Source organism: Indicator indicator, chromosome 15, assembly GCF_027791375.1.
Source record: "Indicator indicator isolate 239-I01 chromosome 15, UM_Iind_1.1, whole genome shotgun sequence".
Taxonomy (NCBI): domain Eukaryota; kingdom Metazoa; phylum Chordata; class Aves; order Piciformes; family Indicatoridae; genus Indicator; species Indicator indicator.
Genome location: NC_072024.1, coordinates 12,279,574 through 12,351,662, shown reverse-complemented (window position 1 = coordinate 12,351,662; position 72,089 = coordinate 12,279,574). Strand labels below are relative to the sequence as shown.

The 72,089-nt window shown below is 41.5% G+C and overlaps 1 protein-coding gene across 2 annotated transcripts; it reads left to right on the top strand.

Moving 5' to 3' along the window:
- The first annotated feature begins 45,194 nt into the window (after positions 1–45,194).
- TXNRD3 (thioredoxin reductase 3) lies at positions 45,195–65,248 on the top strand. Of its 2 annotated transcripts, XM_054387544.1 has the most exons (16): positions 45,195–45,365; positions 51,831–51,891; positions 53,454–53,563; positions 53,731–53,844; positions 55,624–55,696; positions 56,537–56,656; positions 57,061–57,203; positions 58,583–58,698; positions 58,806–59,031; positions 59,228–59,320; positions 59,746–59,822; positions 60,683–60,839; positions 61,044–61,151; positions 61,966–62,061; positions 63,554–63,688; positions 63,987–65,248. In XM_054387544.1, exons 1-16 carry the CDS (start codon positions 45,243–45,245, stop codon positions 64,047–64,049), a joined length of 1,815 nt encoding a protein of 604 aa, XP_054243519.1. In that variant the 5' UTR covers positions 45,195–45,242; the 3' UTR covers positions 64,050–65,248. The 2 variants fall into 2 exon arrangements, with proteins under 2 accessions (XP_054243519.1, XP_054243518.1); XM_054387543.1 differs by lacking the exon at positions 61,044–61,151 and having other exon boundaries at positions 45,214–45,365.
- Positions 65,249–72,089: the final 6,841 nt, after the last annotated feature.

The window sequence follows — 72,089 nt, the reverse complement described above, 5'->3', positions numbered from 1 at the left end:
ATAAGCAATGACCAGTTTATCAGACAGAAAGGAAGCTCCTTTTATTAGTAATTAGCTGGCAGTGTTCCTCTATTTTTCAGGGCAGGATGGCCTAATGAGCCACCTCATTAGCTGCATGCAGGAATATTTACCCGGGAGTCAGGCGCCGTTGTGGTAATCGCATGCCGAAGCACAGCAGCAGGTTGGGGAGCTCTGAATGGTCCTGACATCTACCAGTTGTAAACTTGCCCCTTAATGCCATTGCATTAACACAGCAGCATGTCATCAGGGTGTGGTATTAACCTGAATCATTTCCTTCTTCACCACTGATCTCAGGCACCTTGCTGCACGTGAACATGCAGCTCTTTACAGCTCTTCACTCCTGCGCTCGCTGCTCTGTCTCTCCTCCCAACTCCTCACTGGAGCTGTGTGATTTTGGCCCTGGGAACACAGTTATGCTGGGAGTGAGAGAGCTCTCCCAGCATAACTCTGATGCTCAGGGAAGATGTATGTGTGCTTATTTTCAGAGGTTCACTACTTTAATGGTGAATCGGGTCTGATGTAGACTTTGGTGCACTGCAACTCCTGATAGGACTTGGCAAAGTAATATAGAAGAGCCCATGCCTCCCATTGATTGAATTGCAGTCTGACCTCTCCTGCCTTTTCTCTGGCAATAGTTTTGTTCATCTTTTTCTGTTCAGTATTATCCTCCTCTGATAGCCCCTGCTCTAGTCTGCCAGCAGTATTTATTACCTTTTCCACAGTATGGCTGGTTTCAGTTTTCTTGCATTTCCAATTATACTGCAGAGTTGCCATTGATCTGTTTTCTGTTAGCATGAAAATCAGATCTGTGATCTATATAATTTAAGACTCTACCTTCATTAACCTTCCTTTTGTTTTTAAGGCAGACTATTTAAATTGATCTTTATTAAATAAAATTACAAGAGCTATCAATCCTCATGCTTCACGGTACAGGATGATCAGTGGCTAACTCAGGAAGTAATTGCCAGAGGACCTCTTTGTTAAGACACTGTACAATTCAATGTGTTTCAGCAGTTTAATTCCTTGCAAGGAGTATATGGCCATCATCAGGGCAGTATTCTGCATTTACTGGATCGTTGGTTAACTTTGATGTAGACAAAGGAAGAAACTGGATTGGACTAGCAGCTCATCTCTTAGCTGCCACATTGGCTAACACCTCAGTGCTGATGTATTTCCAGGGCCAGATCCCTCAGGGACATCCATCAGCCCAGATCCATTGAGTTGATATGATACAAAGATATTCAGTGGTGTAATTTAGGACAGCTGCACGTGTCTGAGTGGTGACCTCCTGTTACTTTGCCCTCTCCTCTTGCCAAATAGAGACAGGCATGTGAATGATGAGTTCTCATGACCATTCTCATCCTATTTCTCCAATTACAGACTGCAGCTACTGAGTTGAATGGTGATACTCGGATTAGCCTCAGCTCACAATTCTGTACCATCCGGGGGAAAAAAAAAAAAAAAAAGCTTAAGCTATGGGATGTCTGCATTCCCTATCTCCTCCCTTGCAGTGGCTGCATGTATCCTACCTTCTTAAATTGACTTTTCACATTGTCTAAACATATTTAGACAAAAGATTTCACAATTACAGGAAAGCTGCTTTCAACATCCTCCTACTCTCATCCACACCCATTCTCTTTTGCTCTCGTGTTTTTATCATATTTAAGAATTCTGCATAAATGAGTTATTAATGAACTAATTTTAAATTATTTTTCTATGAGCAATTTCATCTGCGAGTTGCTTGATTATGCAAATCTAAATGATGGGGGTTGGGGGAGGGAGAGCATAAAATGTGTCTTTGCTCCGGTGGTCCATGACTGATTCAAGTGTTGGAGCAAAGGTAAATGCAGAAGGGTGGAGCTGCCACCTGAATGCTCTCTGTACAGCACTGCATGAAGAGGAGATAGTGCAGGACTGTAAAAGTCAGGGATATGTACATGATCACATAGAGGCAAGGGAAAAAGGTATTCTCTTCTTTTCTCTCTTCCTCTCAGGTGATGCTCACCTCCCTGTGCTACCTCTGCTGGACATGACATTGGTATCTACAAGACCATCTCCCATCTTTGGATGGGGAAAGCAGCTAGCATGATCACAGGTGGTAGAGGAGCAAGTTTGAAGTGACTTGTGGGATGGGTGCCAACATGGAAAAAGAGATGGTGGCACAGGGAGGTTGGGTGGATTTGTGTCACCATGTACCCAGTGCATCAGTCCAGGATAGGAAGAGATTTCCTAGCTATGCCTGGAAGGCACAGAAGTGTGTGTCTTGAAACCTTGTGTACAGCAGCTGTGCACACTAATATATTGTTTTCCAATGCCAGGTACACTCTATATTTTTAGCTCTATAAATTTCAAAGTTAATCCAGAAATGAGTTATTCAGCAATGCAATAAAATGTGACTACCTTCTGACAGATTTGTTCTTTTCTTTCTTCCTTAGGCACAAGCAGAAAAGAGAGGCTGGTTTGCTGCAGAAACCAATAACCACAAGCTAAACCACAAGAGTTCAAAGTGTTTGGTCTATCTTCTGTGGAAGTTAACAGGAGTTTTCTACTGCTCAGAAACCACATGGGATCCAACCCTCAAAAGCTGAACGGCTGAGAGGGACAGAATGAGACCGAATCATGGTTACAAATATCTTTGAGAGGTAAGACCTCTGTCTGGTTTTGTCTCCATTTTGTCTTCCAGGTTTAGTAATGTGGACATTGCTGATTTTGGGCTTGGGTCACTCTGCAAGGGATGGCCAGCTGGTGATCCCAGAAAAGGCACCAGTTTTAGAGCTATTGGTTTGGCTTTTTTTCCCCAGCTCTGCAATTGACTTTCTCCCTGACCTTGGGCACATCAATTCTTCCAGTGAAGTAAGTGGGAACTCAATTGCATTTTATGTTTCTTTATGAGTCAGATTCCCTTTCTGCAAAATGAGGATCATAACACTTAACTACCTCTCAGAAGTGCTCTGAGGCCCTAACAACAAATTAATGTTTAAGAGCCTTGGATTTTTATTTTTTTAAAACCCCTTTACAGATATGTGAATTTCAGTGAAAAGTGTCAATTTGCTGAAACTGAGAAGTTCTGCAGATGAGGATTGTTTTCAATGCGTTTCTTGGTTTGAAAAAAATTAGATTTAAAGCATCACTTTGAAATGGTTTAAATGTCCTGTTTCAATGTCTTGGAAGTGAAATATTTTTGGTTTTCATTTTGAAATTACTTTCCATGTATTTATTTATTTATTTTGCATGATAATATGTGCTATAAATACGGCACATAATCAAGTCAAATTGAGGCTTGAAGTGTCTGTTCGTTAAAAGTGAACTGTTTTGAATTTACCTGAAAGGACATTAATTTTTTTCTTAATTTCTTCTGAAGAGAACTCAGACATCTCATGAATTTGCTCAGACTGAGTATCTGACCCTATTGAAGACTCAAAGGCTTTGTGAGACTGCCCCAAATATTACATGGGGCTGCTATCCTGAGGAAGTGTTCTACTAAAGTAAAAAGATCATATCACAGACACAAGGCCTTAGGAATGAGGTGAAAGGCATGATCTGAATTTGTCCAGTTATATGTAGTTGTGCCCACTGGACACCACTTTCCATTGGTACTGAAGCACTGGAGTAGGCTACCTTCAATGGTTGCAGAGTCTCTGGCATGGGAATAGTTTTTAAAATGTAAGACATTTGTAAGCAAGACATAAGTAAATTTGATCCTGCATCAGGCAAGATGATGGACAGATGAACAGATCTTAGGTCTCCTTCAGCCTTGCAGGTTGATGTTATCATTTGCTTGGGCAATGTGGTGCTGAATCCAAGAGGTCCCCTGGGACCAGAGGGAGAAAGGCAAGAAAACAGAGGGGAAACTGAGCTTTAGAAGGGCTCATATGAGTAAGAGAGAATGAAAGAGAAGCAGGAGGGGAGCTGACTGGAATCACATCGGCCAAGGAAGGAAACAGGAGACAACTCGCAGGGATCCAAACACAACAAATCCTCAAAGTATAACCAAACCTGGCTGAAGTGCTACCCATAAAATGAACCTGAGATGTTGGATGTATAATAATTTTTAAAAGAAAACAACTACTAAGATTTATGCTTCCAGTGATGAAAGTTTCTTCTTATGTCCTTTGCTTTCCAACCAAGCTGCAATATCCCAGTCTTCCCTCACATCCCTAGTGTAGTTTTAATTTGGGCCCCCTTCTGTGTTCATTTGTTTTCTCTCTATTGTAGCAGCATAACTACCCCAAAAATTCACCAGACAGGATCAAAACAGAGCTGTGACTGTCCCTTAGATGAGAGATCTCCCAGGCAGAACACAGGGATGCTCATCACAGCGAGGGGCTGATACAGCAGAGTTCAGTGGAGTTGGACAGGGACCAAGCTGTGAATTATACCTCATCTTTTGTGATGCCAGCTGCCAAACATCTTAATAGCAAACAGCCTACTTTATTCTCTATTGCAGGGGATGCAAAACGTTGCCTGAGAGATGTGGCCTGAATCAGAAAATGTGCAGCTCCAGTCCTGTCCTGGTCTCTCTCTGTTTGTTCACATACCTTAGTAATGTTGAATCAAATGACGCACACAAGTGCTGTAGCCAAAGACATGTGACAGGAGCTTCCCTGCTGTGTAAGGGCCAGTGACCACTTACAAACTGATTTTAACTAGCTGAAACATACCCTGGTTTGCATGGTGGCACTCTCCAGTGCCTATGCAGGGCCAGCACTGTAGTCATCAGGTTGGCATGCCTGAGGTAGCACTGCTCTCTCATCTCAGAGGCAGGACGTCTCAATGGCCTGTGAGCCCCAGGTACTTTCTTGCTAGGACTTTCCTGGAGATCACATTAAAGGGAGCAGACTAATCTGAGCTCTATCTCTGCTGACACCCTGAATTCTCACTGTTTATCAGCTTCTCTTCAAAAGGATTTCAGATTGCATTTCTGTATCTAGCATATGGAGACTTTCATTTATTTGACAGGTTGATTCTTTTATCAGCCATTTATAAGGATTTACAATACTAATGCACTCCACATGCAGTACTGGATTTCACACAAAAAAAGTTCTGGCAAAGGGACAAGCCACCTTCAGAGCAGTTTTCCCTTCTCTTTCCTGTCCCACCTATCCTATGCTTTATAGAGACAGGTCAGTATGACAAAGGTTGTGGTATCTCTGATTCCCCTTCCAAGCATTTTCTCCTGGGATGAGTGATTAAGGATGCAGGATCTCTAAAGCAATTGAGTACATGAGGCTCTTCTCTCCTTGTGGTTGTACTCAGAGGGATGGGGATACAGGCAGCAAGAAAGTCCCTGCCTGTGGGGTGATCATTGGTAAGCTAAAGAAGAGGAGAAAGGCATTCAACCCTGCAGGAGATCTGCAGAGAGGAGGCAGATACTGGTTTTGCTTTAGACTCAGAGTTGCAAACTAAAATCTTCCAGGACAGAGCCCATAGGGCAGGGATTTCTTCTTTTTTGACAGCCTACAGTGAATGAAGCACAAAATAGCCTGCTGTCTCTGCAGACAGCAAGGTTATTTGGAGACGTCAAACTAGAGTGGAGAGGATGCACAAGGGGAATGGAGACACAGCTAACTACCATCCAGACTTTTGATTTCTTGTTCCAAGAAAGAAATCTTGAAACCATGCAAGTTTTTCTTGTGTTCTTGCTGGAATAAAAAGCATAGCTTCTTTCTGCATTGGGGTAGCAGGTGGGGAAAAAAAAAAAAGGCTTATTTGGTCTTCATTATCTGCCCTCATTTCAGATTCAAAGGTGCTTGAATTCAAAGGCTGCATATTTTCAGCCCTAGCAAAGGGCAGGGGAATAGCAGTGGACACAGCAGGCAGTCAGGTTTTCCTTTTTCAACCTACACGTAGAACCAGTTTCTCAGATTCTTTCAGAGCTTTATAAGGACTGGTTATTTCTGCTGCATAGTTGATGAGTTGCCTAATATAGCTCCAGCCTCAGACTGAGATTTGCTTGATGATTTGACTGTGATCTGACACGTGCATTTGGTAGTCTACAATGGTCAATAACATTGTAATACAGTTCCTTGATTTTTGGTTTGAGTTGGTTAAGTGCATTGACAGAATCTGTAAAGTATCCAGAGGCCTGTTAGGCTCAGTGAGGACCCCAGGAGCAGCTTTTGTGCCACTTGAGCTCACCAAACCGTCTCAGAACATCCAGCGTGCTGCTTTGAGGGGCAGAACAGCAGCAAAGCTGGGTGAATTTAGAGAAACAGCTGAAGGGTTTCACCAGCAGTGAATGTTCCTCCAAGATAATTATGATGCAAATGTAAAGTGGTCTGATGAAGCTGCACTAACCATTTATTTGGATTTCCTGATTAAACATTAAAAGGGTCTTCAGCTGGTTTACCATCACGAGACTGCCACTTGAATTGTGAATGGACACATCTAACGAGGTTTAATTAATTTATAGCCATACCTTACTTCCCTGTATTAATTTGCTTGCAGATGCCTGTTTTGACCTTTGTCTCTCATTCAGCTTGAAGGGGCAAAAAGAAACTTTGGATTAATACATAAGAATCTCAGCAAAGTGGGGTCAGGGTAAAGGGGGAGAAACTACAGAGTGAGTGCTTGGTCACAGCACCCACTAAAACTAGGACTAACTTGACAGAGCAGGCAATGAACAGGTTTGCAGAGAAGGGTCTCACCTCTGGGTCTCACAAGGCAGAGCAATATAGAGGTTGTAAGTAATGTTGCCTGCACAGAGCCCCTTCTGACACTGTGAACAGGATATTTTAGCTCTTGCAAGAGGATATTCTCAGCCTCCTGCTCTGTCCACACAGTGCCAAACAGACATGAAAAGAAAGAGGGAACAGGGGAAAGCTTCAGGGTGCTCTAAGAACGGGCAGCACTGAAAAAGCCATTAAGAGTTTGCTTTAAACCCACCAGCATCTAAGACACTGGCAGCCAAGAGCCAGCCAGTCACTATGCAAGCACAGTTGGGTAATGTTAAGGGTGATGGCTAGCTGTGAACAGATCCTGGGGGGGCGGTTATTTTACTGTGAATTTCTACGCTTTTTTGGAGAGTTTGAATCAGAACTTTAATGGGCTTTTGATGTTGTTTTAGTTTGGTGAATAGTTTCTTGTTGTATCTGCTTATTCAGTGAAATAGTGAGGAAGGGCTGTTACGGTGGAAGATGACAAGAGACTACAGAAGCCCTATCTCAGCTGCATTTGCACAGCAGAAGCCTTTAAAAATCACTGCGCTATGAACAAGGCATTTCCATATTTCACGGCTATTTATGCCGGATGCTAAAGTTGATGATACAGCAAAAAAAAGCCTTGAATAAAGGGAGAAAGGGGGGGGGGGGGGAGGGAAATAGTCCTTCTGCTGTTCCTTTCTTTCTAACAATTCACATCTCAGCCATGTTGCTTGGCAAAGCCAACAAAGCCAAGTATGTTGTGGCTGTAAAATGATAAGCACATGGGCTCCTCTGAGGACATTTTCTCCCTGGTGTTTGGGCAGGAAAATGGGGATTCAATTCTGAATATGACATTTCAAAGTGGAACTTTTGGGTTTTTTGTTTTGTTATTTTGTTTTGTTTTGTGTTTGGTTTTTTTTTTTTGGTTTTTTTTTTTTTTGCTTTGTTGCTTTTCTTCACCCAGGGCAGCTATGTCTTTTGAGAGAAGAAGGTCAGAGGAATTCGGGGACATTATCAAGGCATGTTCCCACTCAGGCATGTGGCAACAGAGCAGTAAATTCCCTGCATGTCTGATAGCCATCATCCCCTATACTGCCATTACTGCAGAGATTTACCAGGCTCCATAGTTTGTGGTGTAAGAAAGAATGAACACAAAAAAAGCCAATAATGGGGAAGGGCAGTAAGTGCTGCTTGGTGAGTCTGTGGGATATGGCACTAGAATGAGGAAGGTAAAAATAAGCAAAGCAAAATAGAAATAGAACTTCAAGGAAATTTTCCTGCTCTATTATTCTGTTCTGTTTTCAGAACTTTGGGATATCTTGTCTTTCTGTGATGCCATGCCCAAAATTATTGGTTACTTTTCAAAGCCTCTAGAGTTGTTTGTTTTTTGTGGGCTTTTTGTTTGTTTGTTTTGGGGTTTTGTGTGGTTTTGGGTTTGTTTGTTGGGTTTTTTTTTGTTTGATTTGGTTTGGTTTGGGGTTTTTTGCTTCGATATCATTTATATTATCATCTGTGACCATTTCTTAAACAGCTTCTATGTATTTGGCAGTCTTTGTCCCACTGTGGAAGACATAGCACATACAGAATGCTCAAATAAAGATTCCTCTGAAATTAGCTCAGTTCCTACAGCATCACTAAAGAAGACATGTTTGGAGTATTTTTTTCCAAGGAGTGAATTGAAAAGACTTTTTGGACAGTGAATAGGAAATCAGCTTATGGAAAAATATCCCATCCATGCCTTGTGCCAAAGAAGAATCCAACTGTGCTGGGTGTTTTGAGCCTGCCCTGTGACTACCTGGTCTTTTGGCACATAGCCCAGCACCCCAAGGGCCTTACTTGTGCATCACAGAGAGCAAATGTCACTAAAGAAGTTCTTTGTAACCCAGAATTATCTTGTCCTTGACCTACCTTCAATAGCTGTGAAGGGGATGGATTTTTTCCCTTAGATCAGCAGAGACCTGCAGCTATCTTCCACTAAAGGATTAGAATATCTCTGGGTTAACACTATTACAGTTACCACAGGCAGCCCTGGACTGGCCTAGGGGCTGCCAGTGGGGACATAGGTTTAAACTGCAGGTTGAGACATTAAATTAAGGAAAGCTGTTTCATCCAAAACATTGGATTCTGGGGCTATGGAGGAACTGAGCTGGAGGCCACAGCACAGAGGTAGCGGTCAGAAAATCAGCCAGCTCCTCCCAGGTCACTGAAATCTGCAGTGTTCACTCCCTCCATCTATAAAAAAAAGGATTATAACACTTGTCTCAGATGGGTGTGTGAAGATCTGTGGCTGTAAAAAACCTTGTGGCTGTTGGCTGGAACACACCATACCAACACTCACTGTTGTTACTAGGGAATAATTCTTTGCATATGACCAAAATAAACTGAAGGAGGTTTTGGAGGGTAGCTCCACTTACAGTGATGTTGGCTCAGGATAAGCAAATGGTTTGAATAAGTCAATCCTCTACCAGTCTAAAATACAGAAAAAGCTCATTTGATTGTTTTCTAATAGTGGAAAGATCACACCATTTTTTTTCTTCATATGCTTTTGGTTCTGGGAGCAGTGAAAGAGCATTAGAAGTACTCAAAACACTGGAAAAGCAAAGAGTACAACTAACATTAATCTGACCCTTGACAGAACAATGTGAACGAAGGCCACTTTCATCAGATTTCCACTATGTTCATAGGACAGCTGGGAGCAATTCTGGAAATAAAATCCAAACTATGAGATCTGTTGCAGATTGTGTCTGCAGAAATATCTGCAGAAGCTAGCAAGTCCTTCTGCAGACTGAGGTGGAGTTTGTGGAAACAGCTTAAACTTTCCAACAAGTAACATTTTCCTGGCTTTGGCTCTGTTTGGGTCAAAATTTGGGGGATTATTGGCTAATAGCAAAAGTCAAGGGATGTAAATCCATACGAAACACAACTACACATGACCCATAATACCCCCTTAATAAGGTCATACCCTAACACAGATGTGTCTAACACTAGAAGCAAATCCAAAACCAGTGGAGCCACCAAATCCTTCCTTTCCCTTCACAATTCCTGTTTTGATTCAAAGCTCTCCTTAGGCTAAAGGAGGGGAAAAACGAGAATTAGGTCAGAGCTCTGAACTCCCTTTAGAGACACTGAGGTCACTGTGGTTGTTACTAGAATAAAATCTCCAGCTGCAACGAGGACACATTGCACACTTGGAAAGAAGCTGGTCCCATGTGCTCCAGCAGGGACTCGCTGGCCCCAGAAAGGCTGTGCTATAAGGCTTAATCAGGTTAGCTAGGTTTTCTTTCTTGATTTCACAGCCTCCATTCAGCACACCAGATTATAAACTTTCAACATGTAATTGAACCTGACTCAAGGAGCCAATTGTATTACAGTGAGCTTTAAAAGGGGGAATGGCAAGGGCTAAAGTTTTCATTCAACGAATGCAATTTCTATGCGCAGAAATCAATTCAATTGACATCAGTTGAGCTTTAATGCTGAATTAAAGAGCTGCCAGGTTTCCCCCATGGGGCTTTTACAGTCCGGGTTTTATGAATTCATTAAAATGCACACACAAACTTTTAGGGAAATAGCATTACACTGTAATAAGAGCTACAAATCGACCATATTCCTCTGAGAGAGAAGTCTAATTTGAGTTGCCTAGTTGGCAAAATTGTTTTCCATCGCTTTGCATTTATTAGCAGAGGGTGTCATATTTTCCCTTGTTTCCATTTTGGTTTCTTGCTGTTTGCTTAGCAATGGAGAACATCATCTTTAGAAATATCAAGAAGAGATGGAGTCTTTCAAAAGTAGATGTCTGAAAGACTCAGTGGACACTTCTAGTTTGATGGTCTCTGTCAACTGGAAGTTGAAGTCCCTCAGCCAAGGAGGAGGTAGGCAGGATTTCTGCAAAGACGTGCTAAAGGAGAACCCAGCTTCAGTGTGAGCTGAAACTGGATCTGAGGCTTGTGGAGAAGTCACAGAGCCAGGTATTTTAGAAGTTTCAGTATACTTCCTCTCCATTAATCTCACAAACTCAATGAAACAAAGTAGTCTTGCAGCAGCCCACATCTTCCATCTTCTCCATGTTAATTTCAGGCACAATTAGACTCATAAATACTGGTTTGCTCTGAAATATTGGCAATGGCTGGGAAGCTGCAGGGGCAGCCACAGAAAACTATGCCCAGGGCAAAGTTCTTTAAAGAGGCCAGCATCATGGGGTCGTTTCTAGATTTGTGGTGCTGTGCTCCTCCTCCCATGCGCATCGCAGCACTCTTTCTGGTAATGAGCATTCACAGGGTTTTGTTAAGTATGCTCTCTAATTAGATTGATGACTCTGGTGATTGGAGGTCTTGACCTATTCATAAAACAAGTGGGACTCAGATAGCACAATTTCCTTATCCTGCTGTTTTCCTAGCATGACTTGGCTCTCACTTTTGACGGATGAGGGAGTCTCTAGGGCTAATTCAGCGCCTGCGGAGAAGGCACAGTTGATGTCATTTGGGATGGTGAATTTTGCAATGGGGACACACATGCCTGTGCAAGGAGACTCTACAGACAAATCTGACAGGCAGCCAACCCTCTGTTGAGTGGTAATAGATAACAGTCACTGCCAACTCCCATTTCCAGGCTAACTTAGTGATGTGGAATGACTCCATATGCTCTAAACAGATCAGATCTCCCACTCTGATGGGTCAGGAGGACCTAGAGAAGCAACAGAAAGAGGCACAAAGGAAATAATCCAGGACACGGCCTTTTGCTCCTGAGGATGAAGATATTCCACTATTTCCTCCTTTTCTGGATGGGACTCCTCTAAGCAAGCAAAACTAAATGGCACCTCTATGCCTAGTGACAGCATACAAATCATACAGACTACCTTAAGGAGACATGCTGGAAAACAGGTTTATACAAAAGGCATTTGCATCTGTCGGCTTGCTTCATTTGATTCTCTAGATGGCAAATTAGCCAACAGATCACAGTGTTAGAGCAGCATGGTGAGCTGCTCGATTTGTGCCACTTCCTCAGTGTTTCACACAGACTAAGTTCCTTGTGAAAGGTTCAACCTTCTTCACGAAAGGTTGTGAAGAAGAACCTAGGAGAAGATTAGTTCAAAGACTGTATCAATGCCTTTTTCTGGACAGCTACTACTGTTAAATAGCAGATATTTCCCTATTCTTTTCCAAATACATCTCTTTTTTTTTTCTTTTTTTTTTTCTTTTCTTTTTCCAGCAGAGGTTTGTATACAACCAGGAGAATAAATACATTGCAGATTTGCTGATGAGCCAGCTAAGATACTAGAAGTGGAAGGTGGGAGGATCCTCTCCTCCTTTTTCTTCCCTGCCATACCCCCCCCCCCCCCACCTCCCCCCAGTAGATCATGCTGAGTCTTTCTAGATGAAAAGAAGACAAGCTTCATCTCTTCACACTCAGAGAACTCGCAGGAGAAAGGGGACAGCAAGAGGTAACTAGATCAAGCACTCTTACAATAAACCCTGGTGGACTGGCAAGCCAAGAAGGTAGCACATCTTTGACTCACATCCCCAAACACTGAATGTCCAGGTGGAAGGTTCCACCCAAGCTGTTTGGAGACCCATCAGCAGCAGGACTGGGACCATTCCTTTTAACCTGTAAATTGACACAAATGGGCAAATTACAGACCCAGCAGGAGGGGATTATACCTCAGACATTCAAGATGTGATTCATGCAGCAAAAGCAGTGAGAAGGGGAAAGCTCAGTGCCTCCATTCCCTGCCCAACCCCTTTTCCCAGGTCAAGAAGCAAAACGCGTTGGAAATGGCAGTTGCCTCAGCAGGGCACAAATCCTGCTGCTGGCCAAGCCCTGCAGGCAGTGGCAGAAGCCACGTGCTGAATCAGCTTTCCTGAGGCCACCTGGCTCACATGCCAGAAGCTGCCAGCTCCAAATGGAAGGCTTTCAAGCTAGAAAATCTTAAGATACTTGACAGGGTGCCTGTATATGCAGAAAATGCATGTGACAGATAGACTGCTAGTTAGATCTTAATAAGAGTTGTTCTTAAAACCAAATGTTCCAAGAACATGGTCCAAAACAGAAAAATCCTGTGGGTCTAGGAAGAATATAATTTTTTTAATAGTCTTCTTGGTACTATCCCCTTCCACTAAAAGACTTCTGGAAACAAAGCCTAAAAGACAGTTTGAAATGTGCAAATATTAATAGAGCAAATCTCTATTTATTTAATCCCCCTCTCTTTTATACTCCCACACACATGCCCCTCTAGAACTGCTTCTGTCTGCACTGGACCATGCGAATTCATTTCCTGGGAGACTTTCTCTGGCTGTAGTGGATGGAGAGGGAATGTGCAGGATACAAAATCTGGCGGCATCCAAGCTGTCCAAAGAGCTGTGAAAGAAGGTGGCCATTCCTCAGCAGCAGCACCCAGCTTTGCATTTTCTCGTTCCGGGGTGTAACCATCCAAGCTATTTCCAGCCTTCCTGCCCCGGGAGGAGCGGCGGCTCCGGGAGCGGTGGAGAGCTTCACTCGTGGGGTGCGAGTGACACCCTGTGGCCACCTCTCCCCGGGATCGTAGCGCCCACAAAGAGCAAGGGCTGCGAGTGGGATGAGTTCAAACCCTCCCCGCAGGATTTGTCTGCTCTCAGCGTCCACTCAGCGTTCTCCCAGTAGGGAGGAGGAAGAGCAGCTACTGTTTGGTTCAAAGAGCAAATGGCTCTCTGAGCCTCCCGTGAGCTTCAGTCAAACCCGAGGCTTTGGAGTGGAGCCAGAGGTTTTCTGTCTCCATGTGGCTAATTCCTTTTGACCTGCTGCTCTCCTGCCCATGTCCTTACCTGGCACTGCACAACTCATCACCAACTGATGAGATTCCAGGATCTTTCTGGAATGAGTAAGACAGGAAAGTAAGCATTTTTTTTCAAGGATAAGTTTGCTGGTGAAATTGCCAGTTGTGCTCAGACAATGGTGGGGAGCTTGGGCAAAGACTGGAGAATCCCTTTGTACTTCTAGAGGTCAACGTAAAGTGCAGCAGAGAATCAGCCATCTTTTAATCCCAGAGCTGTTCAGGTAAATACAGTGAAACCAGCATGATACAGATTGTAAAACCACTAATACAAAGTACTCCCAGCCAGCCAGGATGCATTCAGGGTTTAGATGGAGGTTTGTGTCTGCTCAGACCCAAGCCCCAGATCTGCATGTGTTTCTATTCATGGATAACTCTATTTGGATTGTTGTTTTTAAAAATTTTTTACATGATGACATTAGGTAATGAAGAGGTCTTACTCTCAACACATAGAGGGAACCATCCAATCCATCACTGCTTAATTCTGTGGGTGCAGAACATTCTGGTTTGTTGTTGTGAGCAGGGAGCAAAAAAAATCTCTTAGCAGAAGAAAAACCCCACAGTGCAATCACATAGTTGCTGTATTACTTGTCTGGATCAAGCATTGTTTTGTTCAAAATGTCAAATGCTGGGTGTCTGTGTTTCAGCAATCCAGAGTAGAGTTATCTTGAAAATCATCCTTCTGTCACTGAATTTCCAAATTACAGGGAAAAGGGAGCCCTGCCATTAGATTTGCCAACTCCTGCCATTTCAGCAGCAGGCCAACAGCTTTCACATTAATTCACTGCCCCCGTCCCAGTTAGGTGTTTATGATTTTAGGTTTTCCTGCAGTAGGAAGGAGAAAGTGATTAACCTCTTTATTAGGAACAGGTGGAGAAGAGATTTCAGTGTATTCATTCCACTGAACCACCAAACTTTGGGGTACCTACCTCCCCTGATATTCTCACAGTATTCCTCTCAATTGGGTAATTTTAGATCTTTGCATACCTGCTAATATCCTCTGCAAAAGGAGGTGGGGGAAAAGTAGATTGTAAATTTGCATACATTTGCACACATTTGCATACATTTCAGCACATTCCCTCAGACACACACACTGTCCTGTTAAGATGTGACTGTCCACCAAACTCCAATGTGAAAACACTACCACCTTTCTCTGTTCATCCATGAATGAGGCACACACAGGCAAGATAGGAGATTCATACTCATGGGCTGAATAGTCCATTTCCACAGCACAACATCTCAGTAATGGAGCAGGTCAGCCTCAAATACAGGTCATGAAATAATGCCAAATCTCTCTGCTCTTAGCTGTCCTAAAACACATACCAGAAGCAAAGCTAGTCCCACAAAAGCACTTGCCATTCTGCTTCTATTGGATGGCTGTCTGCAGACCCTTCTGAAATCTGTGGGCTGAACTACTTTATTCCTCCTTCCATAAGTGTGAAAAAATGGACAAACAAACCCCAAGCTTGTGCATTCCAACAACCACCTATAAATCTAACCAGCCAAGAAACCACAGAGGCTTTGATTCTGCCAGGCATTTTCCAATGCAATAGCCTAATTCAATCATTCCCCATCTTGAGAGGGATTATTATGACAAATGTCACTTTCATGGTCCAATCTGAAGTTCAGTGATGGTCCTGGAGGACAGTGCATCAGGTTTTTATTTTTCCAGGAATCAGAAGACTCAGCCTTCACTGAAAATCAAAACAACAGAAAATATAACAGGACAATGGCATCACCTCCTTCTAAGCCTTCAGGTAGTGAAAATTGTCTTCTTAATGTAAATATCTTCAGTAATTAGGATTGTTGAATACACAGGACTAAGGAATGTGCAGTTCATGATTTTTTCAATGAGAACATATTAAATTATGCCTTTTGATATCTCTTTTAGAAATGTGGATTATCAATTTTTTATGTGCTGGATGTGTGTGCTGGCTCTATCCATACATAGCAAATGCACTTAAAATACTAACATTTCCTCGGAATAGCTTGATTGATGAGGTTTGGCTTCTTAAAAAAAAAAAGGGGGGAGGAGAGGGAAATCAGATAAAAGAAGTTTGCTTGGGGAGTTTTGATAGGAACATTTGTGAGTCCTGATTCACTCAACTTTCAAATGATCCACAAAATGATTGAGCCCCTTCTGGGCAATCAAGGAATAAAATTGATTGCTGTGGGCCAGACCTTCAATCTTAGCTGCAGCTACTTGAATGAAACCACTGCTTTACAGCATGTGACATTCCAGCCCTGAAATCACAGGATCACTGAATTGTCAGGGTTGGAAGGGACCTCAAATGTCAGTCAGTTCCAACCCCCCTGCCATGGACAGGGACACCTCACATAAGATCAGGTTGCTCAGAGCCCCATCCAGCCTGGCCTTAAAAACTTCCAGAGATGGGGCTTCTACCACCTCCTTGAGCAACCTGTTCCAGTGTCCCATCGCCCTCATGGTGTAGAACTTTTTCCTAGTATCCAATCTGAATCTATCCACTGCAATACAGGAAAACCTCTCTTTTTTTGTCATGTGTGCAGGCTGCCCCAGTGCTGAGTTTTAGCAAGTGACGAGCAGAAGAGATGGGACATCCACCCAGGATGTTATTCTCCACAGAGAACTGCCATCCTTAGTACAGCTGTCCCATACCTGTCAGGTTTCCCTCTGTCTGTGGGAAGGACTAAATATGAGGGTTCAGCCTTGGAAGTCTGAGATCCTGTCTTAGACTTGCCCTGGCTGCTAAGCAGATGGTTCGTTTTGAGGAAACTGAAGGTGCAGTAATTGCCCTCATGCTGCTGCCTCAGATCCATCATTCTTTAGCTTTTAACAGCCAGAGGGAGGCAGGCATATTTCTGCTTCTGGATAGGGGCTGGAAGATCAGTCAAGCCAATCCAAATATAAATCCAGCACCATCAGGTCTTTCCCTGCAGCTATATACTGTCTCCCATGTGATTTCAGGCAACATTTTCAAATCTACTTTCTGATAATACCACCATTTAAGACACTATCCCAATATTAACACACACAAAAGCCTTCTTCCTGCAATCAAGTATTTCCTTCCACCAAGAGAGCTACCAGGTTGTGGGCTCATCTGCTGGCTTCTTTATACTTTAATGTCATCCAAGTAATAAGAGCACCAGGAAAAAGAAAACAAAACACAGAAAACCCTCTAGTGGGGTCGGTGCTGCTGTGTGTGCCTATGGTAACTACTGTGAGCATTAAGATGAAACATTTCAAGCATGAATAATAATTTTCTTTTTTTTTAATCTAGAAGGTAGATTAAAGCACCCCAGCAGTTTGTAATAGTATTTGTAATGCAGATAAAGTGTTTGTACTCCAATTTCCAACACCTCCAACAAAATAAGTAAGTGTGCTTGGATTGCATTTTTCTCTCAAAAACTGTTCCCAAAAAAAATTATTCATATTGAAGGAAAACAACTTAAACTGGATTTAGAAACACAATGCAAGTGGGAAAGTTACTGGCTATTATCAGCATGACAAGTGCAACCCGTTCCTTTGATAAATGGTGCTTGAAGAAAGATACAAAGCTCATCTCCTTTGTGTTTTAAGTTTAATTAAGTAGTGAATTAATGTTTGCAAAGTGCTTTGAGATCCTTCATCAGATGGTGCTCATACAAGTGCAAAGCACTTCCAGCATGAAACACATTTCCAGGAGTTGTACTTACCTATTCATGTCTTACTAACAGCCTGATCTGCAGCCTAAAGAGGTCAGGGAACAGATCCCCACTGACTTCAAGATGTGTCAGATCAAGCCTGCAGGACACAAGTCTTGATTTAGCAGGCAAGTCCCACAGAAGAGAGCTGAAATACTTCAACGCTTAAGAGTTTGGCACACATTTAAGTAGCTAGCTTTAGAGGGTATATTTTGATATGCATGCTATTCATTGAATCACAGAGCTTTGGGCCAGAAAAGGTCATTAGCACAGCTTGGCCAACCTCCTGTTTATTTCAGGCCATTACATTTCACCTGTGCTCAGTGTACAACCTGTGTCTGCTAAAACAGATCTTCCAAAAAGTGTCTCCAGGCTTGTTTTAAGGCCAGGTGAATATAAGGAATCTACTACCTTCTCTGAACTAGTGCTTAATCAGCCTCACTGTTTAACAGTGAACCTTACTTCCTTATTCCTCCTCTGAATTTATCTAGCTTCAGCTCCTAGCCATTGGTTCCCACTATCTCTTCCACCCCTGGACGAAAGAGACCTTTAGCAGAGAAATTTTCTCCAGTGGCATTTACTAAGGTAGCATTACAAAGCCTGCTTTCATGTTTGGGGGTGGAAGATCACTGCTTGAGATAAGAAAAAAATTGAAAGAATTAATGTTATTCTGTAGGGATCTAAATGTGGTAGGTGTGGTATAGAGACAACTGTGCTCCAAAGACCCTATAGCCTACAAAGACAGAAACAGTGAAGTGAGGGAAGAGTAAGACCAGGGACATGACTGCCACTGGGAAAGCATCCTCTTAGCTCTGTTTCATTGCTCTTATTTGCATTGAGAGAGCTGAAAGTGTACAAAGCCCTCTTTTTTTCTGGCCAGTTGCAGCCTGTGCCTTGGCAGCTCTTGGTTCCCAGGAGGAGCAGCAGAATGAGGACTGATTCACTGTAGCAAACCTGGAACCCAGCAGGGCTGAAATCCCACCGTGTTTCCATGCCAGTATGGAAGTTTTGGGAGATGTGGATAACTCTGGGGCCAGCTCCACAATATTGCTTTTGCTATGGGAACATGTAGTTAAAAGTCGATGGGAACTGCGTTTGGCCCATCACACTGGCAGGCAGATGAAGCACAGCGATGAGGACCTGCTGGAAGTTAGGAGCTGGATACAAACTCAAACCTCTAAACTGAACAGGTTTAGAAAGCCATATGCCACCAGCCCAGGCAGCAAGGAGAAACCGTCTGTTTGCTCAGAGCCCGCCGCACCTCCCACGCGTGGCAACGGAGATGGAGCAAAACGGGGCCCTCGTGAAGTACCTCATGCTTCTGATTTTACTGTTACCCCCAGGCTCCAGTTCAAAAAGGCAAAGAATTTGTGAATAGACAGGGGATGTTCACCCCTGCATAAACATCCAGTGTTTCCATGTTTGGGATGCCTAACTGCTCCGTGATGGCTCTGCCCACGCTTCCAAACAGCAGTGAGGGAATACCAGTAGCAGCATCTCCCAGCCCCAGTGCAAGGGCTTCATTTGCATTACTCTTGGCTTGGTAACAGCTGCTGTTACTGTTTGAGGTGGCAGGAGAGCAAAAAAAAAAAGGGCTTATTGCTTTAGAGCTCTTCAGGAAAGCCTTGTAGTGTCTTTGGCAGGGTTTAACAACAGCCAGGCGCTCCCTGGAGCAATGTCCAGCACTGCTTTCGGGTTGTGCTCTTTGGTGTTGCAGCAGTGCCCTCACTGCCTCTGCATAATGCCAAGGGCAAGGGGGCAGAGCCCAAGGCCAGGCTGCAGCACCGGGAGTACCAAAGGAGAAGCTGGGAGCAGCTACTGGACACAAACCAACCCTGACATACTAATTGTATGATGTGTAGACCTGCCCCATCCTGTCTTGGGAGCAGTGAGGGTGAAGCAGGCATTGCTTCAGCAGCTCCTGAAGCATGAGTTTTTGCATTTGGTAGGGTAGGTGATAGGACACCCATCCAAAATGCCACTTGCCTCCCTCTCTCAGTACATCAGCTAAGAGATGTCTGGAATAAAAATTGGGGTCTGTATTCAGATTTGAACAACAGCTATGTGTAATGCAGCGTGCAATGCAATTACCACCCACTTTTAATATGCTTTAATGCAGGGGATGCAGACTGCAACAAAACCAGGTCTAGTTCCTATTTTTACTTTGGTTTGGGTTTCTTTCTCCCTGCAGTTTTCAATGGAGTAACATGAAGTGATGTAGCAGCAGCCTGCTTCAGAGAACCTGGGGTCCTCAGTCATGCATCAGCTCACAGAATTACCAACTGACAGGTTATGGTGGGAGCCAATGCCTTTGGATGGGGCAGAACTAGGCAGACTGGTCCTACAGAACTTGGTAAGCTAGCAATGGGGTGACAATCACAAAACACAGGTGTCCACAGCTGTCATGGCATGGATCTCAGTGGCAGATACAGCTGACAGTTTAGGACAAGTTCCCTAGGAAATATGACATTAAAACTACAACAGCAACAAAATCAAGATGTTTAACAAGGTTTATCCCCAGGATCCTAATGGAGAAAGAGCTGGGATAGAGTTCACTATCTCTGACCTTCTAAAGCATGAGGAGTTAAAATAAACGTTTAAGGAGGAGCCCTCTGCACAGAACACCTGTAGGATATGAGTGGGGAGAAATTCAGTGACAAGCACACATGGATGCAGGAGTTGCCACTGAACATCACGTTTCTGCCCGTGATGGTAGGAGGAGATGAAGCTGTGGTTTCATCCACAGCTTCAATCCTTGAACCTGAGCCTTGCAAAAATCACATTAGGTTCAGCTGACACAAATACATGGAGAGTGAGGTTTTTTCTGGGTGACTTTTTTTTTTTTTAATGCCCTAACTGTTTTGCTTCCATCTGATTAAAACCCGAATGTTGCCAACTTTTTCTTTACTACTATTTTGAATTTGCTCTCTCTCCTCCAACTCGTTGGCTCCCTTGACCTACTGCCATAATGTGCTCGCAGGGAAAATCAATTGTGAGCACTCTCAGCCTTTCTGCATTGTGAAGGACAGGACTATCTCCAGGCTGCCATTCATTCCATCAGCCACTGCTCAGGGAAAGCACAATTTGCTGCAAGCCGATAGGAGCACGCTGACACTTAGCGGGATGGAAACGTGCTCCCGCCTGACAAGGAACAATCACACATTGCATTAAAGGAAGAAAAGGGACAGGGGGGAGAAAGGAAAAGAGGTAGAGAAGAGAAAGAGAAGAAAAGAAAGAAAGGAATGGTTAGCTATTCAGAAGATGCCCTGTAATTTGAATGTCAGTACTAAAATGTTAGGTCAGATGTTTTGATTGCATGTCAGTAGGAATTGTATGCTGGAAAGTCATGCTTCCCACTTCACTGACAGAGCCAACTAATGGGAAAATATTCCAACGTGACTGATTTTGGTGCCAGGACTCTTTTACTGATGTCTCAAACCAGCACAGGAAATGCCACTGCGTGAATAAATATATCTTCCCCTTGTATTGAAATAAATATATAAAAAATTCAAAACTAAACTCAAACTCAGCTGAAAGAACAGCTTAGAATTGAATCCCTATAGCCCACCTGCAAGAGCTGGCAAGTCCATAAAAGAAGCAAGTCTCTCTTTCTTCTTCTTTTTTTGCCTTTGTTTCTTTTTTCTTCCCCAAACTCTTCCAGTGAGATCAACTTGACGCTCTTCCCCCCACAGCCTATGTCTCTTTGGAAGAACAGCACTGCTAATTTGCTCTCTCACATGACTGGATGTAATGCAGTTCCATAACCTTTTTAACATTTTGCTGCCTGCATGGCATACCTGTGTCTTACTTATTGCTCATCAAATTATGCAGGGAACTCAGAGCCCCGCTAAGTTGTTTTAAATACATCCGCATCAAAGCCAAGCTTTTATAAGCCAGGCAGCACAAAATCATTATCACAGCCTCATCTGCATATCAGGATTCATTCTCTCAGCCTGAGAATGCAGCACTGAAATAGCCAAGCATAAAAGAGACAGAGAATTTTCCTCAGGTGGCGTCTCATAAATCATCACTTTCTAATTTATGGATAATTTTTTCCTCCGGATCTTCATCTATTTATTTATTTATTGCTTTCCAGAACACACAGTAATTAATATTATCTCCTCTGCTGACAGGAAAAAAAAAATGGTGTCTGAGCACGTTCACCAAGTTCTTTTCATTATGAGTTTGTGCAGATGGGAACAGCTGTGGATCAGGAAGATTGTGGTTTAGGTTTGGCCAAGGGACCTCTGAGTGCTGAACACAGCTACTACCTCTGCTCCGAATGACCTGGGTGACCTTGAGCAAATTTATCCAGCTGCCAAGATGGTTTGAATGCCCTTGACTTCTAGTAGGACTACTCCTCAACTTGTCCAATGGAAGCTGGGCTCCTAAATGCAGATGGTTGGCTAAGAAGTCTTTACCTTTTATCTCTCTGCACTTTCACCTCTAACCCTGAGACTGTGTAAGCGAGCTCTGGGCTGTTATTTGAGGCACGGACTGGTTTCCTCATGCTACTCCTGCAAGTTGCTTTCCATTAAGACCAGTAAGTTTCACTGTATGTGTAAAAGTAGGAAGTATGAAAGCCTAGCTGGAAAGAAAGACTAACATTTTCTCAAACTGCTGGTACTTTTCAGTGCCTCTGCTCATAGATGTCCAGACTGAGACAGGTTAGGGTGACCTGATTTAGAGTAGATTCTCAGCACTTCTGGTGAAGCTGAATGCCAAAAAAAATCACTACTGGTGATGGGAAATGTAAGCCAAAGCTTTTTACTTGCAAATCTCCAGTTCAATTCTGGCTCAGGCAAGTAGGCACTGGAAGTTGTTCCTGTCTGACAGTTGCATCAGTGGCATCTGGAAAATGAGCTGCTAAGTTTCAGCTTAATTTCTAGTGAATACATTACTGAAACCCCATTCAGTGCATATATCCTGGTACCTACCAACTGCAAGTGCCTATGAATCATCAGGGATGCTTTTGTGCAAATGATGCTACCACAAAAGCAAACAGTAGTGATTGCATCATTCTATCTTCATCACAGAAATCAGACACTAAGTGATAAAATCCATTTTGTTTCTTGAGGCCAAGGGCACAGGAGAGGGAAAAGGCCCACATTTTGGAATCCAGAGCTAGAGAGATTTGTCTAGCCTGTGAGCTCCTCCTGAAGCACTGCTGTGAGATGCTTTGAGGACTGACAAAGGCAATACCCTCAAGGGAAGACAGTGAGAGCAAATTAATTACAATGTCAAAGTTAAAGTGGAACAAAAGCAAGTGGAGGCATAGCCAGCTGTGAGCCCAATGAACCTCTCTAAAGTAGGAATTTTGCAGCAGTTAATGGGACTGTACCCTGATAAAGGTTACTCTGTCACTGCTAACAGTATGTGATTTTTCCCCTTGTACCCATATCTATATTGTTTGTCAGGAATGAACTTTAATAAGATTATGCTGTCAGAACTCATCACCAGAATGACCACACACATGGTACAGTAGATGCAGTGCAAAGATCTGCTTTGATTTTTTCCTCTGAGCTGCCCAGCTAGTTTCAAACATTCATTAGATCCCTTGGCACCAAGAGAAGTCCCACAACACCATGGCAGGACCCATATTCAGGATCCTTCTCTCAGAATGGGAAGGAGAGGTGCACAGGCAGGCTGGTAAGAGGTGAGATACAGATTCTGGTTCCAGATCCAGTGATAGCTTTTGACAGCTGTGTCAGGGGCTGCCTGGGTCACGATTTTTCAAATTGTGAAGTGGGATGTGTGCAAATGCCCACACAACTGGATTCTCAACTTGGCCAAAAAAATTGCAGTGGTGGAGCACAGTGAGGTGGCGGATCCACATCAAGCCTGCACCTGGGCTGGGGTGTGAAATTCAGATAAAAAATTACACTTGGAGTCATAAACGTGCACATGCATGAATGAAACTTGCACATTTTATCCCCATGTCTTCAGTTTCTTTTTCATCCCACTTTTCTTACATGCATTTAGAAAATGGATAAGATTTTCAACTACCTCACCAGATTATTTCTGGGAATTAAATAATGCCTGTAAAGCTCTCTGTGATTCTTGGACAGCAGGTGCCATAGGCACAGAGATTATAATTAAACTGCTAAACTGTGCAGTTGGATTTACTCAAACTGCTGCCAACAACTGTGTGCTGCACTTTCAAAGCAGAGCCACACACACCTCCTTCCAACCAAAGGACAGACATGATCTGTATTTGTGTCCTTAAGGCTCTTTGACAAAAGAGCAACCAGCAAACTTCATCAAGCTCAAGGAAACAGAAGACTCTTTGGTAGCTCTCTGGGGCAATAAACCCACTGAAAGCCAGCTCCCTTGACCCAAGACAACAACATTAAGAGGCACTGAATATTGTTGTTTTATTCAGCACAGAGGGCTGAACTTAGTCATTACTTCTGATACATAATGGAAGAGATCAGTGAGGGCATTTTATCTTGTGAAGAGATCCTCTGTAGGCTGAACCTACTTTCATGAGGACCCTTTCTCATGAGGTCTCCTCCATCAGGCTGGAGAGACATGCCACTTGTAAGCTTTCAGAATTGCATCCATCAGCCCTCAAAAATAATTTTGGCTGCTTATGGAAAGGTACAATCACAAATGTTTGTATCTATAATCTACCATCTCCAAATAACAGATAGAGTATCTATGAGGTCAAGTGGCCATCAAAGCATTAAGCAAACCATCTTCCTGACATTCTTTCTGCAGACAGTTATCTACAATGCTGAACATAGTTCTTATGACCTGAACTAATATTTGGATCTTTGGAGAGGAGAAGCCTGAAAATATTTCAGTGAGCACTTTAACAGAAGGGAGGTGCATCACAGCCCAGCCTGCTTCAGTCTGAGGTGAACAAAGTAAGGTGAATAGCCACAGTGACAGTCATGGCATTGGCATGACAAGCTTGCTCTAATGTTTATTCTTTCTCCTCTACTATAATCAGACTCCTAGAAACTGTTCCCATCCCTTTCTCCAGATATTCTTAACTGATACAAGGTTGGGTGCTCACAATTTCTAGCACTGAGGCTTTACAGGAGTCAAGGATACAGGAACAATAGAAGCCTCGGTAGGATTCATGCTCTGTAGTGGCAATCCAGGGTGGAGGAAGTGACAATATCTGGAGGACACTTATTTATTAACCATTTTGTCATCACAACACATGCAATTACATCCTGACAAGACACTGTCAACGTGAACAACATCCTTAGGTATAGTGGGGTCTTCAAAATGAGTACAGTTTCATTTCCATTATTGCTTGCTTCTGCTGAGAATGGCAGTAAACAGTAGTTAATAAAGGAAAGCCAGCTTTTATGGGCTAGGAAGACAGTAAATATATGCAAAATGGTTTGTTGAATCTAGCAGTGGGGTGCCATAAGAGGCTTCATAAAGCAGGGATGGAGTTTAGCATCATTCTTCTAGGACTGGGAGAGATACAGAATAAATCTCTCTTGAGCCTGCTTACGGACTGGCCCAGTTCAGATAGTGGATACACAGTCAGTGCTTCTTTCTCTGCAGAGTTTCTGTTAATCACTATTAACGCCAGTCATCAGATCACTAATCATTTGAAACAAGGAGCTGCAGATACTAAGACAGAGATTCAGGATGAGATAAACAGCACAGATCTCCCAGGGACAGGAAGAAGGTCTGAGCCCACCTGCCACTGATGTTGCCTGGTACAGCACGAGGCTGTTTGTCTTCCTAATCTTTCTTATGACAGGAGCTACTCTACACAAGCACAGAGAAGGAATTAGGAAGCTTGAGAAACCTTCAGATGGACACAGGGCTGGATATGGCCAAACCATGGCCATGTCCCTCTGCAGCAGATGGGAAGAGCACGATAAACTTACCTCATGGCTATGCTCTCCCAGACTCACCACGTGTTTTGTAGCAGTTTGATTATCTGCAAGTGCCCATAGCCATACACTGAATCACTGCAGCAGCCTCTGTGGGAAGCCAAGATGTCTTCAGTCTCACATCACTCTTCCAGTCCAACCTGATTCTTTCTGTTGACTACACAAACTTGAGAGCTGAAGCAACACTATTTGCTCTTGCCATTGGGGAAGGTTTAAGAGCAGATGCACAGGCAGAAACTGTGGTTCAATTAATGGCCATTCATGTCTCAGTTTATCACTTGCAGTCCTGAAAACATGTCCTGAGTTGTCTAAAACAATCCATTTCTCTGCTAAGAGCAAAGGCAACGAAAAGGTTACACCACTCTGGTGCAAATTTTCCTTGTAAATTAGATTCAGAAATCAATGCCTAGCAGCCAACTTCTCTGATATATTTAAGATCTTGAACCAAGGGCATGTGCTTGCAGGTGTCAGGGTGTGGATTTACAGAGCAGTTTAGGTTGTGGGTCTTTGGCTGAATCTGCATGCACTATCATCATGAATTTCATTTCATCTAATGATGACAGTGGCTGTCCTTTACAATACAGGATCTGCCATTTGAACACAGGCTGATCTCAGAGCTGTTGGAGCAAATGCAATACCCAGTGACTCTTCAAGGCAGAACTTCACAATATAACAAGCAACAAAACTGGATGTGCAGGGGAGGAGGAGGAGAGGAGGGAGAATAGACTCGTGGCTTGATCTTGCCTGGAGCTGATTTCAACACACTCCATGGGAGTTAGGACTATTCTGTACTTAACAGTGGGAGTTCAGGTAATTGTGAGATTGAATCTTACAGGAGATCATGACTCGCCAAAGGGGAAGTCAAATAGCATCAAAGCAATCAAAGGAATTCTTCAGGAATTACTGAGTGGAATTCTCTGGCTCAAACAGAACCTTAGGCTAGAGTAATTACAATTGGTGAATCTAGATGTGAGATCTGCAAATATCACAAGTTATGTCCATTTCTATTTGCTCTGGTTTCCAAGACTGTCTTGAAATCCTGATCTGGCTGAAGTAAAACAAGGAACAAAGAAAAGAGGAGGCGCACTGCCAGGTGATGAAGAGCTGTCTAGACACAGGGAGTGTGAATGCCTTTGGAGCAGATGAGCAAGGGCTAAATCCTGCCTTTGTTCAGTGAATAAACTGAGACAGAGCCAAGCAGGAGGGTCTAAACAAGTCTGGAGATAGCTACATAAAGAGATTCTGTCTGGCTAAATTCCTTATCACAGCTCTGAGATCCAACACAACCACCAACGGGGCTGGTTCCAGACCAGCCTCTGCAATGCCACGGTACAGACCAACATCACAACCATTACCTCAATGATCACAATACAACTGCATCCCCCCAGGTCTCAGCATCAGTTTACATCCCAAGCAGAAGGCTGTTTTGAAATCCTACAGCACTCATTTTACTATGGAGGAAGGCCAAGGTGTGCCCATCACTGCTCTTCAGGCAAAAGCACAACTCAGGTCTTGTCTTCAAGACCACGTTTCAGAGTAACCCTGACCCTTTCAAGTCCTATCAGAGCTGAGGAATCTCCATTGTTAGTCTAAGGATCTCTTTGGCTATGCTGATAAACACTTCATTGGATGGACAATGATTCAATGCATTGTTTAATCTTTCTCAGTCAGTTCATAGGAAAAGGAATGAAATATTTGATTTATTTTTATCTCCTTTTCCTCTAAGCTTCCTGAACAGCAAGTTCCTCCCTCTCTCCTCTCTTCCAGCACTCAGATGCATTCACGTGCACACACTCACCCAGGACCTCAATGTCAGCTTCCCCAGGTGCTGTATCACTGCTGGTAGATAACATCTGAACAAAACTATCTGGGAGACAACGACCCTTTACAGAGCAAATGAGTCATTTGTTTTTATTTTGGATAAAGTGCAAGCTGATGAGCTGCTATGTTAACCTTATGAGCTACAGCTCCTCCATGTATTCCCCAATCCTATCAAAAACAACAACAGCAAAGAAACAAACAAAGAAACAAAAACCCAAACCACCCAACCCCCAAAATTGCAGAGCATTTGCATAATAAAAAGAAAGATCACTTCTCCAGATGGCTAATGCAGTCTTACATGTTACTTTTTTAAAATTCCCAACTATTGCTGTCCATTTCCTAACTCCACACTGCAGCACAGCATGTAAACCTCCTCCTCTCTGGAGATGCAGTTTAGCTGCACGTTGGGTATAGTTTTTGCACACTTACAGGAGCATCTGCAGTGAGCAGAGTGTTACCAGCCTGCATTGCCTCGATGAAGCTAACATCCACAGCTTGAATGTCTGCACCTTACTGTGAAATTTATATCATTTTTTCCCCCAATTAAATCCTTATGCAAGCAAATAAGAAAATCTGCATTTCTTCATTTCAAAAGCATAAGGCTGAGGCAGGCCCTCTAAATCCTTGCTTAGGAGCCTAATGAAGTGGCCTGACTTCCAGGAGGGGTTGAGTACCTAGCATGTCTAATGTAAAATCAAGGGCTGGAAATCATACTCTTCAGATGAAGTATAGTTCTTATTATGGAGATGTCTCCTCAGCCTGTCAGCACAATGGTGAAGCCAAGTTTGCACTCCAAAACAAGGTGCAAATCTTCCACCTGCCAAAATTTCAGTAGTATCAGATCCAGAGTTTAGGTTTAGCTTTCTTCCAGAATATGCACACAAACATAACATCAGTAGGCAAATAAAACAGCCTGATGGAAAAATACTCATCAGAATTTACCCTTCTAGGAGAGCAAAGAAAGAATTTTCTTTCAGTCTGAGCTATAAGAAAATTAGCTTAATGAAACTACTAATTAAGCTACTCTTTTCTGAATCATTAGCTAAGTTGTAATTTCTACCAGACAAAAGGGTCCTGTGGTTGATCTGCTGTGGCCAGAGAAACAATATTGCAAATTATTGTTGCTCTTTTATGACAGCCTCTATCCTCCATCCTGTTTCACCCCTCCCTGTATACTTTCCCCAGTTCCCTTCTGACTTCCTTAGTTTGACTTGTGGCTTTGAAGACGGTCTTAAAAGCTGTTTAGTAAATGGGAAAGATATAAGACATAGGTAAAATAAGACATACAAAACTTAGGAACTGTTCTTATTAGGAGTACCAGATCCATCATTATAGACATTCCAGTTTACTTACACTATATATATCCTCCTAATAATCTCCCTCAGGTGGAACTAGCAGTGACTCCTTAAGTCCCCCCTCTTAGGGCACACGTAGGATGTTTATGATGAATGAGCTTCCAAGAGCTCAGATATTTAATCTGCAGCCACCATGGTTTGTGATGATTAAGATCCTCTTGTTTTCACAGTGTTTCTTAAATAAAGAATAAGCACATCCCATCCAAGCCTGTTAAACAGTGAGACACGTGGGAAATGTGGTGGAATTGTTAAGAAAGAGACTGAAACTGGCCAGGCACAGATGACTACACATGATCACACATCTATACACCTATGTATGCAACTGTATTTATATATATGAAAAATAAAAAAAGAAGCATGCTTACACAGATACAGATATATACACAGTTATATGTATTCCTTCCTCCTGAAAGCAGGCTTAGCATCTAGGGATTTCCACTAAAACACTAGCTTGATTTCCCACCAGGAAACATGGGGAAATTAAATCAACCTGCCTGGGTACTTGGTGAATATAATTCCCTATTCACAATGATGACTCAAACACATAGGCCTAACCAAACAGTGCTTGCAGAAAAGTCACAAGAGAGAAGGAAGAGGAACAGAATAATGGGCAAGAAGAAAGGCCAGTTCACAAATTCCCCTTCCCCACACATTCCCTGCAAAGGGACAGCTAGGTTTGCTCCTTTTGTAATTGCATCACAGAATTTAACCAAGAAAGATGGGTGGTTCAGGGTAGCCTACTGCACTGCAGGTTGAAGCAGATGTCTTCACATCTCTACCTGGGAGTTCAGACATTGCTCCCACCAGCCACTCCTTTTAGCTGCTTCCCTGCAACTTCCACTCATTGGAAGGAGCAGCATGTAGGATCCTATGATAATGCTTATCAGAAATCCCAGAAGTTTATTAAAAGCTGTGTTTTTCTTCCTTGCTTGTCTCACAACTTCTGTTCTCTATCTTTAAGACACAGGATCACGTGAAGACTCCCCAGGCTTTTCATAATGTAGTTTTTTTATTCTGTATTTCCTTGAGTACACAATATAGTTGATTTTGGCAGAAATTGCCCGAAAATGTTCCAGACCATAAAAGTGAATTTTGCCTGTGAAGTGACTTTCTATTTAATCTCCTCACTTCTCACCAGACACCAAGGCAATATTTTTATTCTTCTCGTTTTCTGCCCCTCAAGTGCTCTTCAGATGCAGCTGATCTTTTCTCCTAGTCTTCAGCCCACCAGACAAATATATATATATATATATATTTAGACACATCTATACATGTATACACAGCTGTACAAATTAACAAATAACTAAACAAACAAACAGAAAAACCTGTTACACGCTACGACTGCTTCATGAATTTATAACATATGGTGGCAAAGCACTATAAAAACTGTAAACTATAAAGAGGGTTACACAGTCCCATTCATTTATCATGTTACAATGAGTAATTTGTGCACTAGGCAGGAAAGAGAAAACCCACACAGTTGGAGAGTGCATGTGTATTTCTGAGACTCACACTAGAGAGCCTTTTATAAAACATACACATGATTTGAATTCCAAAGCAAAAGCACCGAGAGGCAATGCACAGGCTAATATTGTTATAATGGTGTGTGCAGAGCTTAGGAAGAAAGGACACTGGCTGATATCCTTTAATGGTAAAAGGACTTTCAAGCAGTCTGGGTTTCTGGGCAGTTCAGTCCCTGTCCATTTAGAAGTTGAGCTCAAATCTACATCTATAAATTTTCTCCTTAATGCTATTACAGAAATGACAAGATGGTTCCTAAAGAAGAAACCAAGACTGGGTGCTGCTTCTGCTCTTTTCGCTCTGTTTTTGCCTCCTTTCACATATCTGCTTGGGGTTTTGCTGAACCATATTACCAGGTGAGTCCACATACTCATGGTCCAAGCTGTGTTTTACACTCAAATCCACAAACCATGTAGGGACAAAACAAGAACGGTGAATCTAAGCACTATATTTCTGTGGAGTATTTCTGACCAGTGTACTGTCTTCTATTAAATTATTAAATCACCCAGATTCTCCACATAGCACAGAGTCCCACAATTCATATCTACCTGTCCTGATTTAACATTTCTTTCCTTTTTTTCCTGTTGGCAAAGAGCTTTTATGAAACATAAAACACATGCCACATGCTCTGTCCCGGAAATGGGTTTGTTTTCCCACGGGGGCAAGTGAATGATGTAGGCTGAGTCCCTGATGTCATGTCCCAGTGCAAATGGTTAAGATCTTCTTTTTGTCTCAGCAAATGCCCCATGGAAGCTTCAGCTGGGTTTAGGCCCTAGGGTCATTGCTAAGCAGTTTCTCTTTCATCCTTTTTAGCACCAGCAGACGCAGCTTGAAACATGTATACAAGATGCCGCTTTACAGCATCCCTTATTCACTGGTACCTTGGAGACTCCAGTTCATTGAAAGCAATAAAACCAGATCATCAAAAAGAATTCTTTTGAACAGGCTTTGGGCTCTGCTGTGCTACTTGGTTACGGATATTCATCTTCCTGGAAACTGTGTTGTTTGATACAGCACACCGGCATGAAAGCATCAGCTGCCTCCCTGTTGCATTAACCCCTCGAGTGTTGGAATCACAATCCTTGAATAGCAAAATAGCTATCACTTATAATTGCTTGAGGGGAGCAGATTTTATTCTCCCAGATGCAGGAAGGCTGCACACTGGGGTCAGAGGGTTTCCCTATCCTTATCCTACTCCACTGATGCAATGGGCTGTGTACCAAAGGGAAGAGGGAGTAAAGAGAGGCAGCCTCTGTTGGTTACAGCTACAGGCAGCCTGTAAGATGGCTCCTGTGTCAAAGGATGCCACAGCACTTAATCCAAAGTGAAAACATGGATGTGCTGAAAACACAGGCCTTCTGATACTTGGGGTGTCAACCTTTTGTTAAGCTTACAGATCTTATGCATCTTCTAGAACTCTAATGTCAAGGCTTTAACTCAAACCCTTCTTATTTGGCAGGGGGGGAGTTGTCACTGTTGTCAAAATTGCCAGAGTTCTGGTGCTTTTTCCTTGCATCCATACCCTCCTTTTGTCTCTCTCAGCTAGAAAAGAGAGAGGACAACACTGGCACCATAAGCATAGGCCTACTGTCTCTGAGTTTCATTTCTCTAAATGAGGACAGGTCAAGGATGGTGCAGCTGGGCTAATTTCTCCTGAGCTTCCTGTTTGAGACACTTTTATACTTTATTGCATACTGTTTGCATCTGAGTTTGTGGTACAAGGAGGAGCACAGTCTGAACTCCTATTCTGGCCTCCAAAAGGGCTGCTGTCACCCCCTGCCCTGAGATCTCTTTGCTTTGTTCTATCTTCACCCTAGAGCAGCAAACCTAGCTTCTTTGCAAAATTCCTCTGTTAGTACATCTGCTAGCTCAAAGATTGTCCCTTAAATTGCAGCTTGTCAGCTGCTGGGAAGAGCCACTCTATCCAGCCAGCCTTTTCCTTATTCTCTCTTTCCAGATCCCTCCATTCATGGCCAATACCAGGGACCTGGATTAGAAGGTTATTTGATATGACCTTGTACAGCCACCCTTGTGCTCTGTCTCTCATATTGCACTGGTCAAACTCCTGTGCTTACTGAGGATGGGTGAAGAGAGTGTTACCTTCTTAACTTGCTCCTTATTTCATATCACTTCCTTTGTCAGCTTGGATAGCAGGAACACACACACAGTGCCTTGCACTCATGGCTTGCAAATGGATGCAAAATCCAGAATGTTTAAGTTCCTCCTTTGAGTGTCTCTCTCTGTTCCCTGCCTGAACCTGAGCCCTTTCTGCCTTGCTGCACCCATGTCACCAGAGAGTCTGTTTCAGGCTCACAGATCACACACCAGACTTCACAGCATCCTTCTGTTTCCCACAGAGGCTCTATCAGGGACAATGCAAGAAGGAAAATGTCTGGAGTTTCAGATCAGCTGAGAATAAATCAATTCAGGATCCCCAGGAGGTCATTTTTAGAGAATTGTTGTGCACTAGAACAGCAAATGGAGGAGCAGGAGAGTAGTACCTGGCATTGATCCCACCTGATTACTTATTAAAGTTTATAAGGAAAGATATTGGAGGAGAAAACCAGCAGGGGCACCTTTTATGACTAGATTAGGAGGGTTTGAGGAAAAAGAGAGTAAAATGGCTCAAAATGGACTCCTGCAATGTTCTCTAGATTTCATCACTACTGCATGTATTTTGAGGCTAAGGTAGAACTGTTACCTCTGAGGGGTCTGAGTAGAATCAGGATGCAGGCACAACCATGACATGAACAACTATTATAAAAAGATGTGTCTTAATTGAAGTGCACTTCTGACTTTGTATCTGTACATTGTGAGAGGTCTGAGTAGAATCAGGATGCAGGCACAACCATGACATGAACATCTATTATAAAAAGATCTTCATTGAAGTGCACTTCTGACTTTGTTTCTGCACATACATATACAGAAGTATGGACACACACCTCTGTGATTGTGTCTGAGGACAGGTAGTTCTCTGAGCATGCATGAGCACGTGTTTGGACATATACATAAATCTGATATTAGAAGATACAGATCTTTCTCCACGTGGCAGTTTCAGTATACTAACTGCAGGTATGTGCAGTGGTGCATTTACAACCATGGGCCAGGATGTCTCCACCCATGTCTATGTCTGAGCACAGCCCCATCCCTTCAGCCCCCTCTCCCCTAGTGAAAAAAAAAACAAAACAAAACAAAAAAAAAAAAAGAAAGAAAAAAAGTAATGGTTTGTATGCAGAAAGTCTAAAGCAAATGGGTCCTCTGCAGAACATCTCATAAGCTGCTGTGGTGTTAGGTAAGAAAGAAACATCTCTTCATAAAACCCAGCATAAGCCCTACATCAAAACCAGTACACAACAATTCTAAACCCCCAGGCTACTGCAGGATTATACAGTTGTGAAATACATTATCCAGCCTTTAAAGTCATCTTTGACTCTCTGCCTGGGGTCATTTAGACAGCCCAGATTCTCAGCCACAATAGAGAAAAAAAAAAAAAAAAAAAAAAAAGTGAGCTTGCAGGTGTTCCCAGGAAGGCAGCATGTCAAGGTCCAAGTTCTTTATGCAGAGAGAGACCAATGGGATATTGGAATTCCTTGTTTGCTATAATGATGGCTCAGCAGAGAATTAGCTCTAGTACAAACTCCTGTTAGAGAGAGATCTACTGTGCTTGGTGGCAGGAAAAGAAAAAAACAAGAGTTACTAGACTCTTGTGACTGAGTCATTGCACAGAAGGCCCTGAAGCAGATAGGCTATTCCTTAGCCACAAAGAAGCAAGACACAGTAATCTCCAACAGCAGTCTTTAGATGGATCTGAAGGCAGAGTTTTCCATTTTATCCACAGAAGGCACAACAACTTCAGCTTCCAGTTGCCCTTTCTGGTTAGCCAGTCAAGCTTCTAACTGGATCTCCTCTTGGACATTATCTCTGAGACACCAGGGCTGAGAGAAGGGGGCCAGGCTGCTACCTTGCCAACACAGCCCAGCCATCATGTGCAAAACTCATCCAAAGAACCATGCAGTCATCAGTTCACAGTGGCTGCTTATGCCTCCACTCCAGGGCAGTAGCAAACCCAGCCAGTCCTGCATCAGTCTCCCGTATTGGCTTGTCTGTTTTGTTCGTACACATCAGTAGTCATGGCTGTCCATCCCCAACATGACCTCTTTTATTCTTCCCAACAAGCCCAGGAGAGGGCTGGGGTCTCCAGGGCAAATGAAGCAGTGTGAATTAGCTTGTCAGCAGCTTAACCAATGGATAAGCCAAGCCAACACTGCTAGCACTGCTAATTCCAGCTTCACTTCAAGAGGCAGCCGGATGCTTCAAATGTAAGAAAATAAAAGTATCCTGGAAAGCACTGCAGCTGGTCTTTGGTTGACACTAGAAATGCTTAGGCCAGGAGGTCCTTATGTTGTGGGGAAAGGAGGCCTAGTGTGATACCATCCAGTAAGTACATTTTATAAGAAATCTCAAACTCAGATGATGAAGGTGTTGAGCTGTTCCTCCAGGCAGGAAGAGGAGTTATGATGTGAAGAAAGGATGTTTTTCTACGGACAGTAATGATAAGTCCAAGTATTTTTTTGGCCACCCCAATGATTTAGACAACCTTTTTCTTATGTTAGTTGCAACAGACATCTGCCCTCTCCTTTGGCTGCCTACCAGCTCCTGCAATGGTGCATTTTGTTATTCTCACCAGGGCAAATTGACACAACTAGTACCTGTGTTCCACACAAGAGCAACAAACACTGAAAGGAGCTCAAAATGAAATTTTCATGAAATCAAAGACCAGCTCAGGGTGGTTCCACTCCTGTGCTACAGCCCAGTGCCAGAACACCTCATCCAGTCAATCCTGGACAAGATTCCCTGCAATTTCTCCTTGGCCTTTTTACTAATCTGGAGACCAATTTCCTTAGTGTGAGAACTAAGAGCAATTGCTGGTTCTTCAGAAGTGAAGTCCCTGGCCTTGTACAACCTGTCTACTTGTGCTTATATGTCAGTGTTGTTCCTTATGGGGTACAGCTGTGAAGTGCATGCAGTCAGTTTCTTCTTCTGTTGCTAGAAATTTACAGGAGAAAAAAGTACAGTGAGCTGTGTGCTTCTAGAGCTGGAGACAGTTGTGTTCCCCTGTGTGTGCAGCTGGCCGCTTCGGTGTCCCTGTTCTTCTGACCTTAGGTTCAGTCTAACCAACGAGCCAGCTAATAACTTTGTGTTAGCAGAGGCAGCAGCAAGGGCAGTCAGAAGAAAAGGCATCAGAAATAAAACCTGAGAAAAGGAATTAGGGGAAGAGAATTCATTCATTTCCTCTTCCTGATGACACATGCTTTCCACTCACTTTTTTTAAATGACATTTTACCTGCCAGTAGTTTACTGTGAGCATCTCTAGCGCTGCCTTCCCTCCCCACAGCCAGTTCCCTGAAGAACAAAATTACATTTAAGCTACTGAAGTTGGACCTTTCTGAAGTAAAAAGAATCTTTAAAAATGGATTTTTTTAAAGGTCATTTTGAACTTTATCTGAGCACACACGAAGACGCAGGCCATTCAGCCAAATAATGCCATCTGACCACCTCCTGTCACCATTACCAGGATAAGAACATCATTTATGTGAGGGAGAGAGGGGAAGGTTTTCCACTCATTCCTTTTATTCCTCTTCTAATTTTTTCACATTTTAGTGCTGTTCATTTTTATAGCTGCTTATCCATTTCCCATTTCCCTTAATAACCCATAGGAAAGGTCATGAACTTACACTGAAATGGGACATCCTGACTTTCACAGAATCACCAAATACATCTAGACCTCAAAGATCACCCAGTCCAACCCTCGACCCAGCACTGAATGTTCAACACCAAACCATGTCCCTAAGCACCAGGTCCACATGCTTCTTAAACACCTCCAGGGATGGTGACTCCACCACTGCCCTGGGCAGACCATCCCAATCTTTGATAACCCTTCTGTGAAGAAATATTTCCTAACATCCAGCCTGAACCTCCCCTGGCGCAACTTGAAACCATTTCCTCTAATCCTGTCACTTGACACCAAGGAGAAGAGGCTGGCTCCCAAACACCCCTTGCTCCCATGAGATCAAGCTGCATTCTCCAGGGCTCTACCTGGTCCTCACTCTTAGCACACCCTGCCATGTTGGCAGTCCCTTGACAAGGCAGTGTCAGGGTAGTCCATCCCCCTTCTTGGGTCTCTTTCCCTCTTCCAGTAATACAGGTTTACAAATTAAATAAAGTATAATCTATTTTCAGGTATCTAAGCACCTGCTTAACTTCAAGCACCAGAACAATCTAGTCAACCACATGAGCCTCTTTTGTGGGTTTATGCTTCACTGTGCAGGAGTACAGCCTGTGAGACAAAACCCTGCTCCAGGGGAAGCTCAGTGAAGTGCTGCATTTATCGCAGCAGAGTCAGTATCTGCCAGTGAAACCTTCACCACTGACCTAAACTTCCTAGAATTAATTAAGTTAACAATATCTTCAACATTATCTTAACTACAAAGGCTGGCATGTTTTTGCACAGCCAAGTTCCATTCTGAACAAACAGGGCTTCTTAAAACCTTGGACTTTGTTTCCAGATGTGTCAGATCCACCTTCGTGCCACCAGCTGAAGAAAAAGGAGTTGCAACCAGCCTGCTATGTGATGAGCCATGCAGCAGAGCTCAGTGCTGTGAAAACACTGCATGTTATTTACTGCATCTAGTTCTCTCCAGTCATGCCTTAAACAAGGCCATATTTATTGTAAAGACACTTTAAAACATCTCATGACATGCTTTGTGAAAATGGGGACTTTCCTCAAATGAAATTTCAGCACTCCATCTCTTCTTACAATGGCATCCAGGTGCCTACTTCACAGCTGCCCAGCCTCCTTGAACAAGATTCCCTTTAACAATGTTCTAATATTTAATTTGCCAAATGCTGTGGGAATCCCAAAGGTTTGGAAGAACTATCTATTATAAATGACAAAACATGACATTATTATAGGTAGTCTGCCTACTCGATGTCATCTGTGTTCTACACTGCTCCTTTAATGAGGCTGTCGTTCAGATCCTGAACATAATAGGAAAAGATCCTGATGCTAACACTCAAAAAATTAAAACAGCTGAGTCCTTACAGCATAGAAAAGACTGCTTTCTAAACCCTAAACCCCTCATGTTCAGAGGAAGTGCTTTTAACATTCTGTTATTTAGTTGTACAGGCATTCAGGAGGAGGCTACTCCCAGCCACCCAGTGCAATTCAGTAAGTGTTCCCCTGAAACCTAACAACACAGTGCCCTCTGCTGCATTTTTCTCTGACATATTAAAAGGAGGGGAAAAAAACAACCCTGCCGTGCTTTGCAGCCTATCCTCTGGCTCAAATTGAGATAAGCAGATGGTTTGTTAGTACTTATCAATGACTCAGTAACATCCAAGGTACTACATAAAACACTTTAGCCGGAGAGAAGTCAAAATAACAAAACGGATTCCATACAAGGGAGAGCAAAAGTAATTGAAAAATCAAGTAGGGAGTGCAGAAGTGCTAGCAGCTCCATGTCTTAGCCCAGCTGTCCTTCCTCTCTGAGCAGAGCTCCAAACCCAGTTATTTAAGTTAAATGACTAGCTGCTATAATCTCATTGCTTTGCCTCTCCCACCACTCTCAGCCCCATCCACCACATCCTCCTGTGACAAAACACTTTTAAGAACTACGCAAACACAACCAAGCACACACAAGATTGGTAAGACCAAAGATCACACTATCTGCAGTCTTGATGCCAGGTAATATGCACCAAATGGAGCTGGCTGCAAGCAGCATCACCTCAGGAGAGAGAGACAGGCTGGGAAGAAGTAATTTCTGTGATCTTGCTCTTGATTTTGACATAGTGCTAAGCTGTTGATACTCCAGGGTACAGGGATCTTTGTGCATTACTGCAGAAGAGAAGGACAAACACAAGGCAGCCTTGGGAAACTGCAAAGCCAACATCAGCACTTCAGCAATTCTTACTTTGAGCTACCATCCCTTTGGGCTCAGTTAATTAAAATCAATAAATGCATTTGCTTTGATTTGGATTTTAGGCCTTCACTGAACAATACTAAGACTTTCTTTCACAGATTCACCCATGGTGAAGTCAATAATTTAAAATTAGCTAGACATACTGTGAATATTGTCTTGACAATGTAAGGTACCAGGAGGACTCTGGGGAGTGCACAGGTATTAGGATTTAAAGCAGCACCCTGCTGGTGATGTCGCTGAAGAACGAATGTGTTTCTGATACTCCAAAAGTCTATGCTCAGACCCAATCAAACACCAGTGTTTGGGAATGTTTCATTCTGGTTCCTGGGTTGAGTTACAAGAAGAGATACCACCTCCAAACTGAATCAGGTGTCAGTCAGATAACAATCCCTAAAGAACTGACTGTTGAGTCTTGCCACCAAAGCATACAAAAATCAATTGTCTCTAAAATTGTGCCATTAAGAAATGTTTATTCTTTGCAGAGACAGCCTGATATTTGAGATTGTCAAACCCATGTTTCCAAGCCATTATTTATAACAGAAGCTTAAAAAGAAGGTAGAATTTCTCTCCCCGTCACTGTTTTAAGCAAAACACAAAATCTGAGAGATTTGTCTTAAGATTTGACAAGAGTCTCAGTTTGTGACTGGATTAAGCTGCTATCTAACAAGGGCATGAAATCCACTCCAGCACAAATATGGTTTTGTTTGATCCTTCCCTGAAATCTGTAATTTTTTAGAAAATGCAGGTCTGTTACATCATCTCCTTTTCACAACACCTTCTCTTGTGCTTCCTGCATCTTTTCTGGGTCCTAGCCAGGCCTGGAAGCATCAAATAACCACAAGAAAGATTATTCCTTGAGATCACCACCCAGGAGCAGGAAATACTATGAGCCTCTTGGGCGGGCCTGTTTTTACTGAAGGAACCACCCTACTTAGCAGAGGCAAAACCTTGAATGGCTCCAGAAATTCAGCCAACAACTTATCTTTGTCAGCATCAGCCACTATTACGAAGCAACTCATTACAGTGAAGCAACGAAAATCCTACGAGGATGGCTTCTTTTGACATATGGAGTTAGCAACACTACTGGGATCAGCAGAGAGCGTAGTACCTGTGAGCCAAAAGGCACAAAGGGCAGAGTTCTCAACTCCAAGTATCGAAAGATGACCACCCCTTTGTCCACAGAATGAAACAAAACAAAACAAAACAAAACAAAACAAAACAAAACAAAACAAAAGACAACTATAAACTGCGTGGGAATCTGGATGCACAGAAAGATCTCTCTCTGATGCAGCTACCCCAAGGGTGAAAAACTGGGAGAATCCCTGATCTTTTCAGCCCAGTATTTAACCACCGAAAGGAAAAAACATGTAAATAAACTTTAAGAGACACACTCGATAATAAATCTATGACAAAAGGCAAGGTAGAAACCTGTGCTTTTGAATTTATTATCTGACCTCCCTGCTGAGCATTCCTGTGCAGCTGCAGGATAAAATAAATTGGTCTAGCTAAAGAAACTGTAGGAAAGATTTGAATATTCCCTGTTCTGAAATACTAACCTGTGATACTTCTGACCATCTCTCTCTTTCTCAAGTGGAGAATGGCACAGTCACAGTGGACAGATCAAGACACTATGAATTTCAGTGGAAGTGAGAAAGGCAAAGGGAAGTAGACCCTGGACCAAGACCCCCTCATTGCAAGTGCAAAAGAGTTGTCTTGCTAAGGCTTACTGGAATTTAAAAAAAAAAAAAAAAAACCACACACCAAAAACCCCAACAACGCAGCCCTCATTAAAATACTCTCCTGGGAAATGTGCAGCATATGATTACTTAAAGGAAATGGGTTTGCTTAGAAATACAGCCAAGTTCCCATATTTTTAAAAGATTAAAGACTTTTTTATCTTTCGTTTCTACATTTCTTTTCTTTTCCTTTTTTCTTTTAAAAAGCCTTCATAAGAAACTTAGCATAGAAAGGTGACCTCAGTGTACAGGAGATGGACACCATGCTGTTCATTAGAGCAGGCAAATAAAGGGCTCATCCTGTAAAGCAGCTGAGCACTAACACTTCCTTGTCAGCTCTAGTAAAGCTTCTGGCTTGCAGCACTTAACACAATTGAACTGTGGAGGCCATTATTCTGCAGGTTTAGATCCAGCTTGAGTCACTCTGACTTCATTAAAGCTTCATCTAGGCAAAGGGAGACCCTGATCTGCACAAATCCTTGGAGCCTGACAGCCACTCATTGTTTTCCCTCTCACTGCAGCCACCTGAGCAAGACCTGGCACTCTCTGTACTAGTGTTTATTGTAAAATACATATAACATCAACAGACCATGTGCCCTACACCTATAGGAGGAGACATTCCCTGAGCCTAAATGCTGGCAATTAAATTGTGATGCATTCAGAAAAAGACCATGCTCACCTTAGCCCTCTATAGTAATGATATCAATAGAAATTAAACAGTGTTCAAGGGGCAGCAACCATACATTTTAGACTGAAAGTGTGATGGGTAAGATGAGACACATTCAGCAGACTCCCAGGTCACATTTTGAAACAGAGGGCCACCAACATTGCATCTGCAGAAAAGCAGATACACAGTCGACTCTCAAACTAGCAGATGGTTTGCAAGACCAGGAAAGCAAACTTAAAGCACCCACTCTGTCTTTTACAACTTCACAAGCATGAGTTTTGCATGGAAAAAAATGCATGTGTACATTGTTAACGGATGCAGGTCCTAACTGTTTCACTTTGATTATTTCTTTTCAACTGCCTTGTTTCTGATGCCTTTTAAAAAGAAGCACAACAGCTTCTAACTGTTTATTCAACATCTTAAAGAAAAATTATTCCTGGCAGGTCTTGGGCTCCCCCCATTGACTTCTCAATAGCAGCTAACATCCAAGCCTTATTCAATGCTCTGCTGCTGTCCAGAGAAGCTTTTCTGGGTGGGATGTTGAGTCTTTACAACAATGAAGATGTGATTGCTCTCTTGCTGTGCCTATGCTCACTATATTTTAGCTGTACCACTGCTAACAGAAGTTATTGCTATGCCCAGCCCTTCCTGGAGAGCACTGCTACTCAGCTGAAGAGCTTATTTTCCTCTTTCTTCAATGGAGGAAGAATAATAATTTCTCCCTAAGGTCTTCACCCCTTCCTCCCTGGCCAAAATCTCTTATGATGTGAAAGACTCTCCCAGTCTCAGAACTGGAGTTATTATACTCTCTGCATTATGTGTACCAGCAGCACTCCAGCGAGCTGATTGTAATATACTTAATGGTGCCAAAATTTGTGAATGTGCCAGAAGGCTCCTGACATCGTTTGCCACGAACACTAATCCATAAACTCTGAGCTGCAGGCCATCTGCATGTCACCCAAATAGCTGGCTATCAAGTCAGGTTTTCAACAGCCTCCAGCATGGCTCCGTTTCCAATAACTCTCCATTGTCAGTGTTGACAAAGGGTGTAATAATGCTCATGGCTAAGGATTTTGGCTGTCTCCTGGCTTATGACTAATTTCTGTGGTAATTCAAGGATAGTCATTTGTTATTTTTTCTGAAGAAGTAATCAGTCTCTCTTTTCTTCTTTCTCCCCATGAAATCTTTGTGGCTTTGGGAAGATCTAGAGCTCCTTCTCCAAACCCAGAAATGCAGTTCTAAAATGCAGCACTGTTATTCTTCTCCTGCTACAAACACGGTAAGCTCCCATAAGGTCAGGGAAGGCACTGGAATGATGTGAGAAAGAGTAAGGTCACAGTTCAGGGCTTTTGTCAGCTTCTTGATATTTAAGACACATTCTCTACTCTTTCTTAGCTGAGTTACAGCATTCTGGATATACAAGTGACAGCAACCTTAGGGAATACCACTTCATAGACAGATCCACAATGGATTATAAATCTGGAGGTAGGTCATACTCTTTCCTTTCCTGTGCTATGACCTGAGAATTCAGTCAGAGAACAAAGGAATATGGCTGGAAGAGAGCTCTCTGGCTATTCTCTACTATTAAATCAACTGCCTTCAGCAGCACTGAGGCTTACAGCTATCTGAACATACCTGAGGAAAGGTGCAAGCCCAGGTGACACAAGAATTTGATTTTAAATAAAAGGACAGCTAAAGACTTTCACATTGTATTGGTGAAAACAGTTCCCTCATTCTTTTCTATCAGCCAGTTCCTTCCTTCAAATATCTTCTTGCAAACAACTTCATTTGGAAACTCTTAAAAAAAAAAAAACAAAAAACAAAAAAAAAAAACCCACAAAACTGCTGTCTGCATCACTTTGTCTTTTGCAGTCTTTTTTAATGGCAGAGACTGTGTTACTCTGTGTTTTCCAGAATGGTGTGTAGTTTTATACTTTTAAATATAGGATGAGACATTTATGATGTGAAGAGCCCTCTGGTCCTGTGCAAGTGCTGTGGAAATTATGCATACTCTAGTCTAGTCTAGTCTAGTCCAGTCCATAAACCTCCCCTATGAGTTTCTACCTCAATACTTTCCCATGGCACATTTTGCTACCTCATGAAGAACTATTTTATGTGGTTTGTTTTTTACTAATCCTGAGACTAAGGTGAGTAATGCATAAGAGAGAACTGTCTTAATGAGACCAGTTCCTTTTATTCTACCTGTTTATATTACAGAAATCAGACCAAGGCCTTTCATGGGGCAGGTGGGGAAGCTTACTGTCATCATGTCAGCTTTTTGTATAGCTTCTTAGTGGCCTGCAAGGAGCCATAGTTCAAGCATGTTTAAACCTTAAATACGTCTTTCACACTCCTGTGTTTAAAAGAATTTCCTGGGTCTTTCCATAAGCCACTTGCCCCTTCCTCTAAATCTCTTCTTTCAAACCACTTCATTCAGACACATTTATTTAATTTCTGTTGTTCCAAATATTTTGAGGGCGAAAAAACTCCACAGATCAAAAGCAAGATTCGGAGCTTATACTGTCAACAATAATCAGTTACTAGATGCTGCACAGGAAGGATACTTAATGGGGCAGTCCCTTCCTTTCTACAGTTGTCTTCCCTCTTTCTTCAGAGTTCAATTCTCTCCTTTTCTCTCAGCCATCAACAGTGACTGACAACATGGCAAAATCTCACCTCCCTGCTCTCTCCTCCACTCCAGCTTTGAGGAAATCAAAACTAAGCAAGACAATGCCATTATAGTGCTTTCAGGTCATCCATTTGTGTTCTGAGTTGGCATTGCCTCCCTGATCTATTCTTCATGGAATCATAGAATTATGGAATAGGTTGTGTTGGAAGGGACCTTGACAAGTTACGTAGTTGCACTCCCCTGCAGTGAGCAGGGACATGTTTAACTAGATCAGGTTGCTGAGAGCACTTTCCAACCTGACCTTCAATGTCTCCAGGGAGGGGCTTTTACCACCTTTCCAGGCAACCTGTTTCAGCATTTCCACCTCCCTTATTGTAAAAAATGTCTTCCTTTTATCCAGTTTGAATCTATCCTCTTTTAGTTTAAAAACTAAAACGTTACCCCATTCTTGTTCTAAGGTAACAGTGACAAAAACAGCCAACAGTAGAAAAAGTACAGAAGGGAAAGAAAACCTGTCAAGTGACACAATTTGTCTTGGACATTTATTCCTCATGGGACTTGGCACATTGCCTTCAGTGTTGAACACTTCAGCAGAAAAAGATACTTTGAGTATTTATTACAGTCTTTGGCCTTTCTGAATCTGATGGATGCCCAGGTCAATGTGAAAATCCACCAGCCTTCAGTGACACACACACTTAAGCTTGTGATATTAATGCCTGCAAGAATACTAAGGGTAACAATGATTGTCATCAGTAAAAGGAGTCTGAGAAGCAGGGAGAAAAATCAGGCGAAGCTAGGAATGAAACAAGCCATTTTGGCTGGATATGAAGTACAGTGGACAGTTCTGGCCCCTGCATGTTATGACCAAACTTAGCAGCTGCAAGTACTGTATCTGCTTTCTTGTGTGCTGATACTGAAATAAGAGGCTGTAAAACTTAGATTTGTTTTTCTCTGTGGGGAGTGTAGTAACACTTAGTCTAGAACTCCTTCCTTGCCAACATTCAAATAAATGTAATATATTTTTTTCAAGCTCGCTGGGCAGTGAACACCAGAGAGACATGTGATCAAAATGAAATTAAACAAGTTAATTCAGTGGTCTCCCACCAGGCCCATTTTCATCACAAGCAGTATTACAGTTTTTATATGCGATTATTCTTAGCCTTAGTAAATAGCAGAAGGGCTGGTCTGTGGCAGGCGTGGGAAGGAGTGCTGGACTTTATTACCTGCTTTGTTACAATCTTCGTATTGAACCTTACTAAATTGCTCTGTTTCTACGCTTTCCTCACCTACAGAAAATTATTTCTGATACTCAGAAGCTTGCAGGGTTTGATTTAGTGAAGTTCTTAAATGCTAAACAAGGGCAAGCACTTTATGGCTGCAGAAAGCAGCTGCTGCAGTTGGCACTGCAGGGAGGTAACCAGGTTCTTGGGACCTCAGCACACAGCCCAGCATTCCCCAGTGAAAACCCTCACAAAGCAGGGGAAAAAAAGAGACAAGATTGCTCCTGACTTATGCCCTGATGTGATGTGCTCTTCGTGATGTTCGAGGACGTCTCCCTCCACCTTCCGCTCCTGACAGTTACCACGATTCTTGGGAAAAGAGGTATGTGCAATGATAAGCAGCACTTCAGCATCCCCTTCCTTTACCTCTCTGACGTGTAACAAAAGAGACCTTCTTTCTACCAACGGGTTCTCAAGCCACGATCCATTTTATTGGAGAGCTCCAACTGTACCCCTGTTCTCCTCATGCATGAGGGACCCACGCACCAAGTGAAGGCAGAAGTGAGGCGACTCCCTTGTACAGAGGCCGTACAGCTTCCCCGCTCAGGCTTTGCCCTGATTTATAGTGCACCGAGTGGGAACAAACCCACCACCCCCGTCCCCGGTGAGAGTCTTTGTTCCGCGCCGGGACACGGGGCAATGGCCGCCAACACGGGATCGAACTCTCCGGAGGTGAGAACTGGGAGCAGGGGAAATACCTACGACCCCTGACCCAACTCCAGCTCTCGTCTGTCCCTTTCCTAGTGGAACTATTTGCCCTGTCTGGTTTCTGGAAGGGCCGCAGACCCCAGGCACAAGCGAGCGCTGTAGGCGTGACCACCCCCTCACCACCCGAGCCCAGCGCGGCCGCCGGCCGCATGGGACAGCGCCACTACGCCTGCGCCTTCGTGTCTCACACCTCTTGGGTGATTCCACACTGCCTCCAAAGGGGATGGGGGGGAACACTTAAAAACAGGCAGGCTTATCTTCTGTTGTATCACCTTTACATTAAAACCGACGCTTCTACTTCTGACGTAAAGGTATTTTACTATTTTACAATGCGTCAGGGTGCATGTAGCTGAAAGACAGGACGTCAAGTGTTCTTCGGTATTTTGCCATGCCCCCTCCCGCGTAAGTCGGTCTGACTCGTCACCTTCCCCGCTCCGGAAGGGGCGGGGTGGGGTTGTGGGTCAGTGCGGGCGTCGGGCGCGGTGCCGCTTTTGGGTGAGCAGGGAAGGTACCGGGCGTTTTTGGGGCTCTTCGCCTTAGTCCCCGGTCCTGCCATGCCGCCGCCGGGCCAGACCCAGCTCCCAGACTGGGATGGCCTGAAGCTTCGCGTGCAGACCCTCATCGCCTCCCACCGCGTCATGATCTTCAGCAAGAGCTATTGTCCCTACTGCAATAAGGTGAGGCGGCGGTGGGAGGTGTTTCGGCGCGCTCCTCTGGTGGGCCCTCCTCTGGGGTCGCCAGCCGCCGGAAAGGGGACTCCGGGAGCCGCTTCCCTCGGCTGGCCGGGAGGAGGAGGCGGGCCTGGCGCGGCCCCCGAGCGAGGCGGGAGACATCAGCCCTGAGGGCGCCCGCGCGAGCGCGGCTGGTGGCCCGCCCCGGGCGGGGGAAGTGCGCAAGGGAAAGAGGGATGGGAGGTGAGGGGTGCTGCTGCTTGTGATGGCGCCCTTGGGGTTTAGAGAGCATAAAAGGAGGGCTGTAGCCATCCCACTGAAATTAAGCACTCGATGCCACCCCGTAGAAATCCTTTTACCAAGCCTGAAACAAGTCAGAGCTTCTAGCTGGTGCGTTTAGTACCTCTTTCCCTTTGCCACATGGGTGAAGAGGTAGGCGAATGTGTGGGAAGCTCTGCACAGGTTGCTTGTTTTTCTGCTCTCTGCTCTGCTGTTACCTGAAAGTCAGGCTGCTGGTTGTGTTCCTTTCTTACGGAGTTTGAGCACCACGTTGGTGTTGATCTGGGACCAAGTTGCATCTCTGGGGAAGGCTAAATTAACTGCTCTTTTTAAATTTGGTGGAGAAAGTTGACTCAAAAGTGAGTGTAAGCTCTAAATGTTGACCATAATATATGTTTTTGTTTTTTAAGAAACCCACAACACTATTAATCGTGATATTTAGAGAAAAATACCTTTCTAGCCCTTATGATGCATCAGTATCACAGGGTAGCTGTAAGTAGTGAGTCAGAGTCATTAATGAAAAACAGAATCTTTACTAGAATTTCATGACACCAACATGCTATAGTCACAGCCTATACAAAATCTGTGTCTTTGTAGGCACTGTGATTCATGGATGTTTACAAAGAGCATGTTATGAAGTGTTGGTTAAACATCATAATGCCGTATTTGATGTGGCCATGGTGGAAAAACATAATTGGAACTGTGGAGTTCCTCGGTGGAACTGACAACCAGGGAAACACTCAGAAGCTGCACTCCCATGTGTAGCTTAGGTTTAATTCCAGTAACACTTGTGAGGGAGGAGAACTGTGAACTATGAGCCTATTGTAGAAAACTTCAATGAATATATCCTGTCCCACTTGCAGTTTCATTAAGGTTTTAGAAAGAAAACCTCTGTGTACAAGAGGATAGGCAAAACCAATGCCTTCTCTCCAGGAATGTTTTGGCAGAAAGTGTAGCGTATTATGCAGCTCAAAGCCTTCTAAAATTGGCTCACTTAGCAACTTACTTAATCAGAGTTTTAGCAAATGAAGGGTTGGAGTCTTGCTCCAGTCCAACTGACAAAAATGTTATCTTCTGTTGGGGAAAATTCTTTTTGTTGAAGACCTCAGTCCATTGAGAAATACTTGGTTGTCACTGTCTATATTGCTCTGTGTACTTTTAGTGATTGTGATTGCTCAAGTGTTGATGTGCAGGACGTTCAGTACAGTTTTATTGAGATCATGTGATGTCATAGTAAGTTTTTAAACCATACAACCTTTTCATCCATCTGTTTCTAGTGTTAGTGTGGGGTTAGACTAACACAAGGAGCTTAAGGGAAAACAGACTTGATTGTAGTTCAGTAATTAAATTCCAGGTTAGTGATGTTGCCTGCATTTGTTCAGAGCTTCTCCATTAGGCAGGATTACTTGCTTCAGGGAAACAATCAGATATGAGGAGTATTATCTTTGTTGTCTGGGAAAAAGGAAGAAGTAATATTGTGAGTAGGGGGGTCTTGTGGCCCTTTCTAAGAGGGAGAGTAGAAAGACTATGTGAATCTCGATGAAAGAACGGGTGGTAAAATTTGGGGATGGGAGGAGGAGCTAATTTCTCTAGTAGGCAGATTTTGTTGGCTTATTTTCCTGTTCGGAATAAAAGAGAAAGGTAATACATTGAACAAAACATGTAGAAGAGGTATATATTGCAGAGAGAGAATTAGGAGAAGAAAGATTATGTGACACATCAACTGATAAACATCTGCAACAGTATGAGGGTTAACAACCCCCACCACTGGAGACTTAGAAAATAGTGAAAAGAGTGGGAGAACAATGGGTAATGCAGCATTCTTGCTGGCTGATCTAGTGTGTAGAATTAATGAAGTAGATATAATCTGAAAACTTAGTTACACTCTGGTACTTAGGCTGTAATCGCGTAGTTTTGAGTTCTCAATGATGGACAGACAAATAGCACGCAATGTCTGTCTTTTACTGGGGATGGTTATTAGCAATGTGCCTTTGGTAGGATTAATAGAAAAAAACATGATGATATTTAGCACTAGTGCAGAGAACACTCAAGCTTTTATAAGGGCCTAATTTGGGGGATGGGAAGAATTTTTTATTTCACATGGGAGGTAGACATGCTGAAAGAAAATTTTAAGATTGCTTTCCTTCACAAAAGCACTGCAAGTAAATGCTCTGAGTTGATTCTGTTCGTGTTAGTAGCACGACTAGGCAATTGTGCAGTTCTTTTTCTGCAAATTCAAATTTTGCTCAATTGCTTTAGTGAGGTAGTAATAGAAAGTGGATGGTGCTAAAATTACTTCCTTGTCAAAACTTAACTTGACTGTTCTTTACTTTCTCACCACCTTGAAAATGTTTGATATTAAGATAGAAATGCATACAGAAAGCATAGGGTTTTAGCACAGAAAATTGCCAAATCTGAACAGTGATACATTGAAATGATTTTAAGAGCAACATACAATTATTGTTTAACTTCACTACTTGAAGATTGTTTCAAACCTGCTTACTTACCCTAGTGACAGAAAGCATCTCCAGGAAGAGTTTTTTTTAGAATGTTAGAACACTTCCTCAGTTTCAGAGAGATTTACTCTTAAATAGTATCTGGAAATTTTCTAGTCTCTCTTTTGTGAAAACTGGAAGAGTTTAGTAAGTGAATGGTTGCATTGATCAGATAGGAAGTCAATGGTTGTAGCAGTGACCATGCAACGTAATATCTTGTTCCAGATACTTGTTGGAGAAAATAAATTTTTCAGGATTGGTGTATAAGGAAGGACATTTCCCAGTGTACAGCTGAAGTTTCCAGCACTGTGTGGCTCAGGAATTTCTTGACCTGAGTTTGTATTAGTTTTATTGAGTTAAAAGTTTTCAGCAGATCTTCCTTTCATAAGTTGGTCTAGTAGCTCTTTTGATCTCCTTTTAATTTTGGTTTTTACAACATCAGGTGGCTGTAAATTCTCTGGTTTATGTATTGTATGAAAGTTTACTTCATTTTCATTTCAAATTTGCTTTCTGGTAAATGCAGTTGTCACTGTTTGCTCTAGTGAGCATTTCTCAGGTATCATTTCCTGTTCATCTTATCTAGATATTACTCATGATTTGTGTGTGTTACCTTTCTTCTCCTCCTAATCATTTTCAAAATGGAAATAATCAATTATCTCCTGTCTGTATTTAAGATTTCATAACTAATCATATACTTGTTACTTTTGTTTCTCTCTAATTCGTTAGCACAACACAAGCATGATCCATTCATAAGGTCAAATAGCTACTAATTAGGATGCTGGCATTCATCTGATTTTTTTTTTCCCTCTATTTCCTTTTTTTCAGTAGAAAATAAAGGTTGCCTAAATGCAACTTAAATGCAATTGTCTTAAATCTGTCCTTTCTTGAGTGGGAACCCTTTCTTGTTCAGTCCTACCACTTGCCACCTGCTGTTGCAATACTTTAGCAGGTGGGGGTTTTGTTGTTGTTTAAAAAGCACTAATGGAAACTTACCTGTTACTCTGCTGCTTTGCTGCAAACTAAAACAGCTGCCAAGTAGCTGATTTTGTGACTTCCCTTCAAGTTCTTGGCTTGTCACTTCATAGTACCAATGCCTTTAAGCTTTGCTTTCTAGGTTTTTCTATAGAGTTCAGCTTGGGCTTTTTAGCAGCAGTTGCAGAGCAGGAGGTCTGGAACAGTAGTTTCAATGCTGTTTTACTTTGTTCAGTCTGTAGCTGTAGTCATTCCAGTAAGCAAATCCAAAGGTAATAGTGAGTTTAGGACAAAAGTTTTCAGAGCCACCTAGATGGTTAGAAGACTGAAGCACAGAATGTGTGAAGAAGGAGTTCAGTTTGTTCAACCTTGAGAAGGCTAAGGAGGGATTTTCATTACCAAGTGGGAAGACAACCATATTCTTCTCAGAGTCGCTGAGTGAAAGAGTAAGGGCCAATAAATGCACGTTGGAATCAGTGATACTCCAGTGAAATAAAGCAGAATCTTTTACTGTGAGTATGGTCAAACACTGGAACAGCCCAGTGAGGTTATGGTTTGTCTGTCCTAGATATTCAGATCTAGAGTGGACAGTGCTTGAGCAACCTGATCAACCTTCACACCTGGCTCTGCTTTGAACAGGGTGTTGGACCAGATGGCCTCTAAAGTTCCCTTAAAATTTAATTATGCTACAATTGTAGAAGTAATGTAATCAGTTACAGAAGCAGAGCTTATTTTTGTATATTACAGTTGATACATGATGTAGTAAGAAATTTCCCATGTAGTTGGGATAACATACAAAATACAAAAGCTTTTTCCGCATCAAGCTGGCACTCCAGTAGAAAGCACTGGAATACTCAGCCTTTTGTGTAGACACAGCATGGATCATAGCAACATTAAAAACATTTTATTCATCGTATGTTAGACATCTTTAAGCTTCTCAGGTGTGAGTCAACTTACTCTAGTGAAGTGCTGTCAATAAATTGGAGGTTCATCAGAAAGCTCCTTGTAAAAGATTTCTTCTGAATTGGCAGCAGCTAGATGTGCTTCATTGTTCAGACTCCAGGCTGGCAAGAGGATCTATCACACAGACATTTAGTGCTTCCTGCTAGAGGTGTTTTCACAACCAGATTGTCTGCATTGGAGCAGATATGTCTTCATGCATCACCTTAAAATGTCTTCTTGCACAAGTAAGTGCAAATTTTATGTTGAAGGAGTAAATGCTGCTGTATATAAGGCTACATCCTGTACTGTGAAGTATGGTGGTGTCCATCTGGAAGGACAGGTCAGTTTCAGTACTGCCTGTTTACCAAATAATGTTATCATAAAAATAGCATTTCTTTTTAGGCTACCTGAGGGTACCCTGTGTCCATTCAGAACTGATGCTAGAACACTCAGAACTCTTGTCAGGGAGGGGAGTGGTAAATTTCAATGAAGTTGTCGTAGAGCATTTAGTTGGGGTTTTTAAAATTTATTTTATTTTTAAGAGTAGACTTGTATATAGAGGTTTTTAGTGCTGACTTTTAGATGCATGAAATATGTTTCTAGTGATACTGTATCCGAGTTTATTCATGGTTGTGTAGAAGAGCAGCAGCCTTTTATTGACCAAGTGTCTTTAGAATGCTTCTCATGCTTAATGGAGAAGAGTAGCAATTTAGAAGGTTAAAAAATGTAATTGTTACATTCTGGTGTTAACTCCCTCAGTATTTCACAAGCAAAGGATGACTGATTTAGTAAAACCATGTCAAACAAGTTAGAACCACTCCTGCCTGATTCTGGAGGCTGAAGCAGGTGTTGTTAAACAGCAAGCCCAAAATCAGAGCTGGAAAAGAATTCCAGAGATCATCTAGTCTCATCCCTTGCCTCAGGATAGGAGAAGCCATAGTTCAAATAGATTTTTCATGCACTTTGAAGCCTGTCACTGATGACATCTACCTAGGCAATATGTTCTAGTGTCTTGCTATTAGGAAAAACTTTTCCTGAAGTCCATTCTCAATCTCTTGACACAGTTCAAAACTACTAGTTCTTGTTCCATCTGCTGCTTCTTCTCATTTTCCTTAAGGTAGTCAGTGATGTATTTAAACACAGCTAATTCTTTCTCCATCTTTTCTATATTAAACCCAACTCGTTGACTCCTTACAGTAATTGTTCTCTGGTTGTTCTAAAAACTTTCTGAAGTACAGCAACCAAAAGTGAATGTAGGGCAGGTAGGCACAACTTGTCTTACTGCTGAGGCCACTTGGAAAGTGCAACCTTGTCTGCAGCTTTTTATTTATTTATTTATTTGCATGTCAGTGTTTTGTTTTGCATATTATCCTTCTTATTTTCTTTTCTTTCTTCTTTCTCTTAGTACTGTAAAGGAATCTGGCTGCTACTTCATCCCTCTTATTGATGTTTTTCAATGTAGTAGTTATTCTCATGGCTTTTGCTATCTGTTGGGGATGGAGAAGTCTGTAACATGGCAAGTTGTATTTAGAAATCTTTTATCACCGTAACTGTGTTGGAAAGTTTTTGTGGATGTGGGATGCTTCTAAGTAGCCCAGTTTTGTGAGGAGTATGCAAAACAGAGTAGTAGTGCCAAACTTGAGCAAAGCCATGTAGAGCTACATGCTTGAAGCATAATAACTGAGACTTAAGTTACCTGTGTAACAATCAAGTTTCACCTTGAGCTGTCTATCAGAACTTGTGACACCTTTACACTAGCACTGTGCTTTTCTTTCACTTGTAGGTTAAAGAACTTTTCCGCTCCATTCGTGTGGAGTACTATGCTTTGGAACTTGATGTCATTGGTAAGTAGAAAAATCTGTCCCATGCTGCTTAATGTGATTGAAACTCTGTGACTACAGCACTCCTTAAGCTGTTTGAACTAATCAGAGTATATGAAGCAATTAAAATCGATTATTATATATGCAGAGATAAAAGTGATTAGGCTTCAATGTAGATTTTAATGCAGGATGTGTTTTTAATGTAACTGAAGGCTTTGAGTCTTTCTGTACAAATCATCAACTGATAGTGGATGTGAGATCTTACTTTCTCTGAGAAGCTCTGTCTTTGGTGAAAAGCCTGTGGTATTTTTCTCCTGCCCCAAGTTCTTTGGTGGCCTTGGGTGAATTGTTAATATTTGACTTGGTGTATCTGTGACCTTTGTAGGGAAAGTTGCTGAGTCATTGGCAGGAGGGGTAAATTCCAGTACATTGGCTCGTTTTCTCGAAAGCCAAATCTGCTATAGTTTTAAGATTTGTATAGTGCATTCTACATATAGGTACATAATGTATGTAGCTTTTAATGTTATATTAAGACAAGTGGTTTTTAACATAATTTTTAGTAAACACTTGATTGCACAGTTGGTCAGCTGTTGAATGTGTATTATTAATTGTTTTTACATACAAAACTTAGTTTCCAGTACTTTTTCAAGTGCTAATGGATACTTTGGAGTGTTTGTGCCTAAGCAGTATTTGAAAAAATATTCTTTTTTATTGATCTGTAGTGTCTTGTCTTACTTATTTTTACTTTTTAATAAAATCATGATTCTGTAAACTATACCCCAAGATACGCAAAGTACTAAGCACAGCCTTCTCACTTATTACTTCTAATTAATAATGTATTTCCTTTGCAATTGCTCTGATTATTGATACTAAATAAATATGGGAACAAAAATATTTTAGGCAAATTGATTACTATAAAGTCTTGTTTCCACATTTACTGCTGAGCAGCTGCTGAGAGATCCAAAAAGAGCCTGTGTGTAGGTGCTAATGATTCAGATAAGTCAGTCAGGCAATGATAATCTTAAAATTGGAAGGCTTAAGACTGTGCGGTGGGTAGGAAGTCTGGAGGTAGCTTTGGTTTAAGTGGCAGTGCATGTTCGTTCTTCCCAGCCCCACATTCTTACAACATAGGGCTGCTGGCAAAACTACATGAATTTACTCTGAACATACTGCAAAACCAGACAATTATCCTGAAAGAAAAGCTGTCTGTATGATCTTCTGTGATACCTGGAAAAGTTTGGGGTTTTGGTTTGGGGTTTTTTTGTGTGTAGTACCAAGCGGTGCTCTCAGGAACAAGCTGATAAGAATAGAGGAGACAGAGACTAACTGATTTCTTCAACTTTACTCCATTCTGTTGAATAGAGCTCGAAGCACCAATTTATCCTTGGTATTTAAGTATGCTCTTTTGAGAAGTAGTTTCTGAAGACTTGCTTATGTTCAGGAAATCTACAAATGTGGTTATGACAGAATTGTTCTCTTGGCAGGCTCACAGTATAGTGTAGTCCAAACCTTTAATGTTTTAGGTTGTTTTAAAAGCTCTTTTCTTGCAATTTGTTCTATTGTATACCTGTTTCTTTTATTCTTAGACGATGGGCCCAGTATTCAGCAAGTATTAGCAGAACTAACTAATCAGAGGACAGTGCCTAATGTATTTGTGAATGGAACTCACGTAGGGGGCTGTGATGCAACTTACCAGGTAACATTTCTTTAAAAATTATCTGGAAGTAGACTATTGAGTGAATTTTGGTTCTATTATGTCACTCAAAATTTAATTAAGTGATCCCTAGATCAGAGAAGGCAATGCAGTTCAGGTTTTTTGGTCAGAGATGTGTGTGGTGATTTTATTTTTATTTTTCATCCCAGGCTTATCAGGATGGATCACTGCAGAAACTTCTTGGTGATAGCAAAGATCTAGAACCCTATGATTATGACCTCATTATTATTGGTGGAGGATCAGGTGGACTTGCATGTTCCAAGGTATGACAATTGCATTAAAGAATAGGTTGTATATGAAACTTCTTCAAAAGTTAGTTCCTCTATTAATCACAATAGTACAAAACAGTCTATATTTTTATGATTATTACAGTTCAACTTGTTAATTAATGAATAATTAGTGGTTTACTAATGTGCTCGCTCAGAAGATCATGGTCTCTGTGGACCAGTTTCTAGCCAATGTCTACTCAGGTCTCAATCCTAATAATAGGTTTTAGGTTCCTGTCTGAGGGTGGAACCAAAAGGTTTTTAAGTATATCCTCTTCATATGTGGCACTTTAACACTTCCGGGCAGTAATCTGAAAAATTTAAAAGCTGCATTTCAAGTACTGTTTAGGATCTTAAAGGATTATTTAGCATCATCTAAAATTAAGCACTTCAAGCTATATTCTCAAGGAACTGATTCATTCTTTAGTTCTCTTTCTAGCTGCTTTTTTTTTTTCAGATGCATAGAGATTGTGTACCTCTGTTGTTCAGAGTGCCTCAGGACTCAATACGTGGATTCGGTTTTCTGCCTGAGGGATTTGAATACCCAATTCCCATCTCTCAGCCAGGTGTCCTAACCACCAATTTACAGTTTGGGCACAGAGATGTTATTCTGAACAGCCTTGGCAGTTGCTGCACAACAATACAGTTAAACATGCAGCTCTCACTAGAGAAAGATAAGGCACACAGGAGAAGGTGACAATTGAATTCTTCAGTTAACCAGTTGAGCGTTTTCAGAATGTTCCATATCTTTCCTCACATCAGTTATAAATGGGTGATAATTGCCAAACTCTTCAGAGTGGGAGGAGTCAGATATTGGCTTGTTTGAGCCAGCATTGCAGAAACTGCAGAAGTTCTTAAACAGATTTGAGGCACCTAAAGGTTTGATTCAGAGCTGTTAAAAGATCAAATAATGGGGTGATGTGGGTACCTAGTAATTCCTTGGATGGAGTGTTACAGGTTTATTCAGGTTGGAAAGGATGATAGGAGGATATCTAGGTTAAACTCCCACTCCAAGCAGGCTGAGCTGTGAGGGCAAACAAGATTGTGCAGGACCTTATTCACTGGGGTCTTGAAAATAGCTAAGGATGGAGATGGCACAACCTTTCTGGGAAACCTGTTTCACTGCTTGAGTTTCTTCATGGTGTCAAAGTTCCTTACGTTTGGCCTAAAATTCTTATTTCAAGTTGCAGCCATTGTCTTCTGTCCCTCCACTGCTTGCCAGTGTGAAGAGCCTGGTTTGGTCATCTCAATTACTTCCTTGTAGGTATTGGAAATTGGCTGTTGGATCCCTTCCAAATATGCCTTTTTCTAGGCTGAATGTGTCATGTTTCCTTACCCTCCTCTCAAAGCATGTGCTCCAGTCCCCTGAACTGTCTGCCTTGAACTGTCACCAGTTCATTTAAGTCAGTTTTCTTCCATAAACATAACAAGTTAGTGCTGCACTCCTGAGAGAGGGAGAACTAACAACATAAATATTTCTTTGGGTGATACAGAAAAACATAGGCTGATAAGCCCACCTTGTCTTTTCTTCAGATTGTGGCTTTTGACAGTGTAGGATAATGTGGATGCAGCACTGAATTATAGGCATTCAGAGTTTGGAAGAAAGTAATAGTTTTTGAGGGATTTCAGGGTTCTTTTTCTACTGAAGGAGGTACAAGAGCCGTATATGAGATGAGTCTATTGGTGCTAAGTGCATTGTTACTGTAAATGAGCAGATAGGCTTTCCTGGTCAGGCAAAAGTTCAGTGATGCTGATCTGTCTCTCTGTCTTTTCTAGGAAGCTGCTTCCTTGGGAAAGAAAGTAATGGTATTAGATTATGTTGTTCCAACGCCGCTTGGAACCTCATGGGGTGAGCTTCTCTGAACCTCAATTTTATGGCATTTGAGTGGCACTGATATACTGAGTTGCTGGGTATTACGTATTTGTCTTCTTAGAAGTTGTGGCTGAATTCCTGCAGTTCTGGAACGTGAATAATAAAGGAATTTTCCTGGCATGTCTGCTTTTGTAGACAGTCATTTCTGTTTTGTGCATTGTTAACTCTGAGTTTGTTGTCAAATGTTATTCTAGTTCTCTCTGTGTGTGTGTGTTCACATTCCCATGTTTGTGGGGTGGTTTTTGCCCTTTTTTTGTTTTCTGTTTAATTATTTCTAGTTCATGGACAACTGGTGTAGGCAACCTCTAGAACAGTATGACTGTATGGCTGTGCATGCTTCACCTTTCTGTAATTAAAGACCAACTGCTGTCTGACCTTGTTAATTTTATTGGCAGTTGAGGATGGTTAAGGAACTTCACTGGTCAAATTTTATTAAATTGAGGTATGAATGTGCTTTCATAGCTAAGATTTCAACCAAATGCATATTTCTAATTCTATGAAACAGGAGTTACTAAACTCTAGAAATCCTGGGCTTTTTGTCTTTCTGTCTTGCCAGTCTAAAATTAAAGCAGTCTGGAGTACGTTTCCTGGGTCTATTTGACAGCACACTGTACCCTTCTTGGTTCAGTCAGCAAGTAAACATCTTAAACTGAATACAAACCTGTAAGCTTAGTGTGTTCATTGTATTTTAAAATGTCTCTTAAAACAAACTTCATGTTAATTTTGTGGCTAGAGCAAGCATCAACTAAGCATGATAGGAAAAGCAGGATAAAGATCCTATTTGTGCAGGTAATAACATGACTCTTTCCATCTTAGGACTTGGTGGCACGTGTGTAAATGTAGGCTGCATTCCTAAGAAGCTAATGCATCAAGCAGCACTTCTGGGTCAGGCACTCCAAGATTCAAGGAAATACGGGTGGCAGTATGACGAACAAGGTTAGTAAAAACAAGACAGACCAAGACTGTACAAGTGGGACTCTGAGCTTGAGATTGTTCTTGTACTTTGGATTTTGTAAACCAGAGGCAGAGTTTGAGTAGTTCTTAGGTGGATCAGAAGGCATTTTCCTCCTTGAGTCATCAAACCATCAGGACTGAAAGCCAATTGTATTTTGTTCCCTATATTATCTGAATTAAATGATAAAAGTTCTAGAATGAGCTTATTTCAGATTGTAACGAGTCGGGTAAATATTAGCGTAGTAGAACTTTAACGTGTATCATCCTTCCTGATCATAATGTTTTCTTAGCATCATATATAATGAATAAAACTTGATTGGTTTGTTTGTTTAAGAGTTTATTGCACTTTAGTTTCTTTTAAATATGGCATTAATGTTTTGTTTCAGTTAAACACAACTGGGAGGTCATGGTAGAAGCAATTCAAAACTATATTGGCTCTTTAAACTGGGGTTATCGAGTGTCCTTAAGAGAGAAGTCTGTGACGTACGTCAATTCTTATGGAGAATTCGTTGAACCACACAAAATTAAGGTCTGTGCTGTATTTAAAATGCTGTTGTGGGAGGAAGAGCTTGTGTTTTAAAATGGCCTTTTCAAATCCCACAAGGAAAAGGGTGCATCTTGACACTGCCAGCTTAAGTCAGCTGAAGTTAAAGTCATTGGAGAAACAAGTTGTTGGTTCTAATTTTTATTGTACTGTATTACATGCGACAGTGTTTGCAAACCTAGTAAGTGTAAAGTAAGATTAATGTGGATATCTGTAAACTTGTGTTTTGCATGCATAGAGACAGACAGTCTCAGTTGCTAACTTCATGACTGAGGTCAACAGACCTCAGGGTAATGGGGGAAAAGAAAAGAAAAGCTTCAGCTGTATGATTTTGCTACTTTGAAAATTTTCATACTAAAACATAAACTATCGAAATTTAATTCAGATGAAAGATTTGCATGACAGCACTACTAGAGCCTTATGCTGTATCAGCATAAGAATTTAACTGTCAGTGTTGCAAGACAAAACACGTGCTGGCAGTCTTACTGTAGCATGCATATTGAAGACAGCTGCTTGGTTCAGTGGGTGTAATTGTCTATTTTCGACATGGGGTTGTGAACTACATGTGTTTCAAACCCAGGGTGGCACTGAAAAGATAGTATTATGCTCAACTTAACTCATCTACCAATTGTTCCAAGTGTCCTATATGCAGGTCCTTTATATAAGTGTCCTTATTCAGTAAATGAAGGAGGACAGAAAGACTTCCAGCAGGACTAGATATCTCCTGAGTTCTCTTCCCAAGGAATTACATGATGACTTGATGGGGAGGAAGCTTCCCTTCAGCTGTGTTGTGAAATAACTAAAGAGGAAAAATGAAAGGTAGATTTTGAGATGCATTAGAAACATGAAATTGCCCAAAATCGAGGGCCTGTAGAGGTCAAATTAGCTTGAATTCATTTAAGGTTGGGTCTTCAGCCTCCTGAAATCATGTAGCTAGATACTTTTGTATTTCTACATTAGCCTAAGAACTAATTGATGTCACTGTCATTGTGTTGGCCTTTTATTGTAAGTAGGGAACAGGGGGGCTTTTGTTGGGGCTTTTTGTAACTTCAGTGTAAAGTTGATATGAACAATTCAATCTAAGTGAGTACCTGAAATGGGCAGGATGCAGAGAGTGAATGATTTTAAGTGCTCTGATGTGAGAAAAGCCTCATAGCTTGTGATTTAACCCTATTGTTCTTCAGTGACCTACCTAACTTTTCTAAATGCATTGGTTCTTGCTTGAAGCTGCTTGGTCGGTCTTGATTCTTGAATATATCCACAATATTTAAGGGAAGGATTACATAATTTAAATTTTTTAAAAAATTTTCTCTTAAAATCTGTTCTTACAAAAATGGCTTTCTTAATTGTTTCTGTGTAAACAGGCAACTAACAGAAAAGGACAAGTAACCTATTACACAGCAGAGACTTTTGTGCTGGCAACTGGAGAAAGGCCTAGATATCTGGGTATCCCAGGAGATAAAGAATACTGCATTACAAGGTGAGATGAAAAGGCATACAGATTGGGTTTTGTTTTCTCTCATGTTTGCAAAGACAAAGAAGCTTGTGTGAAGAGCACCTTTTAACTTACATTTATTTTCTTTCTAGTGATGACCTCTTCTCCCTGCCTTACTGCCCTGGCAAAACTCTAGTTGTGGGTGCTTCTTATGTGGCTCTAGAGTGTGCAGGATTTCTTGCTGGTCTAGGGCTAGATGTCACAGTCATGGTGCGTTCTATCCTCCTCCGGGGCTTTGACCAAGAAATGGCAGAAAGAGTAGGAGCTCACATGGAAACGCATGGTGTGAAGTTCATCAGGAAGTTTGTACCTGTTCAGGCAAGTGTTCTCTTTAGGTTTCTTCTCTCCATGCAAAATTACTGTAAAGAACATATATAGAATACATGTACTGTTGGAAGGCTTTAATTCTGTATAGGAAGAAAAGTTTTATGAGATTAAGCTTTTCTTTCTTACTGATGGTCTGAAGTGACCTCTGCTGTTTAGGGTCATTCTAAGCTTACAAATATTTATACAGGTTGAACAGCTGGAGGAAGGCATGCCTGGAAGACTGAAAGTGACAGCAAAGTCTACTGAGGGGTCAGAAGTCTTTGTAGAAGAATACAACACTGTAAGCATTTTGGATTTGAAATAACTAAATATAGCAGCACATGAAAATACATTAAAATACTTTTACATTGTATGGGAAAAAAAGGGAAATTTTGGAAAATTGTTTGCAGAAAAAATTAATATTCATCTTCAGCTGCTTTATGCCAGAAGAATCAGTGAAACTTGATATGCCTGGAATTTAGTAAATAAAAACAATGTTGCTTCTGGGTTTGTTCTGATACGAATAGTTTTGCAATTTATTGCATTTCTGAAACAAGTTGCACATAGAGGAGTCTGAACTGTGGGTGGCTCTTTCAAACAAAATTTGGAGAAGTCACTTCAATCATATTTCACAGTTTCTTCAGAAAAATACTAAAAAGTATCATGCAAATTATGCTTTTCTTGCATCAATTAATTTAATTTTGGGGTGGTTTTCTTTTTTTTTAGGTTTTGATAGCTGTTGGACGTGATTCATGTACCAGAAATATTGGTTTAGAGACAATTGGTGTGAAAATCAATGAGAAGTGAGTATTGCTCAGCTCCCTTAAACCATCAAATACTACGATTTTTTATTTCTTTTTTTTTCCTCTTTACCAACAGCTAATGACTGATGATTGGGGGCAGGGGGGAAATCCTTGGTCTTCTACCTGATAATTATGTGAACCTTCAAAACCTTTTCTCTCCTGGCTTCTAGTACAGTTAGTCATTAACTCCATTTCTTTTCTGTTCTGAGTTAATACCTACTTTTTGACCACTCTACTTAGGGAATAAATTTAATGTATTTGCTTAATATACTTATAAACTACAGTTCAATATTCTGTTAAAATAAATGTTTTACTCAGCTCATGCAAAAAGTTAATCTGGGGATTTAAAGAGGCAGCAAGCTATTCACTTACAGATTGAACTTTTTTCTTTTTTCTCCCTGACTTCAGAGTAAAGAGGTGCAAAGGAGGAGGCAGGATTATGTTGTTCAGGAGAAAGAAAAATTAAGATCAGGTTGCACCACCTAACAGTTTACTAAGCCAACTTACTTAAGCCTGTGAGTTGATATTGCAGCTCTTTCCCCATAGGAGAAAATGTACATTGCAAGCTATATAATAATCAAGTTAAAGATCCTAAGTCCAAAGAAGTCAGAGTAATTTCATTGTCACCAGGCACGTACTGTGGCTCAGGTTAAAACTGGCCACTGAATACAGGCTTCATAGGTAATTGATGCTCTGAAGAGTTTGCAGTTGAAGTAAAAGAGGCCCAAACATTATTTAATAAAATGTGTTTAGTAATTAGAAGGACATCTTTGTAGGAGATGCTATTCTTCCCTCTTTTTGCTGAGCAATGAGGAAGGTTGTGATACTGAACTCCATTCACTTTTCTGTTTGTTTTAAAGGAATGGGAAAGTACCTGTAAATGATGAAGAACAAACCAATGTGCCTTATGTTTATGCTATTGGAGATATATTGGAAGGAAAGCTTGAACTTACTCCAGTTGCAATTCAAGCAGGGAAACTGCTAGCCCAGAGGCTTTATGGTGGTAGTTCCAAAAAGGTAAAGCTGTAAGAATACAACTTCAACTTTTTTTTCTGTGCTTTTTGCCTCAAAAATGTGGTAGCATGACCTATTTGCCCACTTGATTGTGGGCACTGCACATCTTTTTGTAAAAAGACCCAAAAAGTGCTAACACAACTTTTCCTATTATGTGCTATGTAGAACTTGCATAGTCTAAATACAAATTTTGTTTTTTATTTTTAGTGTGACTATATCAATGTACCAACGACAGTGTTTACTCCTTTAGAGTATGGCTGCTGTGGGTTAGCTGAGGAAAGAGCAATAGAAGAATATGGAAAGCAAAACTTGGAGGTGAGAGCACTCAAGGCTTGTCTAGCTTGTAGCTTGAGAATGTTTTTCTTGGGCCTTGCTGCTTTATGCTCAAGGCATAGTGTCAAAAGAAGATTGTCAGGTTAGTTAGGTCTTTGATCTTGGAGGTCTTGCCATCTGGCTAACAACTTATGGAACTCCCAGAAATCCAGAACTGGACTTGATAATATTAGAACTGTGTGTAGCTGTTTGCAAGCTGCCAAAAAGCATTTGGCTTCAGGATGCCAAATTCAGGTTGCAGAACTGTAGATGTGTGGTGTGTTTTTTTTTTTTTGTTGTTGTTGTTGTCATGCATTAAAGAATTACTGCTGAAGTATACTGCACTCCTGGGATGAACTATCTATTTTCTGCCTGCTCGCTGTACTCAAAATGGGAATTAATTTCTTCCTGACCTTGTCTTACAGCTATAATAGTATCAGGCATAACTTCTGTGTTTTGTGCTAATTTCTAGCTTCACACTTTTCTGAAGTTTCATTAGACACAAGGCATGTGAACAGCTCTTACTCCTTATGTCTTTCAAATAGTTGGTGTTTTTTAGCTGCTTCTGTGAACTGTTTTGCAGAATGGGTTCAAACTTACTGTAGCTAGATAGCAATTTTGTACTACTGAAGCACTTTTCTTTCTGAAAGTAAGATGCTAAAATGCTGTGTCTTATAGCTGTTGCTGTTTTAAGCAAGTATGCAAATCAGAGGTGCATGGTTTGAGTCAAATCTTCCTGTAATGACTTTTGGAGAGTGGGCTGCTTGGGCAGGGAAGGGACAAAAATCACTCCCTTTCTTTCTTGTCATCTTGCCAGGTTTATCACAGTTTGTTCTGGCCACTCGAATGGACAGTACCAGGCAGAGATAACAATACTTGTTATGCAAAGATTATCTGCAATAAACAGGACAATGTAAGTAGCAAGTTGGAATGGATATGCTGAGTGTAGTCTTGAAATTTCTTTTCAGACCAGCCAAAAAACTAGTGTCTTCTATTTGGCCTGCTGGAGGCCAGCTCTACCTATTCTGTTAGTATAAATATTTGGTTTAGGATGTCTAATCAAGTTGGAAGGGGCAGATTATTTTGTTTTGTTTTGTTGATTTTTTTGATAACAGGTGTTTGAGGAAGAGGTAGCTTTATGCATTATGAAACGTTGTCCTATTAAGGAGAAGATCTATGAAGAAATTCACCAGGGTTTTTCTTCCTAAGTGGGTTTTCAGTAACTGTACTATCTGGTGTCTTCCTTTGTTTCTGGACCTTGAGGTTTTTGCCTTTTGTGAAGTGCATGTTTTTGTAGGTTTAGAAACTTGGGAAACCTGTGTTTGGTTCTAGAAAATTGATAATAAATGGGAATTTCTAGTGATGACTATGTTCTTGTTGCAAAAATGTACCAATACTGTCCAGTATGTTTCCCCAAAACTATCTGAAAGAATAGGCAGTGGAAGATATTTATTTTTTGTATGGAGAGAAGGAATAATGCTGAAACAGCATGGCTTTTAAGATAAGAGGAAGAAAGCTTACTCTCTTCTTTATTAGCCGACCTAACCCTTTATCAAGGTCTGCAGAAAGGCTCAAAGTTCTGCTTTAATTGGAACCCTTTTGGAAATAATCCAAATTAAAAGAAAACAGTGGAAGGAGAGACTTGATTTAGCTGTAAGAGGTTCCTAGGATTCTGGAGGAAAATATAAGGGAAATAGGATACAAATTGCTCATAGTACAAGCAAAGTAAATGCACTGTCTTGCAGATCATGGCCACACCTGGGCTAGGACATCTCTGAATGTATGAGAAAGGAAAATGTTTTAGAACACCCCTTTTGATAAGCCAATTATTGAAACAAATGGAAACAAACCACACCCAATTTCAACTTGTTTTTTATAGCCTAGTACCATCACTTCTGATCTCATTACAGAGACAGTTTGCTCAAAATTCAAGACTACGATGTTTTCATTTTCCTTATTAACTGTTTGAGGAGGAAGGGAACAGCCAGGGAAGCTCTTCAGGATCAGATTTTTAACAAATAATATAAACAGGTCCTCCATTTGAACTAATTTCCATGTAGAAAAATAACTTTAAATCTGAATGTACTAAACATATTGTACATCTATAAAATCCTAAAACTAGCTGACAAACTAGAATCTCTTTAGTTTTAGGCAATATCTTTTATGTAATGCTGTGTAACAAATTCAAAATTCATTCAAAGACTTGTTTCATTCTGCTGTAACAGACTGAAAAGGGCTTGGTGAAGTACTTTCTGCAGAGTAGTTTTTGGGTTGATTTTGTATTAAGGATTTTGCTATGAACTTGCTTGCATAACATTTTCAGTGTAGTGGGAGTTACATGTTAGAACTTTTGTTAAAAACTTTACCTGTGCTAACTTCTGTTTTCCTCTCACCTGTCTTTAAAGAATCGTGTGATAGGATTTCATGTTCTTGGACCAAACGCGGGTGAAGTTACCCAAGGTTTTGCTGCTGCAATAAAATGTGGTCTCACCAAAGAATCACTTGATGAAACAATTGGTATCCATCCTACCTGTGCAGAGGTAAGAGAGAGGGGAAGGGCACAGTTTGATTTAAAACCTGCTTTTAAAGGTTGTTACTTAAATGCAAGGAAAGAATACTGCATTGTATTTTATGAGATTTGTTTGGCATTTGGTTAACTTCCAACCCTGAGATATTGACATGTGATAGAAAATGTTAATTTGGCATTGCAACTTGTTTTCCATTGTAACAGTTCAAAGAAATCTACTGTTGTTACACTTTTCAAGAGGAGACCAATAGGGGCATGTAGGTGATACTACAGAGCAACAGTAAACAAGCCATTCTTTTGGTGTCTTACAGGTGTTCACTACAATGGATATTACAAAATCTTCAGGACAAGACATCACTCAAAGAGGCTGCTGAGGTTAAACCTGCTGTTTTACATGTTTTCATGTTGTACACACTGGGTTCTGTGGAAGCCCTGAGTACAACCAACTGCTTTGCAGCAAAATATTTGCATCAGTACCACTGTATGTACTGCAGCTGGAGTGGTGCCTTTGTGTGGCTTCCTCAGTAAACAGTGTTGCAAATGGAAACAGTAATACAGCAGGGAAACCTTGAACTGTAAATCCTGGCTTTGCTTGGAATCAGCACTTTCTGTGCTTTTTTGACGTTTTAGCTCAGAACCTTATTGTGAGGTGAGCTATAACTGATGGCTGCCATGCAAAGTTGGGAGATCTCTTCGTCTGGTCAGATGACTAAACTCCTGAAGGAAATTCTTAAAGTTGCACAAGTTAAAGCTAATGCTTCTAAGCTCCAGTGTCTTGTACAAATGCCTGAGATAGAAGACAAATAAATAATCGAATGATTATTTCCAACAGTTTTTGGTTGATTGATTTATCTCCTTTGATGCATTTTGTTTTACTTAATTATATATTCAGTTGAGTCAAGATGGCACAAATAGGATGCAGTGTTGACTAGGGCAGTTCAAGCACTAGTCTCCCACCTCAACCAGACTAAAACTTCAAAGTAATCTAAGACATGTTGTTAACATTCATAGTTGTCTGACTTCAGGTGACATCATGTCTTTAAGAGAGAAATTTCAGCTGTAGACACCTCGTTGGTCAGGATTGAAGAGCATAAGAGCAAAGCCTTGTTAGTTTGCTCTTGCTGTTTGTGACTATTTAGTGCTAATACTCTCAAATCTGATTTCAGCTCTGTTACGTAAAGCATCAGAGAACCCAGAACTGTAAATCTGTGCTCTTACGTGAAGTATTGAAGCCTTGGAGGAGCAGGATCTGAGAGTATCTGTGCCACTAATACAGTAGATGCCTGTCCATGATGGTCATAAGCGTTGTATAGAATTCCTCTCTGATGCAATGCATCTTCAAAGAACAATGACTTGGTGTGCTATCATGCTTTATTTGGCTTTGTGTACAGTCAATACTCTGTGGAAGCTTTCTTCCATCCCTAGCATTCTGCTCTGGGGGAATCGTGCTTGAATTTGGCTCTTAGTTTTGTCCAAAGAGATGTTTTTAAAAGTCTATTCTGAACATTGTATAATAGTAAACAGTTGTTAACTATTTAATCTATGATGTACCATGGAATTTGAAGTTCAATAAACAATGCGTACAACACTTTGTGGTGTCTGACCTCATGGTTTATGTTACCACATGCTTCAGGTTTGGTTGTGCTTCAATTGCATTATCACATGCAATGCTAAAACCTCTGCAGACTCGTGTGCTGTAATCTTTCAAATGGAGAAACAAGTTTTGTTGCCACATCTATGGGCTTGCTCAAGAAATCAAAAATAATTCTACTTCGCTGCAGTCTCTCAGTTTAGACTGAGAACACAATTTCATATCACTTCTGTATACTGAGAAGATCCTCAGTACGTGTGGTGTAGTGTTTTAACTGCAGCGCAGCTGAAGATGCTCAGTAGCTTCTAATTAGAGTTAACAACAGATCTTACTGAACCTCAAATCTAGTAACTTGGAAACTTTAAGGTGTTGTGAATGTCTAGTAGTACTGCAGAATATTTTCACTTGACAAGGGGGACACTTGCTGAGCTTCTTGGTGTTGCTTTGCTGCAGAGCTCTGGGGAGTTAATTGTTCTTGTCTCATAGAAATAGTTCGTTGAGCTTCCTGCTTGCTGTCACTTATGCAGCAGTGACCTTGAGTGGCACTGCCAAAATGCTGCATTGCCTGCAAGTTTGCCTTGCAAGTCACATGTTATAATTAGATGTAAAATAGACATAGTAGTAGTGTAGAAGTGACCTTAATCTAAGTTGACATGGAAGAACCAGAGACTCACCTGAGCTGGTTTGAAAAGTGAAGGGGGATTTGGAAACAGCTAGTAGCTGGTGGTTTGTTAAACAGACTTTGCACAGTCTGAAAACTGAAATGAAACTTTGTAAACAAATCATTCACCAGAACCTGACTGGTAATGGCACAGTTTCCCTGGGTAGCTGTATTCTAGAGGAAGGCCAGGAGGAAACAAGCCTGAATTTACTATTAGTAAGCAGTAATTGAGTTTTATTTCAAATTCAGCTTTGATTTGCAGGTTCAGGTTAATTGATCAATAATTACCACTTCATATCTGTAACAGTGTGCTAATTGCAGATGTTCCATGTGTCAAACTTGCCCAGGCTGTCAGCTCTTTATAAGCAACACTTTGCAAGTGTTGAGCATTCTAGCAAGAGCAGTATTTTAAGTGAACATGTTGCTTGTGTATTGGTAGGCTCACATGTGAAGTAAAAGGTGTCATGACAACAAGACTTAATTAGAAGCTAAAATTGTAAGCTTGACAGTAGGTGTTAGAGGAAAAAAGGTAGAATCGGAGAAGCAAAAAAAAAAATATCTGTAAAAGCCAAATAAGTATCCCTGAATGTAGAGTCTGACATTGTTTTTTTTCCAGTCTTTTTTTTTTTTTGTTTGCCCTAACTGAACTAAATAAGTAGAATGGCTTCCTACTAAAGTCCTTTCTAAAGTATCTTCTCGAGTATTCTGCACCTGGAGCCTAGCTGTTATGTCGCCCTAAATGCTCAAGCTGTCAGTTCTCCCAAGTACTGGGGCCATATTGTCTCTCATTCTCAAAGCCCTCTTTTGCTTAGCAATTTTGAAGCTTGTATCTTAGTAATGCATTGTTTATAAAACTAAATTTTGACAAATTGCAGGCCCAGTGTAGTGGCCAGTGTGGGGTGAAATTCCTGCTGCCATCCTGAAAAGGCTTTTGCCTGTTTCGTTACATTTTGACTTCAACAGTTTCTGCTGCCTCGCCCTCTGACAAACTTGCAGAGAGTGATGGATGTTCTGGTGCAATGAGGTGTAACAGCTGGGTTGTTGGCTTGATAAAAGAACTGCAAGAAACAGACATCAGTTTACACAAGCTGATTAAATGATTCTCTAGCTGCAGGTAGTAAGCACTAGCACTTTCTCTATACCTATTTGTTTGCCTGAGTGACAAGAGCAGACACTTAAAACTGCAGGGAGAGCTTTTGATTGTTAAGCTACATATGCAGACATTTATGTAAGTGCTACGTATGTTCATCTTCAGTTTTCAGACTTGCTTTGATGGGCACTCATCTAGTGCTGGTCGAGTTTAGAGTGCTCTCAAACAATCTTCCCTCTAGCTAACAAGGAACAGATGCTCTGTCCTGAAATTCATTTGCTCCAAGTCATTAGGGAGTTTGGGTAGCAGAGACTCAAGCAGTGGCATTAAAGGCAAAGTGGTGTTTACATTTCTCTTGTCATAAACCATTTTCTGTGTACTTAAAATACTCTGATATTTATTCATACTATAATACCAGGAACCTTTTATAGGCTGCAAGTTAGAAATGCTCAGCTCACTGAAGTTGCTCTTAGCTGAAGCAATGTAGATCACTGTTAATTATGGCACTCAGCTTTGAAACAGTGGCTAAACAGCAAAGCTGTATGTTTTCTGTTTATTTTTTTTTATTATTATTTTATTGGTGGAATTTTTTCTATTGAGCTCTAGGAGTGGTTATGATTGTAGTTCCTGTAAACATGGAAAGCACTTAATCATCAAATTAGTATATGGGTTTCCACATAGCATGAATTTTAATTATATTTTGAGCACTGTAATTTGTCTTGAGTAATACGAGCAACTAGGTGGCCTGTGCAAGAACTGTGGGGCAAGTCAGAGACAAAAGGGGGAGATGGATATTCTGTAATAAGACTTGAAATGCCAGAATAAGGCATAAAATGTATTTCCTGTGTAACTGTACTGTTTAAAGCTTCAGATTCCCTTTGGAATGGCTTTTGACAAAGACTCAAAGTGTCTAGCTTTCTTCAGCACATCTCAAACACTGGAAGAAAACTGAAACATTTCTCTTTTAGCTCTAAAGTAAAGTTCCTCTCTGTTTACATCTTGCATTTACCAACCTTTCCCCAAATATTTGCAAAGGAAAAATTCCTACATGTGCCTTAGAGGTGGGAACAGCAGAGGGAGGAAAGGTCAAGTGTTCTAACGAAAAATAAACAGTGGATCTAATGAAGTAAAGCACTTTTTTTTCCTGGGTTTGTAGCATTATATAATCTATTCTCAAGGTTGTAATTCAAGTAAATGAAGAGACAGGTTAAGAACTCCTTGAACAACCTTTTGCACCTGGCAGTACAAAGTGCGTGTTGTGTGTGACTGAAGATCTTCACCTCTGCTAAGGTAACATGAGCTCAAGAATTTGGAGACGAATTGCATATTTTCCAGTGCTACCTCTAAAAATAGTAGCTATCCTTTAAGGTAATTTCTTTGCATGGCAAAAAACAAGCACGGTCCTGTGCTCAAGTGTTGTAATAAGTGGTTTGGGAGGCAGCACTAATTGCCTGTTAATTGGAAGGCAAGATAGAAAATGCCATCTGTTTATTTTGCAGAGCCAATGTCACTGCTCTGCTGGTTTACCTGTACTTCCTTTTGGACCAGCAAGCGTGACAGTCACATTTGTGTGTGCATTGTGGTGCTGGCACTGCAAAAACACCAAAACCAGCAGCAAGATCTGCAGCAGAAGGATGATCTTTTTGTCTAGAGATTCAAGTAGAGAGAGAGAGTTTGGAGGGGTTTTGAGCTATAGTATTTTCTATTAGCCTTTTTGTTTAAATAACTCGCCACACTTAAGAGTGCTTAGAATCAAAACATTGTGGAGGTGAAAATCTAAAACATTTGCTTTGATTCCTAAATGGAAAGAGTTGCCTTAATGAAGTTTTGGAAAGATTTACATTGTGTGTAATCACTTACAGCTTTTTGTTCACTGAAAGGTCAAAAGTAATATTTAATATAAGCAATATAGTTTACTTACTAGTAAAAATCACTTACTGCAGTCTCCTTTTGTTTCCTGAAGTACAAGAGTAGGGGAGTTTATGTACAATGTCTTAAAAGGAATTCTGTCTTCAAAAGAAATCATTTTGTCTCCCTCTCTCCAGCCAAGTCCTCTAAGATGGTTTTGACTCCTCTGTTTCTGTTGCTCTGTGTAGTGTGCCTACTAGTTGTAGGTACAAGTTGTAACACAGTGTGCTGAGAACAAGGGTTTGTGATCCTAAAAGTGTCTGGGCAAGAAACTCCTTGTAAGTGCTGTTGTTGGGGTTTGCTTCTAACAGAGGATGATAGCTGTAGGTAAATGCTGGCAGGGTTCACCACCACCTTGCCTTATAGAAATGTGGCTCTTGGAAACCTGGCACTGACTTCCTTACGTAATCTTCCCTTTGACATGCTCTGACTTGGGGTTTGCGTAGTGTGTGGGTGGAGGGCAATTTAGAGCACTGATGGGGTCTGAACTATTGCAGATGGTGATTGAGTGGAAGTCTTGTGCTGGCATTGTGCTTTGGCAGGAGGAGGGCAAAGGCTGGGCAGAAGAGGAAAGAATTGGTAGGGGTGGGAAGGGTTGGCTTCATCTGTCTCTTCTACTTTACCTCAAGCAGGAAGAAAAATCATGGTAAAGCCTCTACCAGCCTGTGCTTAAACCCTATGCTGGGGCTGTATCAGCTGGGTTTGCTGCTAGGTAATTGTGCTCCTTCTACCCAGGGTGCTGGGCCATCTTGTTTAAACTACACTGGTATCTAGAAAGGTTGGACCAGATGATCAGCAAGTGAGTGGACTGGGAAGCAAAGATTTTTACCATGCACTGTTCCCTCCATTTGCAGGCAGCACTTCTCTCAGCCTGACTCACTCTGTTCCTCTACCAGTCTGTCCCCCTTGATAAAGATTGTTGCCTACCCTCTGGGATATGAGGTCTTCCAATTCTCTCTCTCTATCCTAAATAGGAGGTCACTGTATTTTCCTGGAGCAAATGCCTGTACATAATTCTCTTCCCCTGCCATTTTCCAGGCTTTCAATGGCAGCTGTCATCTCCCCATTGCTCTTGAATGTTAATTTTACTGACCTTTGTCAATCCTCTCCCAGCTGAGAGAGGAGCTTTAGAAGGATTATTCCTCAAGGTGATTAAAGGTGTTACTCAGTTGCTTTGTTGGCATCTCTATAACGTTCAAGGGCCAGGCAGGTGAAGAAAGTCCAACTGCCACCCATGTAAGGTGAAGCACTGCTAACAGCCCCTTTCCTTCAGGCTCTGCTTTGTCTCTCCCCTTTAGTAAAGGATTTGTTTCTAAATTAGGAAGCCTAAAATTCTGCTATTGAGATGTTCACATTTAAATTATTCCCCTTTCTGGAGGGGCTTAAGTTCACCTCACTGACCCTGGCTCTTATAAAACATGTTTGTGTCCTCTGCTTGGCTTTGCTTATCAGGGCAGTGGCAGTAAAGGTTAGAACTTTGCTGCATCTCTCATCTGTGGTGTGACTGTTGGTTACTTAACATCTCTGAGGGTAAGCATATATTGCATGGGTGAGAGGATTAGTTGCTGTTTGCACAGCATTTTGAAGTTATAAAACAAGAGTGTTAAGAGCAGTGTCACTGACAGGATTTGATCGATGCAGATCTATTTCTGGCTGATTGCCAGCACTTGTGTTAGGCATTGTTAGGGGCCCTATGAGAAACTGAATTCCTAGATTTCCCTATTCAAATTCTAACAAGCAAGGTGAGATAGCTTAATCTTGGCTGGCATTCAGGTGCCCACCAAGCTGCACTCTGCCTCCTCAGCAGGACAGGGGAAGAAAACAGAATGAAAAAGTTCATGGATTGATGTAAGGACAGGGAGACTACTCCCCAGTTGCTGTCACATGCAAAACAGCCTCCACTTGGAGAAAGCTAATTTAACTCACTGCTGTTTTATACCAGAGTAAGGTAGTGAGAAACAAAAATAACATTTAAACCAACTTCACTCCCAGGTCTTCTACCTCCTCCCCAGAGGGACAGGGTAATGGGAGATGGAGAGTTGTGGTTAGGTCGTAACACTACCTCCCCAGCTCCTTCCCCACACTGTTCTCATACTCCAACATGGGATCCTTCCCAGGGGAGGTAGAGTCCTTCACAAACTTCTCCACTATGGGTCCTTCCCACACTTAGACACTTAGGTTTACACTTTAGCCTTCAATCTCTGTTTTAATATGAAGTGCAATAAGTAGTTAACACTTTATAGCTGGGTTTTTATGGTTTGGCATTTTTCTTGTGGTCCTGCTATTGTCCAGAATATTAATAGGGCAGAGCTGTTAACTTTTTGTGTGGCACCATCTGTGCATTGCTGCAGTATTCCAAGAGCCTGTACTTGTAATCAGGGATTAAACTATCTTTGCAATTCATCCTAGTGCTGTGTGATAGCAAGCATAGATTGGTGCTGAAATTGCAGAAGGCTGTTGAGCCTTGTGTTTCTTCCAATGCAGTAGAACAGACAGCTGCATTTGTCAGACACTGAGAAATAAATACATCTCTAAATCCAAAAAATTCTGAGGATAAGTTCCTTAGTAGAGCTTGGGCCTATTTCCTTCATGTGATTTTCTTCTGAAAAAGAAAATTAAAAAAAGATGGATTTCAGCACACTTTGTTACCATTATTTCTATTTGGTTGGGGTTTTGTATAACGAGATAAAAAAACAAAACGTTTTTCCGTCTCTAAACCTAACAATCTGGATTAGTTGCTTATGCTTGTCCATCCCCTTGCAAATATCTGTCATGTTGTTTTACTTGGAGGTCTTTTATTTTTTTTGAGATTTAATAGCTCAAGAAAAGAGAATCAGGGAGGGAGAAGCATAAGGCAAAGGACTGATGTAAATGTAACTGTCCCCCAAAGCCTTCTGTTTTGTACCAAGACTTGAGCAATACATTATGCAGTAGAGAGAGGCCACATTCATCTCTTGGGTCAGCATTATGGCCTTTTCCACAGTCTTACTGGAGGCAGCACTGTGGAACTGCCTCCACTGGTGGAGATGACTTGATGGGTTAAGCTATGGAGTGCTCACTTTGCTGCTTTCTCATTGCTTCTGTGCTGCAAGCAGATGATTAACTACCCCAAAGATCAAAATCATTTTTCCAACTAGCCCTAAAAATAATACCATACATTTAAA

Coding starts and splice junctions, on each gene's coding strand:
- TXNRD3 (XM_054387544.1), top strand. CDS start 45,243: ATGCCGCCGCCGGGCCAGACCCAGCTCCCAGACTGGGATGGCCTGAAG. Junction 53,845..55,623: donor GTGGACTTGCATGTTCCAAG/GTATGACAATTG, acceptor TGTCTTTTCTAG/GAAGCTGCTTCCTTGGGAAA. Junction 59,032..59,227: donor GGAAGTTTGTACCTGTTCAG/GCAAGTGTTCTC, acceptor ATATTTATACAG/GTTGAACAGCTGGAGGAAGG.